The sequence below is a fragment of the Euphorbia lathyris genome, chromosome 10 (genome assembly GCF_963576675.1).
Source record: "Euphorbia lathyris chromosome 10, ddEupLath1.1, whole genome shotgun sequence".
NCBI classification, from domain to species: domain Eukaryota; kingdom Viridiplantae; phylum Streptophyta; class Magnoliopsida; order Malpighiales; family Euphorbiaceae; genus Euphorbia; species Euphorbia lathyris.
In genome coordinates, this window is record NC_088919.1 from 6748592 (window position 1) to 6820680 (window position 72089).

The 72089-nt window shown below is 34.6% G+C and overlaps 1 protein-coding gene, 2 long non-coding RNA genes and 1 other non-coding gene across 5 annotated transcripts; 2 read left to right on the forward strand and 2 right to left on the reverse strand.

Annotated features, from left to right (window-relative positions):
- Positions 1-316: 316 nt before the first annotated feature.
- On the reverse strand, positions 317-5597 carry LOC136209807 (uncharacterized). The gene is made up of 5 exons (XR_010677674.1): positions 5454-5597; positions 4619-4738; positions 1298-1519; positions 807-1144; positions 317-675 (listed from the first exon to the last, which is right to left on the reverse strand). It is a non-coding gene; the product is annotated as an uncharacterized lncRNA (long non-coding RNA).
- An 18955-nt stretch (positions 5598-24552) lies between these two features.
- On the forward strand, positions 24553-29284 carry LOC136208007 (uncharacterized). The gene is made up of 5 exons (XM_065998863.1): positions 24553-24576; positions 28438-28583; positions 28688-28853; positions 28945-29074; positions 29169-29284. Exons 1-5 carry the CDS (start codon positions 24553-24555, stop codon positions 29183-29185), a joined length of 483 nt encoding a protein of 160 aa, XP_065854935.1. The 3' UTR covers positions 29186-29284.
- A 2740-nt stretch (positions 29285-32024) lies between these two features.
- LOC136210196 (small nucleolar RNA SNORD34) lies at positions 32025-32105 on the forward strand. The gene has a single exon (XR_010677906.1). It is a non-coding gene; the product is annotated as a small nucleolar RNA SNORD34 (small nucleolar RNA).
- A 23708-nt stretch (positions 32106-55813) lies between these two features.
- Positions 55814-59514, reverse strand: LOC136208249 (uncharacterized). 2 transcript variants are annotated; one of them, XR_010677026.1, is made up of 6 exons: positions 59407-59504; positions 58395-58634; positions 58090-58299; positions 57766-58011; positions 56497-56571; positions 55814-56071 (listed from the first exon to the last, which is right to left on the reverse strand). It is a non-coding gene; the product is annotated as an uncharacterized lncRNA (long non-coding RNA). The 2 variants fall into 2 exon arrangements; XR_010677025.1 differs by having other exon boundaries at positions 55816-56071; positions 58395-58532; positions 59407-59514.
- Positions 59515-72089: the final 12575 nt, after the last annotated feature.

A 72089-nucleotide genomic window follows, 5' to 3' on the forward strand; every position in this document is an offset into this window, starting at 1 on the left:
CTGGCACAATTAATTCTTCATTTGACCACCAAATTTTGGTGGTCTAAGACCATTGAATTTGGTGGTCACTTTCACACCTCTCTTTATTTCTTTTTTTTTTTTAAATAATTACAAATTACAAAAATAATCCCTCATTAATACAAATTATAAAAACAGCCCCTCATTAATTGGAACTTCACTACAATTTCCTTTTTTTCTATTTAATTGTTTTAAATTAATAGTTAATTTTCTCAACAGAAAATGGGTAAAAATGAAAATATAACAGCATCAGTGACACAGAGAATCAAGTAAACCTTAAGAATAATGTTGACATAAGATCAATTACATAGATGGATAAAATCTGAAGAGGCATAGAGGTTCTTTTCTTCATTACATAACTTTCTTCAACATTAAATCAAGACATAATCAAGCTATACTATGTTAATTTTCTATTTTAGTATTTTGATATTTCCATGTCTAATTAAACGTTATTTTAGAAATTAAATAGAACCTGAAAGGAGCAATGATGCCCAATTCAACTCTACCCATATCATAAGGTGTTTTGTGACGAGCCTTGCTACAACTATGTCAGGAGGATAGCCTAATTTAGAAACACATGCTGTAAGGCTTATCATCTATTCCAATATTATATTAGAGCATGAAAGCTATCCACCATTGTTGCGCTTCTCCTCGAACCTAAAAAAATAGCAAGGAGTTCAAAAAACTGGAACCAAATGTGAAGCATATAATAGCAAGGAGATAAAGAAATGAAGGTATAGATAAAATGGGTCATTAAAGAAGCAAACAATTGATCATTTAGAACAGACCTTGTCAACTCCCTGCGACGTGTAGGACAAATAAGGGGCTCTAATCACGATCATGAGTCAGCCCATGCTGTTTCAGACTGAAACGAAATTGAATAACCTTCACGACTGTAAGGGATAAGTGCTGACATGATTGCTCAATAAGGCCTTTGAGGCATGGAAGAAGAGCACTAGTTTGCATATTTTTCTTGAGAATTGCTTCATATCCAATGCGAGATTCAAAATCTCATGGTGCTACCTGATAAACTATTACAGGAATGAACATACATTTGATGATCCTCACTTCCGCTTTCTCCTGGCATTGTCCTGGAACTATCATTGCATCTATCTGGTGTCCAAAACTGCAATGAAGCTTGAGATGTGATTTAAATGAGTTATAGACTAAGCAAGAATGAAAAACAGCTCATAAATGGTTAGCATATCAAATACTACGAGATTAACATCAGAATCAAAGACAGTCCATATGAACCTTCAACAGAAAGCAAGAGAATCACCATGTTAACTCAATTGAAACTTTTGCTGATAAATTAGTAGATGTGATCTTCCCTCTGTATGCCAACCAGCTATGTAGGCTTGTATCGATTCAAGAACTAATGCATATGGCAGAGTCCATGCCGTGCTTCAAGTTTCGTGCATTCTCTTAAAGATTACCAATAAACCATTACTTTCTGCAATGCCAAGGTGTTTTACAGTAAAGAGAAGTTCACTGCCAATAGCTGCCACATTCATCATCAGACAAACATTTGCACTCATTAATACTTTGAGTTGCCATTATTAATTCAATAATGTTTCAACATAGCCAATTAATTTCATATATGATCATCTTTAAACATATATATGTTTGTTCCCTCTTGACCTTTGTCTAGACATATATGATCATCTTTAAACATATATATGTTTCCCTCTTGATGATTTTCTGGATATGTCATAATTGAACTGATTCATATGCAAGTACCAAATTGAAGGCTAGATGGATTTTTTTATTACAAAGATAACGTACAAATTTAGCAATATGGTTATTAGGGAAGAGCGATTAGTTGGTATAGTTTCAAGCTTAATTTCAATCCTAAACTTGCTTATAGTTCTATTGACCCTTTGGACTTGCTTAAAATGATACATTTTAGCCAAATCCTTTTCTGTTTTGCCAGATGGATTTAAGAGGTTTGTTGGAAATGTGCATAATGTTTTATTTAATTATTTTGAATTCAGGAGAAGTTATTTAGTTATTGCATATGTTTAGGAGAAGTTATGGAAGTCAGTTGTAACTGATGTCTGTATTTCTGTATATATTTCCTGAAGTTCAATAGAAGTTTATGTTGGTTCCAAACTCTTAAATATTAATTACTACAAATTGGTATCAGAGCATATTATCTTGAGGGATCTGTGAGAATGGAAGCAGATGCAGTATCTTTTAATCAGGTTGCTGCACCAGTTTTTGATGGCCAAAATTATCAAGCATGGGCTATTAAAATAAAGGTTTATCTTGAAGCATTGGATCTTTGGGAGGCTGTAGAAGAAGATTATGAAGTTGCTCCGCTTCCACTAAATCCAACAATGGCACAGATAAAGAATCATAAGGAGAGAAAGACAAGGAAGTCAAAAGCTAAAGCCTGTCTTTTTTCTTCTGTTTCCAACACCATATTTACTAGAATTATGAGTCTGGAATCAGCAAAAGAAATATGGGACTACATCAAAAAGGAGTACCAGGGAAATGAAAGAACCAAGAACATGCACGTACTCAATTTGATTAGAGAATTTGAGATGCTGAAGATGAGGGAGTCAGAAACAATTAAAGACTATTCTGACAAGTTGCTGGGCATTGTCAACAAAGTCAGGCTGCTTGGTAAGGAGTTCTCTGATGAGAGAATTGTCCAAAAAATCCTTGTTACTTTGCCTGAAAAATATGAGTCTAAGATTTCTTCTTTGGAGGAGTCTAAAGATTTGTCAAACATATCTTTGGCAGAATTAGTAAATGCTTTACAGGCTCAAGAGCAAAGGAGAATGATGAGAAAAGAAGAAATGGTAGAGGGTGCTTTCAAGGCCAAAACTGAAAGTTCAGGAGGCAGCACAGACAAAAATTACAAGGAGAAGAAGAATAACAAGTTCAGCATTGATAACAAAAATGATGTGAACACACCTTGCCCATATTGCAAGAAGATGAATCATATGGCAAAAAGATGCTGGTGGCGGCCTGACATCAAGTGCAGGAAATGTGGTAATATGGGCCACATGGAAAAGGTTTGCAGATCACAACAAAGTGAAGCCGCAAAAGTTACAGAAGAACAAGATGAAGAGCAACTCTTTGTGGCAACGTGTTTTGCAATTAACAACATCTCCAGTGATGCGTGGTTGATAGATAGTGGTTGCACAAATCACATGACCAACGATCAAACTCTTTTCACAGAAATAGATAAAACTCTCATTTCTAAAGTCAAAATTGGAAATGGTGAGTTTATCTCAGTGAAAGGAAAAGAAACAGTGGCCATTGAAAGCTTAGCAGGTGTAAAACATATTGCTGATGTTTTATACGTGCCTGACATTGATCAAAACTTGCTCAGCTTGTTGAAAAGGGCTTCAAAGTTATTTTTGAAGACAAGTGGTGCTTCATCAAGGATACAAGCGGCAAAGATGTGTTTAAAGTGAAGATGAAAGCCAAAAGTTTTGCCTTGAATTTGATGGAGGATGAGCAAGCAACACCAGCAAGTCATGTTAGATGCATGCTTCATGAAAAGGAATTGCCAAAAAGTGTTTGGGCGGAAGCAACAAGTACTGCAGTTTTTCTACAAAACAGGCTGCCCACTAGAGCTGTGCAAGGAAAAACACCATTTGAGGCATGGTTCAGCACTTCAAAAGCTTACAGAATTTTCCAACCACAAAATGGGAAAATTATTATGAGCCCAAATGTCAAGTTCATGGAAGATAAACAATGGAGTTGGGAGGAGTCACTTGAAAGGCAATCTCCAACAAATTTGCAGATTCTTAATGAAAAGATCGATGATGTTCCTGTTCGTGGCATAAGATCTCTATCTAATATCTATGAAAGAAGTAATGTTTCTATTTTTGAGCCTTCAAAATTTAAAGAAGCCGAGAAGGATGACAAATGGATAAAAGCCATGAAAGAAGAGTTTCATATGATTAAGAAGAATGACACTTGGGAGCTAGTTGACATGCCTCAAAATAAAAAGAAAATTGGAGTTAAATGGGTTTTCAGAACCAAACTCAATGCTGATGGTTCTGTCAACAAACACAAAGATTTTTCAGAAACTTTTGCTCCTGTTGCACGCTTGGACACCATCAGAATGTTATTGGTATTGGCTGCACAAAGTGGGTGGAAGCTTTACCAATTGTATGTTAAATCAGCCTTTCTAAATGGCTATCTTCATTTAGAAATTTTTGTTGAGCAGCCAAAAGGTTTTGTAAATACTAAGGCAAGGAGGAGTTTGTTGGAAATGTGCCTTAGTTAATTTATTATGAGATAATGTTTTATTTAATTATTTTGAATTCAGGAGAAGTTATTTAGTTATTGCATATGTTTAGGAGAAGTTATGGAAGTCAGTTGTAACTAATGTCAGTATTTCTGTATATATTTCCTGAAGTTCAATAGAAGTTTATGTTGGTTCCAAACTCTTAAATATTAATTACTACAAGGTTGATAATGTCACTTTAAGCAAGTTTAGGAGCTAATGTGACACTCTGTCAATTCAGTGGCCAATCAATTTTTTACCCCAAATTCAGGGGCTCCTAATCTATTAAGCATTTAGAATACGAAAAACCAGCGCATAAGAATCACGAGGATCATGCATATATCGACTCACCAAACTTACAGCATAAACCATGTCTGGTCTGGAATGAGATACATTAACTTCCTTCTGAGCCCTTGATCTTTTATTTGGACGCATTAGAATCTGTCATGGATTTGATACCACTAGCAAAATCTGGAAAAAAAATTATGTCGCTAAAGTTACATTAAGAAAATCAACAGTTCCTAACAAATTTTCATCCACAAAGCATTTTATTCTACCTCCGCCATTGAAAATAGCTTTGTATCTGTCAATCTAAGCATCACAAAAAAGAGTATAACCAAGAGCTGTAAAAGAAGAAGCTTTAGCCTCACAAATCAGCACTCATACCATGTTGTACAAATCAATATATATGTCAAGATATATACATTAGACCTCTAAAAAAAGAGATTGGTCATTCATGAACAAATATGTTGCAGCAGCCTCATTAGACCAGAATGATTGTTCAGATTCTATGATCAGACATGAACAAAATTGAAACAAGCAGAAGAATAGAAATTATATTTAACTTAAACTCACATAAGAAAAAAAAACGGAGCTATATCAAGACTTTTCCTTTGAATCACTTTCATAACATTTCCATTGGGTTTTGATAACACTTTTATATAGTTAGTCCTCTTCACCCAAAAAAAAATTACAAGGACTAGCTTAAAAATGCAGTAAATGACCCACAAAGTACAGAGAATCATTAACCATAACCACAGATCTGCACAATTCGTACAAATTCGAAGGTCAAATTAACTACCTGTAGGAATAGAAACAGAAAGGAAGACACAGAACGAAACTATTCACACAACTAATTGAGCAGGAAATCAAAAGCAAGGAAATGAGATGCATATACATAATTTACCTTAACCCATGTCGAGCCAATAAGAGAGAGAGCAGATGGATGCTTCCTAGCACTCAACCTCGCATACAGGGTTTAATCGAGAAGATTGGAGTCGATAATAGAAGATTGCAGTGAGGATCGCAATTCAGAGCGATGAGTGTTATCGTAAGGGGACAAGTAGAGAATGAAAAGTAAGAAGAGATAAAACCCTAACACCTTTATATATTTTTTGATTTATTTAAGATTTTAGATAAAATAAAATTATTGAAATTATTTTCATTGTGACGGAATGAGAGAAAGCGTCTCTAAAAACGACAGCGCACTAAGACGGAATAACTTCCGTCTCAAATTACGTTAAGCAGATTAGCGGGAATTCCCCCGCTAGTTAATTTTGACGGAAAATTTCATTCCGTCTCAAATTTCCGTCTCAAACGAGTGACGGAATTCCGTCTCGCATTTGTGACGGAAAACATTCCGTCACAGTTTAACAGTTTTCTAGTAGTGGGACTTAATTTTATTTTTTATTTTGGATTTGTTTGTGACAATTAGATAATAAAGGGAGGTTAATTTATAAAATAAAAAATATAAGGATCAAATTAATTTTTTCCCCTTTGACTTTTAACACCGTTAGTCAATTTGGTATGTGTTTGCTAACGGAATGAACCTCAAGGAACCAGTTTGTAAATTTTTAAACCACAAGGATGCGAACGAAAACAGGTGTAACCACAAGGTTTATTTTTGTACTTTCCCCTTGATTTTATTATCATTAATATTTATAAATTTAAATGTACACAAATATAATTAATACAAACTAAAATTAGAATATATTAATAACTATAATTATAATTGATAGTATAAAATATAAAGGGTTAAGATGCAAAAATACCTCCTAACATGTTTTTTAGGAGCAATTTTACCCCTAACGTCTAAAATGGTACAATTTTACCCCTATCGTTAGAAGCAAGAGCAATTTTATCCATAAGGTTGATAAATTGGGTCAATTTCACAAATAATTCATCAAATTATCTTATCGGTAATGAATTTTGGCATCTACACTTCACACGTGCGTCATTTTAAATCACAAACATATGTTGGGATATGAAAAAATAAAAAAAATATATTGTGTTTTTGTACGAATTAGACAAAAAAAATTTAAAAAATTCACCGAATTTATAAATATTAATCTCCAATTTTATTTTTAAATTATAAAAAACATGAAATCATTTTTTTAGAATGAATTGTTATGCAATTGGTGCCGAATAATGAATAAAAATATATGTGTTTTATAATAGTGATTGAAATTGATCCAATTTATCAACGTTGAGGGTAAAATTGCTATTGACTTCCAAAGTTAGGGGTAAAATTGCACCATTTTAGACGTTAGGGGTAAAATTGCTCTTGACCCAAAACGTCAAGGGTATTTTTGCACCTTAACCCAAATATAAAAATATGAAGCAATAAAAAAAATAAGGTATCAAAATAGGTTTATGGTTTTTGGAGAAGTTTCAATTTAGGTTCCACGTATAAAATAGCACCAATATAGGTTTAACGTTTAAAAAATGGAATAATATCAATTTAGGCTTCGATAACGGAACTTGACACGTCATTAATATTACTTTGTTATTAACAATATTACTTCAAAAAAAAAATTATTAAGCAAAATAGCAAAAACCATATAATATGCAAATATTTATTCTTTAGATTATGGACAATGATATTATTATAATTATTACCGTTATCGTACCAAAGCAATACCAATTCTGTGTAGCATTACAAGTAGGCTTTGTTATTGTATTTAACTGCATATGTGACTATTATCCGAGCAGTCACGTCGAAACTTTTCGACGGAATTCATTCCGTCGAAACTTTTCTAGTAGTTATTGGCATTCATATCTCAATTATTTTCCTATATCTTTATATGACTGATGTTCTTAATTTCTTCTTCAAAATGGAAATGTTGCAAAAATGTATATCATAAGATTGATAGTCAAGACAAATTTTATTCGTAATAGTGCAATTTTACCTTTAAAGCAATTAGATATATCCAACATGACGTTTAGTTTACCAGTCCGTGTGAATTTGCAGAGGCATGGGATTAAATTAAGTGTTAACTGTGTGCTGTGCAATGGTCGTTGGGAGGATGAGTGGCACTGCTTTATTGAGTGCGACACTGCTGTTCGTTTCTGGCGTAAGGTAAACCTTTTGTTTGTTATGTAGGAACAGGCCCGTCAAGCTGATAGTATAGGGGACTGGTTCCATAAAGTGGAGCTTATGTAGATCCAGGAATGACCGACTCTAGAATGCGGAGGTCACGTCTTTGGAGGATATAGCATTCAGAGCACAGGCGATGTTAGGAAACTTGCTTCGCACGAAGCTGCTGAAGAAGGAAGTTGCAGCAAGTCCGATCTGCAGCAACCAGTGGCGAATACAGGATTACTCGGTTGGGGGGCCGATTTTACATGTGCGTTCGGGAATTTTTTTTTTTTTTTGCTAAATCGAACTTGCTTAATTACTTTTTTTTGTATATATTTGCTATAATTTGAATGGTCAAGAACCAATTTTAAGTATTAATGTATAATTTCTCAAAATTAAGTTAGATTTCGTTTAATAATCCTAAACTTAAAAAAAAAATGGATTTAGGGAGGGCTGAACATGTAAAAAAATTTAAAAAATTGATTTCAGATGGCCTACCAGGCAAAAAAAAATTAATAATTTGGATTTAAGAATGCATAAGAGACAAAAAAAAAAATTACAAATTTGGATATATAGAGGCCTAACTGGCAAAAAAAAGTTTAGAAATTTGGATTTAGAAAAACCTAACAGGCCAAAAAAAATTAGAAATTTGGATTTAGAGAGTACCTAATAGGTCCAAAATATTAAAATTTTGAATTTTGGACAAGCTTAACACGTAATGATATATATTTAATTTTTTTTATCAGTTCAATGCTAGTTTCTAAAAAAAGTTATAACATTTTTACATTTTTTTTATTTTCAGTTTTAAAATTTAAAATTTAATTTAGAAATTCAGTTGTTTGAGTCTAAAAAATAAAAAATTATTTTTTAATGGAAAAAACATAATAAAAATGAGTTCAAAAGTATTATGAAAATAAATTAATTAATGAATAATAGTAACATAGTTTTATAATTATTGAAAAATAAAATTTAAATAAATAAGCATCTAATCTACCTTTAAACAATAAAATATTACTACATAGATTATATATAGACTATTATTAATATTAGGGGGGCCGAAACTACTCGTAACCATGAAAATTCCGGCGGCCGGAGGGGCCGGGCCACCCCTGTCTCCGCCCCTGGCAGCAACCACATCAACCGTTGCGTCCAATGGCACTTACCGCCTGCTGCATTTCTTTCATGCTGTACTGATGACGCGTATACTGCTGGGAACGAGCACTCCAGAATTGGAGCGGTAGTATGTGCTGCACATGGGAACTTGTTGACGGGAAGACCAGAAAAGATTTTGAATTATTTAACAGTGAAGGAATGCGGGGCAGAGGCTCTGCTACGCACACAGAACCTTAACAACGTGATCTTTGAGTCCAGTGATTGATGCAGTTCAGTCCCCAACAATGGATATCTCAGAATTTGGGGATATAATCGGGTAGTGCAAGGAGATATTGATCGTCAATGACTCTTACTCAGTCAAATGGATTCGACGACAAGGTAACGACGCGACCCATGCAATTGCTAAGACTGCACGTTTAAATACTTGTCCGTTATTCTTTAATTCTTTACCGAGTTTTGTTACACCAAGTATGTTACACTATTACAGGTCGGATTCATTAATATTGTTGATTGATTTTTTATTAAAAAAAAAAAGATTTTGTGTAAGGTTTTTCATTAAAACAAATAAAATATTTAATATACTATTCCTCATCCAAACAAGCCCTAAGATGAAGTCCAAAACTTTCAGCCTTTGTTTGGGAGTTTGAAGGTTAATGGAAGGGAGAGTTAAAGGAGGTAATGGAAAGGGAAGGGAAGTGATGGAATGGAAAGTTAACAATTAACCTTGTTTGGGAGTTTATAGGATGTAAATGAGGTTAAATGTTTAACCTTGTTTGAGAGTTTAAATATGGAGGGAAAAGAAGGTTAAATTTACTCTGCAGAGACAAGAAATTTTAAAAAAGTTTACGTTACTCCCATTAACCCCCAATTTGGAGGTTAGAGTTTGGAGGTTAGAGAAAGTAAACATTTAACCCCATTAACCTCTATTTACTCTCAAAAAATAACTCCCAAACAAGGTTAACTCAATACTTAATCTTCTGTTACTCCCATTTACTCCCATTAACCTCTTCCCAAACAAGGGCTCAGTGCTGGTTCAGCCACTGGTTGAAAGAACAAAATCAAGACAAGTCTCCACAATCACCATCAGAAACAAAAAAACGACAACAGAAGCTCTGTTTTGCTGTCGTTTTACAGGAACGACGCATCTAATCCTGCGCTTAATTAGACCACCGAGCACGCATTTCATTTCCACTTCTTCTTCCTTCACTTTCAAAACGCCAGAGCTTAAGCAAAGAGTTCAAATAAAGGTACGAAACTTCCTTGTAAATCCTTTCATTTTGCAATTTACATTCCTCATAATTGTTTTTTTCTCATTCTGATTTCAAATTCGATTTTAATCTCAGTCGCTTTAATCCTTCGTTATCCGCAATTGATTTTCAGAATTGTGTCTAGAATTTACTTTCTAATAATTGAAATCGATGCTTTGAAGGTGACTGATAAAATTCCCGAGAGAGATGGTTTTCTTGTGCTGGGCGCGTCCTTCGCCTGAAGAACAGAAGAATTGTTTAATAAAGTAGATGGAAATGAAAACAATCATTCTCTATTTATTTATTTATTTTGGAAATTGAAATTAATTTTGGTCACTTACAATTGATATATGTATTATCTATCTTAGGTCTTCTGATTTCAATTATGACCCAAAGTATAAAGGAGCTACTGCTAAATCTGCAACTTCTCTCAAAGAAGATCATCAGCTCTCCAAAGATGGTTTCTCACTGAACCATGCTCGTGTTTTAGTCGGTTCTGTCTTCAGGCTTTTGAAAAGGGCAAATCAGCTCTTCAAACTTGGAGGTAAGCAAGGATTAAGCTTCAATTTTGTTTCTAAGCTTAGTGGAGAAAATCAATTTTACCAACATTATACAAAATTGTTAGAGCTGTAATCGAACCGAGCTTTGATATACTCATGATCGGCTCAGTATAAAATTGAGCTCGAGCCGAGTTTCGAGCTCGTTTCGAGCTCAAAATCATGCCCGAGTTCAATTCATTAAGGGAATTGTATGATCGTGAGAGCAGCTCGTTTGTTTATTCAAGAACTTTGCTCGCTAATTTCTCATTAATTTTATTAATGAATTTTGTTAATAAACTTTGCTAACGAACAATTCATTAATTATGTTTATAATAAGTTCACGAGATCCTAATTATTACTAAATTCAAATATACCTCATTGTATCTAATTATTAGATATAAATAATATTATTAATACAAAATTAAAGTTTGTTCATGAGCTTTGTATCAAGTATGTTTATGAACATCATAATTGAGCTAGCAACTTGTGCTTCATTTGATTGATATGTGCGAGTTTTGTTAGAAAATGGCTTTGTTGTGTTGAATAAAAATGGCTTTGAAAGTACGGGGTATATTTGTCTTTAACTACTTTACTCTCAAGAGCACTTTTACAATCCCACATGGGAAACTTATAACCCTTTGAGTGGGTATATATAGAATTGGGCTTTAGAAGCCTTTAAATTGTGTTAAGTGGTTTTTAGCAAATATACCACACGCGCGCGCTCGCTCGTTCGCGCGACGCCCGACTGGACTGGGCCCGAATTTTATTTTTTTTTTATCCGTTTCAACTTCTTTGAATTTTTCTTTAGCATTTTAATTAGTAAAAAACGGAACCTTATTTATCTCCTGGTCTCACTCCACGTTCTAACGTGTATATGAACGTTCTAACGTTCATATTTCTGTGGCCTATAAATACAATAAGTTTCCAGTTTTTCTAAACACAGTTTTTCTTTCAATCGTTTTTTTTTCTGGGCAGTTAAAATACTCTTTTGCTGTTCTACAATCTTCGACTTTGAGTGCACAGGTTCGAAGGTTTTCTGTGTTAACCTTGGGGAGCGACCGGAGTTACAGATTGCACCTCCGTCTGCCGAAATCGCTTTCAAGGCAGTGGGCAGTGGCCTCCGCCACGGCACAGTTCGATTTTCGTTCTTAATTTCAATTCCGTTTTTTCTGTAGCCCTCCTTTGTTTCTTACAATTTGAAAGCGAATTTCTGTTTCGCAATCATGTCTGCTTTAATTGCGAAATCCCTTCCTGACCTCTCCAAACTTGAACCTCTGGACGGTCTTAATTACAAAAGATGGTCGCAGAAAATTCTGATTTTCTTTGAACAGCTCGAACTGGACTATGTTGTTGTCCAGGATCCACCCTGTGACCCAAATGGTCCTGCCATGTCCCTGATTGTTCAGCAGTACGACACTCGTTCTGCAAAATACGAAAAAGACAACAAAACAGTCAGGGGTCATCTCCTAAATCATATGTCGAACCCACTGTTCGATATTTTTGTCAATAAAAGGTCTGCCAAAGAAATTTGGGATACCCTCAAAGAAAAATACGGGTCTCATGATGCAGGTAAACGTAAATATGTGGTTGGAAGATGGCTCAATTATCAAATGGTTGATGAAAAACCAATCATTGAGAATCTAGTTGCTGAAGTTCTGGGTGAAGGCATGACAATGTCTGATCTGTTGCAAGCCAATGTTCTCCTGGAAAAATTTCCACCCTCCTGGAGTGATTTCAGAAACCATTTGAAACATAAGAAAAAAGACTTCAGTCTCCAGGAGCTAGTCAGTCACATGAGAACTGAAGAAGCAAATCGAATGAAAGATAAGCAACTTTCCTATAAGTCTGTTTCAATTCATGCTAATATTGTTGAATCTGCTGTGGTGTCAAAAGACAGGAACAAAGGACCTTCAACCAAATTCCAAAAAGGCTCAAACCAGAACAAGCCTTTCAAGAAGAATGGAAGAATTCAGAAGAGGAAAGTAGTGGAATGCTTTGTGTGTGGTAAACCTGGCCACAAGGCATTTCAGTGCTACCAAAGGAAGAACCAACAGAACACCAATCATAATCCAAACAACAGAGCTGCTCCACAATCCAATCTGGTGGAAAATGAAGAAATTATTGCTGCTGTTGTGGTTGAAGCTAATCTGGTGGAAAACAAAATGGACTGGGTTCTAGATACTGGAGCTACAAGGCACTTATGCTCAAACAAGGACCTGTTTAATCACTTTAAGGACGCTGCCAATGGGGAATGCGTCTACATGGGAAACACCACTACTGCTGGTGTTGTCGGTAAAGGAACAATTTTAATTAAGTTAACTTCTGAAAAAAGCTTGTCTTTAAATAATGTGTTGTATGTGCCTGCTCTTCGTAGAAATCTTATTTCTGGTAGCTTGCTAAATAAGGCTGGTTTAAAAATTATTTTTGAGGCTGATAAGGTTATTCTCACTAGGAATGGGACTTTTGTGGGAAAAGGGTACCTAGCTGATGGCCTCTTTATTTTGAACACTGTCCATGTGAATTTTGTTGGAATTAATGCAACTACATCTGCTTCTGTTTACTTGAGTGAATCCATTAATTTGTGGCATGGTAGATTAGGACATGTAAATTTTGCTTCGATTAAAAAATTGGGAAATATGCATGTTATAAATGTCACTAATTCTGAAATTAATTTCAAATGCTCTATATGTGTGGAAGCAAAATTTGCAAAGAAACCTTTCTTACCTGTTGAGAATAGAAGTACAGAACTGCTTGGTTTAATTCACTCTGATTTGGCTGTTTTTCAAAACTCTGTTAGCAAAGGTGGCAAAAGATATTACATTACTTTTGTTGATGACTTCTCTAGATATACCAAAGTATATTTATTAAAATCAAAAGATGAGGCTGAGCATATGTTTATTAAATTTAAATCAGAGGTAGAGAATCAATTAGACAAGAAAATAAAAAGGCTTAGGTCCGATAGGGGAGGAGAGTATGGAACTTTTTTCCTTAAGTCCTTTTGTGAGAATAATGGCATTGTACATGAGACTAGTGCGCCGTATACACCTCAACAAAACGGTATTGCTGAAAGGAAAAATAGAACTCTCAAAGAGATGATGAATGTCATGTTAATTAGTTCTGGGTTATCTGATAACATGTGGGGGGAAGCTGTCTTATCTGCATGTTATATTCTGAATAGGGTTCCCCATAAAAAGTTAGATAAAACTCTTTATGAACTATGGAAGGGTTTTGCACCCAATTTGAATTTTTTGAGAGTTTGGGGTTGTCTTGCTAAAGTTGCATTTCCATCCTTTAGAAAGCCAAACATAGGACCCAAGACCTTTGATTGTGTTTTCATTGGTTATGCCTCAAATAGTGCCGCTTATAGGTTCATGAATCTAAACGACTATAGCATATATGAATCTAGAGATGTAGTGTTTTTTGAAAACACCTTTCCCCTAAAGAAAGACAAACAGTGTGATGCAACTAGTGCTTCTACTTCATTACCTATTCCTACTCCAATTGTGTCTGCTTCATCTCTACCTCAGGATGAGAATGAAAATGATATTGCTTTTGAACCTAGGAGAAGCAAAAGAAGAAGAATAGAAAATAGCTTTGGACCAGATTTCATTTCAGCCTTTCTATTAGAAAATCCAGATAACATTACTGATGAGATTATGTCTGCCTATCTAATAGAAGAAGACCCAAAAACATATAAAGAAGCAGTCACTTCTATAGATGCTGATTTTTGGAAAGAAGCTATTAAAAGTGAAATAGATTCCATTATGGCCAACCATACATGGGAATTAGTTGATCTACCAAAAGGCTCTAGACCTATAAGGTGTAAATGGATATTTAAACGAAAATTGAGGCCTGACGGATCCATTGAAAAATTTAAAGCCAGATTAGTTGTAGTGGGTTATAGTCAAAAGAAAGGAATTGACTATTTTGATACTTATTCTCCTGTTACTAAAATCTCTACTATTAGAGTTCTTATTGCCATTGCAGCAATTCATAACTTGGTGATACATTAAATGGATATAAAGACGGCTTTTCTAAATGGGGATTTAGAAGAGGAGATCTATGTACAGCAACCAGAAGGACACGTCATACCTGGACACGAGGACAAAGTGTGCAAATTGAAAAAATCACTCTATGGGTTGAAACAAGCACCCAAGCAATGGTATGAAAAATTTAACAGTGTTTTACTTTCCAATGGGTATGTGGTTAATGGATCGGATACATGTGTCTATTCTAAGTCTTGTGATTCGAATTATGTGATTATATGCCTATATGTGGATGACATGCTTATCTTAGGGACAAGCCTAGATATGGTTAATGACACAAAATCCTTTCTCTCTTCTCACTTTGACATGAAAGACATGGGAGAAGCGGATGTAATTCTTGGCATCAGAATTACTAAGACAGAAAATGGGTTCTCATTAGGACAGTCACATTATGTTGAAAAGCTGTTGAAAAAATTTAACAGTTTTGATGTAGTTCCAGCTAGAACTCCTTATGATCCTAGTGTAAATTTAACAAGTAATAAGGGAGGAAATAGTGTCTCCCAATAGGAATACGCTAAGATCATAGGTAGTGTAATGTTCCTAATGAACCATACTAGACTTGACATAGCCTGTGCTGTCAGTAGATTGAGTAGATATACTCACTGTCCAAGTAATGAACACTGGACTGCACTTTATCGCTTATTGAAATACTTAAGAGGTACCATGAATTATTGTTTGCACTTTACTAAATTTCCTGCTGTTTTAGAAGGATATACTGATGCAAATTGGGTATCTAACAATGATAAGGTGAGTTCCACCAGTGGCTATGTTTTTGTTCTAGGTGGTGGTGCAGTGTCTTGGAAATCATCCAAGCAAACCTGTATTGCTCGATCAACCATGGAATCTGAATTTATAGCTCTTGAACTGGCTTGTCAAGAAGCAGAATGGTTGAGAGCTCTAGTAGCAGATGTTCCATTGTGGGGGAATTCTTCTGCACCCATTTCAATGCATTGTGATTCACAGACAGCTATCGGTACAACAAAGAATAGTGTCTACAATGGAAAGAAAAGACCTATTCGCATTAGACATGGAATTTTGAAACAACTCTTGAAGAATGGAGTAATTGCCTTAGACTATGTGAGGTCGGAAAAGAATCTAGCAGATCCTTTTACCAAAGGGTTACCTAGAAGAGTTGTACTTGAGTCGTCGAGGGGAATGGGACTAAAGCCTGTTGAGTAAAGGAAATATGGTGGACACCATTCGTGGTCAAACCAAACGATATTTTCCTTGTTATGCACTATACTACTCCCATTCCTATGGCAAATAATAGTGCGTGTGTAATTCATAGCCCGATTAAGTGGTGGTTCATGATAATGGACCTGATGGATATGTTTTGAAGGTTGAGTTATGAGAAACTCTTAATGATCTCATTTTGAGATCACCTACTTGAGTGTGGAGGTGGGCCGCCTTCTATGAAAGACTCATGCAGTCTTTCTAGAGCACTCATGAGACCCAAGGTGTACGCATGGCCTTCAAAAGCGTTGTAATGTATTATCGCGGAACAACAAAAGTTTTTAAGGTTATTTACGTGTTGTGAGGGTCTCAGATGAAGTTTTAGAAGTTCAAGAGTAATTCACTTCTAAAACGTCACCCTGTTGCCTCATCTCACTACGTATCAATTCAATCGAAAGACATTGATACTTAAGTTCTTCATAACCTTATCGTATTCTTTTTATTTGCCCAGAAAATTATCTTCTTTGTGCTATTTTAAAATTGTTTTTATAAAGCCATTTGTGGGGGATTGTTAGAAAATGGCTTTGTTGTGTTGAATGAAAATGGCTTTGAAAGTGTGGGGTATATTTGTCTTTAACCACTTTGCTCTCCAGAGCACTTTTACAATCCCACATGAGAAACTTATAACCCTTTGAGTGGGTATATATAGAATTGGGCTTTAGAAGCCTTTAAATTGTGTTAAATGGTTTTTAGCAAATATACCACACGCGCGCGCTCGCTCGTTCGCGCGACGCCCGCCCGTCCCGACTGGGCCCGAATTTTATTTTATTTTTTATCCGTTTCAACTTCTTTAAATTTTTCTTCAGCATTTTAATTAGTAAAAAACAGAACCTTATTTATCTCCTGGTCTCACTCCACGTTCTAACGTGTATATGAACGTTCTAACGTTCATATTTCTGTGGCCTATAAATACAATAAGTTTCCAGCTTTTCTAAACACAGTTTTTCTTTCAATCGTTTTTTTCTGGGCAATTAAAATACTCTTTTGCTATTCTACAATCTTCGACTTTGAGTGCACAGGTTCGAAGGTTTTCTGTGTTAACCTTGGGGAGCGACCGGAGTTACAGATTGCACCTCCGTCTGCCGAAATCGCTTTCAAGGCAGTGGCCTCCGCCATGGCACAGTCCAATTTTCGTTCTTAATTTCAATTCCGTTTTTTCTGTAACCCTCCTTTGTTTCTTACAAGTTTGTGTTTTAATGTTTGGTGTCTAAGTCGGAGGGTTGGAGGATCGACCAGAAGTAAGAGTATATGAATTAATTATACCTAATTTAAGAAATGCAAATCCTACTTTGATTTTTTTGTGGATAATTTCGCCCTGTATTTGTTGTTCAAGGAGGAGAGGAGACTGAATTTGCTTTCATAGTTCTGTGACATATGTAGTTGATAGTCAATTCTGAAGCCATTTTCTGTTTTTGGATAGTGGGAAGAGAATAAGTGAATTTGAAGAAGATAAGCTGCTAAATCCTATTAAGAATAACCAGTTATTCTCCAAATTATGTAGCATATATGTGTTTTTTGGTTTCATAGACTTGTCACACTGTCTTCTCTCAATTAATGGGCACTGAGTTTTTTTTTTTTACTAGACATTGCAGTTTGGAGGATCCTGCACTCCAGAATATATTTGTATGTGGGTTTGACAATTCTATGCTTTGGTTACTTGTGAGATTAATGACCATTTGGACACAATAAGCAATTGGAATACGGCCTTTATTGAATGAGTTTAACTGCAGTATTAAGGGTACACATGGTTGTCGCACCAGGAATTACTCAAAAGGTATATGGATTATCTCTGGGTGTTGGGCTTGATGAGTGCAAATAACTTAGATTATCTCTGGGTGTGAACGCGATTGGAAACAGGAGTAGATACTGCAAATAACTTTTTTAGCATGTTCTTGATTGTGCCCTATAATATCCAGTTTCCCTCTAAATTTGTAATTCCTGTAGGATAGGAAACATTGTTTTTGGGTTTAGAGAAACATTCCCGTAGGCCCAAAAAAATCGAATTTTGAATTTAGAGACGGTCTAATAGGACCTGGACCAACTTTGTAGTGCTATTTCAGCATCCGAACAAAATTTCTTGGATACAGGAGGTCGGAACCACCATAGTCTCAAATTTTATGGAAACATGGGGGCCTAATCTACCTCTGGTCATGGTGGTTTTGGCGGCCGGAGGGACCGGGCTCCCCTTGTATCCGCCTCTGATTGCAGGTACCACATCATCAATGAACAAACTTTCTACAATGGATGGGCATGGAGTGAATTAGAATGGCATGTATGGTGGTGGCCCTAATTGAGTCATCGGAGGAGATTCGGTAACTGTATGTGTTGTGCCCTTAGTTGGAGAAATTGTTTAGAGGATTATGGAAGAATGTTGAAGTGGGTATGGATGTCAAATGTGTGATTGGGTATGATCAGAAGGGATTGATAGAGTGTTTAGTAATAGAGATTGTTCGGTGTTATGCACTAAAGTTTAAGAATGATAATAGTGAGAGGCTGCCATTGATATCGAGATTGAGTTTCAGTACGAAGAATAATAGCTTGACTGTGTGGGCATAATTTCAAATAGGACCGTAAATCAGCCAGCTGTTCATGTGCCGTTTGGCATTCTGTTCGATAAAAATTCGATCCTGTTTGGTTTAATTTAAGTCAAGCTTGAGCATGATTTAAGGTTCGATTCGTAAAACGAGCCGAGTTTCAGCATAAAGAAACTCGAGTCGAAAGCTCGCGAGCAGGCTCGGTTATATAGGTTCGTGAACTAACTCATAAACAAGCTAGATTATAATGTTCATTAATAGACTCGTCAACAAATTCGGTTCAATTTTTTTAAATAATAGTATTTCCATAAAGTGGAGAATGTGATCGACCCAATTTGATGATGCTAACTTTAATTAATTGATTTGTTTCATAATGAAAATCAGGTCCATGCCAAACACGAGGGTGAATTACAAAATTCAGTCCTTTGGAAATGTTTGGAAATTGCCATCTAGTGCACTAATTGGCTCCTTTATGATATTTGACATAGTTTCTCAATGAGATACTATTGCAGTAATTAGGCCTAAATCATAATAACTTTTGCAACATTTATAAATAGGTAACATAAGATTTGTTTTTTTTCCGACAGAATTCCATCGTAAATGTCAGAAAGTGCTGATGGAAAATAGTATTCCATCAACAATTCCGTTATAGGTCAGACAGAATATGTTTCCGTCAAAATAGAAGGCCAGAAAAATGGCGGGAATGTTCCCGCCATAATATACGAAATGTTCATTCCTTCAGCAAATCTGTCAATAATATTGGCGGAATATGTTTTGACGGAAAATCTCCTAAATTGCACTCCCCTAAATGAAGAGCCAACATTACTACTATTTGATGAATTAGAATTTGCGCAGAAAATGAAGAATTACTAGATCAAATTTCATTCCTTTTCCTTTGAAGTTCAGGTGAAGTAGCTGTTTCAGGCCTATGCATTATTAATTAGCTTTGTGTTACTGCATAATGACCCTGAACATTTCACCTTCTCATTTATAATTACAAAATTATTCTATATTTTGTACGACTTGGATCAGAGATTAGTTCACAAAATTACTGGAGCAGGAACGAACAACAAGCAACAAGGTTTGTGATAATTTGTAGTGGAATTCCAGTTTTAAAAAAATATATACAATCACTTTGAGTATATACAGTTAATTGTAAAATGTCTGTGTTGGTGTGTTTCCTAGACTCAAAAACACCGTAAGAATGGGAACTGGTCATACTCAGGCTCTGGAAATTGAGCCAAATCCAATTCAAAATTTGTGCTATCTTCAATTTCTTCATCTGTAGGCAGTAACTTTTCAAGATCCATGTCTTCCGAAAGCACCAATCTACTTAGATCCTTATCTCCTATTTCCAAACTTGTATTTTCACAGCTTCCAACCACGTTTTCATCTTCAATGGCTGCGTTGATGACAATTGTTAGAAGTGTATTATCAGAGCTTAATTGGAATCAGGTTTATTTTAGGGCTTGAAATCAGGTATGGATTAATTTCTGTACCTGCAACGTTTGAATCAGCTCCAAATTCTAGTAGATTGATACTAATTTCAGGACTTGGAATCATGTATGGATTGTTTTGGGTACCTGCAATATTAAAATCACATCCAAATTCAAAATTGAAGTTGATTTCAGAGCTTAATTAATTGGAATCAGGTTTTGGAGTATTTTCAATACCTGAAATAATGTTTGAATCATCTCCAAATTCCAGTAGATGCGTGAAACTAATTTCAGGGATTGAAATTAGGTATGGATTAATTTCGGTACCTGCAATGTTTGAATCACCTTTAAATTCAAAACTGAAGTTACTCTCTGAGATTGAAATCAGATTCAGATTATTGTAAATACCTGGAATAATGTTTATATTATCTGCATCTGCAGCTTTTAATGATTCAGGCTGCTCCATAGTTGTTTCTTCATCGTTTGCAAATTCATCTTCAACATTGATGTGATTTTGCTGTTGAAATTGATAACTTGAAATCATCTGGTATGAGTTATTTTCATTTTCATTTGCAGCAGTGATCTTATTTTTCTTGGATTGATGTGATTCAGGTTGCTTCATAGTTGTTTCTTCAAAATTAATGTTATTTTGCTGTTGAAATTGACAACTTGGAATAATCTGATTTGAGTTATTTTCATCTTCACTTGCAGCAGCTGCTATCTTTCTTTTTCCTCCAATTCTTGTTGCTGGTTTCTCACTTTTAGGATGTTTATTCCAAATTCGACATAACACGTAATTTTCAGCCTACCAAATAAATAAATACTTTAATAATAAAATTCTAAATTATAATAATTAATAAAATTAACGAATAGACAATTAATAACCAGACAAATAGCAGTAAATCAATTTGTTTAAATTTTATGTTTGGTAGGGAAACGTTAAAGGTAAAATGATACAATTTCATACATTTTGAAAAACGAAAGGTACAAATTTAAACTTTATCTCTATTTTATAGAATTGCCATTAGTTGTATTTCTTTACATATTTAGCCTTTCTTTTTATATTTTCTTTATTCTTTTTATGTTGGTCTTCAGGTAATTTATTCTTATGGATTGTAGACATATAAATTAATCTCTTTCATTATGGTATGCAAATTTTTATTAATCAAATTTCTAAAATTTGTCTTCAGAGAGAAATTAGGGTTCATATCATTTTTACATAGATTTTATAATCCTTACAAGTTTTATCAAATTTCTAAAAATTCTCTTCGGAGAAATTAGGACTCAGAATACTAAGTAATTTTATGCAAACTATTTTTAAAGTTTTGAAATCTGTAAAATTAAAATCACACAAAATTATGTAGTATTATATTTCTCCTTTAATAGAAATACTATTATTAAAAAAAAATAATCGAACTAAGTTTATCCATGAGTTTGTTCATGAACATTCTAATTGAGTTTGTTCATGAGCCTATAACCAAGCCTCCTCGCGAACATTGTAATTGAGTTTGTTCATGAGCCTATAACCATGAGTTTATCCAAAGTTTACAAAATGGTACTTTGAGGTTTATTCCGTTAGTAAACACATACCAAATTGACTAACGGTGTATAAAATTCAAAGGAAAAAGAGTTATTTTGATCCTTATATTTATTTATTTTATAAATTAACATCCTAATTATCTAATTATCACAAACAAACCCCAAAATAAAAATCAAATACACCATCTTCACATTCTCTATTAATTTTTTATTTCTCTCTTCTTTCTCTCTCTTATTTCTATCCTTTTTATTAATTTTTCTCTCCAAAATCAATTGAATTTCCATCTCTTTCTAAATCTAATCTTTAATTAGTAGCCAACAACCTAATCTTCGGAATTAAGAACAAACTAATCAAAACTAACTTATGTATATTCCTTCGCCTGGATGCCAACAACAAGAAAACCAAAAAAGAGCAGCAAAGATAATAAAATTCCATATTCAACTCGAGGTCTAGCTCAAACGACTAAATGGAAAAGGCCGTCTTTTTATATGCCGCTTTTTATGATATTAATTTTGTTGTTCTCGGCTTTCTTTGGACGCTCTGTGGCTATATTATGCATTTCAATTGGCTGGTATTTAGTTCCTACTTTGAGTTCGAAAACGAATGATAAGAAGGAGCAACTTGTTAGAAGATTCATGAAGTTGGTCCTAGAATCAAGGTTATTAATATTAATGGAGTTCATGGCAATAAGGACATCAAAAGCCCTCATGCCCGTCAAAAGAGCTTCTGACTTTTTTTTCTTTTTTTTTTCTTTTTTACTTTAATCAGAACAAATTTTGGTTAGATTGTTGGTTAAGCTAATTAAAATTAAAGATTAGATTTAGAAAAAGATGGAAATTCAATTAATTTTAGAGAGAAATTAACAAAGAGGAAAGAGAGAAGAGAGAGAAAGAAGAGAAAGAAATAAGAAATTAAAGAGAGAATGAGAAAATGGTGTATTTGATTTTTATTTTTTATTTTTGAGTTTTTTTGTGATAATTAGATAATAATTGGGGTTAATTTATAAAATAAATAAATATAAGGATCGAATTAACTCTTTTCCCTTTGACTTTTAACACCGTTAGTCAATTTGACTTGTGTTTGCTAACGGAATGAACCTCAAAGTACCATTTTGTAAACTTTGAAACAACAAGGGTACTGATCGAGAAAACATGTGTAACCACAAGGTTTATTTTTGTATTTTTCCTTATAATAAATTAATAAATAAATACAACCCGAGCGACCTAAAGATTGAATAGTTCTTAATTCTATTATAATACATGAATCCGATTCTAAGTACAACTTATCTGTAAGTAACATTTAAATACATAGTTGGAATAGAAATTCTTTTCTAATTCTGAAAAGGAAACAAAAATTATTATTATTAAATAAAACCCTAAACTAACAGAAAATCAGGGTGAAAATTGAATATTATGCCTTAATAAATTAACGAACAGAAATTTAAATTACGTACCCCTTCTTCATCGTGGAGGGAGAACTCCGCCATAAGCCAGTGTCCATTATCAACATCAGTAGCTCCCGTATTGTTCTTCTTATCGACTACAAACACGAAATCTTTTTTAAGCCACAACAGATTTCCTTGATCATCACACCCTTCTTTGGCGATGCCTTGTCCTTTCCAGGTTCCTGAGCCAGCACCTCGATGATACATACTTTTGTTTCTTTTCTTTAATTTGGTGAAAACGTAGAAACATTCTGTGGAAGTTTTGTGGAATATTTGCCAAGGATTCTTGTCTCCATAGATATTGGAGTCCATGATTACTCCGACGGGAAGAGGTTCTCCTCTCAGCTTGCGCTGGAGATAATAGAAAACGAGTTGTTCATCAGTAGGATGAAATCGGTAGCCGGCCGGGATACGAAGTTGTTGATCCATCTTCAACGATATGAATCGCAGCAGTGAAATATTATGTTGGCTGAGTTGGAATGAATGAAAGAGATGAATATATAGGTAAGGGTATTGAGGTAACTTAGATTTGGCGGTTGTTTTAGTTATTTAGTTTAAGGTAACTACATATCTAGTATATTGTATAAATAAGGTACCTAACTATTTATCTGATGATTTGAATTTAGTTTCTTTTAGTTTAGTTTCGTAAAAGGTTTGTGATAATTTGGGGTAAATTACATCTATGGCTACTGAACTTAATCTATTTTAACAGTTTCACCACTGAACTTTAATTTTTAACAGTATTGAATTTTACATTTTTTAAGACCGGTGGCCACTCAATGCCTCAAAACGACCATTGACGGTCTCAAAATAAAAAATTCGAGAAACTTTAATTCTTGAAAATTTTCTAGAGAGGGAAAGCTTAAAAAAGGTGATTTTGGCAAAATAAAAAATGTGGTTTCATGATAAATATCATTCTGAACAATTTTGATTCTTGAATATTTTCAATTTAAGGTTGTTAATGGTCATTTTGAGGAGTTAATTAAAAATTGAGTGGTCACTAGTGTTAAAAAATATAAATTTCAGTGGCATACTGTTAAAAATTGAATCAGTGACCATAATATTAAAATTTATAAAGTTAAGTGGCCATGGGTGTAATTTACCCTGATAATTTGCGGTGGAATTCTTTGAGACATGTTCTTGAAAATCAAAATATGAGAATAATTATTAGTGGATATTATCCAATTAGATAAAAATGAGTAAGAGTTCAGTATTAGCAGTTTTAGATTATTGGGATAATGTTTATAAGTATGAGTAATTTTAGTTTTAATGTTTAAAATAGTGTAATTTTACCTCTACTGTTTATAAGTTGGATCAATTTCAGATAGTATTATAAAACACAGATATTTTATTCCTTATTCTGCACTAATTGTGCGTAAGTTAAATCTAGGAAAAAAAATTCATATTTTTTGTGATATAATAATTGGATTGGAGATTAATATTTTTATATTCGGTGAAATATTTGAATTTGTTTTGTCCAACTCGTACAAAATACAGTATTATTTTAAATTTTTTATTATAAAATTCACATTTAATCATATGATTGTGATCTATTACTAATGAATAATAAAATAACACATATGTGAAGTGTAAATGACAATATTCATAACCGAGAAGACAATTTGATGAATAATTTCTCTAATTGACCAAACTTGTCAACGTTATGGGTAAAATTGCTTCTAGAGGTAAATGTTAGGGGTATTTTTGCACCTTATCCCTAGATTATTTCATGTTTGATACATTTTAAGACATAAAAAAATTTAAAATTCCATCAGTAAATCACTTTTTCGACGGAATGCGACAGAATGGAAACAATCAGGTAAACACACGTCAGAAAATAATTCTGTCGGAATATTGACGGAAATTATACATGCCATTGACAGAATATTTCCATCAAATATATTTCAACGCTTTTTCTGACAAATCATAGCCGTTAGAACGTGTTGATGCTTTTGTAGACATTAAACAGTGGGAAACTGTAACAAATCACAAAAATTATTCTGTCACCTATAAATAATACTAACGCTTTGTCGTCAGTAGGTATCAAATATAAAAAAAATGAAGCAATTAAAGAAAAAATGATAAGTTACCAAAATATGTCTATAGTTTTTGGGAAAATATCAATTTAGGCTCCACGTATAAAATAACACTAATATAGGTTTAACGTTTAAAAAAGAGTACCAATTTAGCTCTCAATAACGGAACGTGACACGTCATTAATATTACTTCGTTGTAATAATATTATTATAAGGGAAAATTATAAAATTGGATCAAATGGGAGACTCATTTATATTTTTAACCTATTTATTCAACCTATTACATATTTAGACTATATTTGTGGAACTAACTATTTATCTCATGATATGTTTCCTCAAATTATTATAAGATAAATGGTTCTCTTAGTTTTTTAGTTTAAGGTAACTGCATGTCTCACTATTTGTATATTATATTATATTATATTATATAGATAAGGTAACTAACTATTTATCTCATGATATGTTCCTCAAATTATTATAAGATAAATGGTATTAATTAAGAGTAAATTTCAAATAAAACTCATGTGGTTTCACTAATTTTCATATAAAGGACTATGGTTTATTTTTTGTTAAAACGATGATTGAGGTTTCGCACTTGGATTAATGCTATCAAAACCATTTTTAACAACCTGAAAATGAAAATTTTGAAGAATTAAAGTTGTTCAATGTCATATTTTTTATGAAACTACATTTTCGATTCTCGAAAATCATCTTTTTTAGAACTTTCTCTCTCTAAACATTAACTTTCTCTCTCTTTACCAAACATCATTTAAATGATGTAGATTGAAATCGACGGAAGGTTTTAATCGTAAACCAACAAAGAATACAAACTTCTCTAGCTAAACTAGAAGGTTGAGTAAACCCAAGGATTGATAATCCAAGCTCCAATGGAGGCTTTTAGTTTTAATTCATTCAAAGTTATCAAACATTACAAAGAAGAGAGTTTAAATACTCTCCCAAATAAGAAGATAAAATACCAAAAGCCCATGAATAGGGTTTTTGGCAAAACATCTATGCAAGGATCGAATAGGAAAGGGAAAAGTCCATGGTAGTTTAATAATAAATGGTTGATGGCAGAACAGTAAATAAGTAGCAACAATATTGGTCCCCCCTTAGTAAGAACTTGGAGGAGAAGTATACTCCCAGTCGAGTACGCCCTGCACCCTAGGGATTATGCCCCGCGTGTTTGAGCCTCTGGGCTTGGGGACGCTTGATGATGTTCTCTACGCGTGGCGTCCTCGGGACTACGCCCCGCGTAGTTGAGCTCCTGAACTTGGTAGCCCTGGGGGTTGATGTCCACGCGTGACGTCATAGGCGCACGCCCGCATACTTGACCTCCTGATAGGATTCTCGCTCGAAGCTGCTACCTGCGCCCCGCGTATTAGTTGAGACGCCCCGCGTGGTTGAGTTGCCGAGCTTTCCTTCGGAAATAGGGGTCTCCACGCCTCGCGCTTCTTCAGGCACGCCCCCGCGTGCTGGGTTGAATGTCCTTGCCCGGGCCGTCCTTCGATGGTTCCTCTCGTCCCTCGTTCTTAGTATTCGGGTTCATGTGGGCGGGCAAGATGCCCTCATCACTAAATAATCTCAAAATAAAAAAAAATTGAAGAATTAAAGTTGTTTAGAATATTAGTAGTTCTTAAAATATGTCATTTTTGAAGTCGTCAATGGTGATTTTAATAGTATCAATCGAAAAAGTCTTTATTTTGCTAAAGTTGAAAACCTTAATCCTCGTTTTGACAAAAAAAATAAACCACAGTCTTTTATCTGAAAATTAGTGAAACCAAATGGATTTTATTTGAAATTTACCCTTAATTTAATGCAGGATATTAAATATGAGCATAATTATTAGTGGATATATATAAATTATCCGAATAGATAAAAATGAGTAAGAGTTTAGTAGTAGTGTTAGATTATTGGCATAAGGTGGAAAAATACTCATAATGTTTATAAACATGAGTAATTTTAACGTTTAAAATTGTACAATATTTTAATTTTACTTTTAACATTTAAAATTGGCGAAATATTTTAATTTTTTTATCCAACTCGTACAAAATACAGTATTATTTTTAAATTTTTTTATAAATTTTTACGTTTAATCATATGATTGTGATCTGTTTATTAAAAATGTTATTCGCAAACTTGAATATGCAAACTTTTCAACCACATATCTATTTTGCAATAATGGAGCAAACCACTCCGCGTTTTTTATTTACTTGTTTTCATGATAGAATTCTGAATATTACAAAAAAGAAAAAAAACAAATATTCAAACAATAACTATTTATGAATATAAAATTTCTAGCTAGCTTTTTCTCATTTATGTTTGTAAAATTCTTCCTTTTTTTGGTTGATACATAAAAAAAAATGAAAAAAATGAAAAAAAAAACACAGAAAAAGAAAAGAAAGACAGGTTGAACAATAAGAGGACCTAAATTCTAGGTTGCTTCTTCTTCATTAACATTTTCACACGTTTTATTTCCGTTCCCGTGCAACATAGACCTAAATTTCAATCCTAAAACTCAACTTAATTATCAGCTTAATTAAGGTTTAGTGCTACAGAAACCACAAAACCATTTAGTTTTATCTTTTTGGGATTGACATTCTCTGTGTTTAGGCCTTGATTTAGAAGCAGAAGAAGAAGAATTTGTATTGTTCTGATTTGAGCTGCTAAATATCACAGCAAATTCTGCAGCTGATGCATATGTTGTCATTTTCTGATCTTCTGCTAATGCCATCATTGTCATTTCTCCAAGAAAATTATATAAAATAAAAGAAAAGTTTATTAATTTGTTTGGTGAATTTGTGAAAATTATATGTAATTGAAAGTATATATATACATACATTTTTGTTTTTTTTTGGTTATGACATATTGTAGACAGGTTGTTTATTAGTTAATTCCTAGTAATTAACAGAAAGAATTATCTTTTATTTTGTTTTTCTTTTTTTTCTTGGAATATAGTTTCAACGTTTTCTTTTTAATAAAAACTACATAAAACAAAGATTAAGAAAATAAGAAACGGTTAAGAGGAATAATCTGTTGGTTAAAAAAAAAAAAACTAATGTAGTTTAGGTAATTTGCATATGAGTGTTTTTTTTTAACTGATGGGTTTTTTAAATCAATGTTTTTTAGGTTGCCGTTGCCAATTTCAAAATAGAAAATTTCATAAGTTGATTATGTTCTAAACAACTTTACTTATTCAACCTTTTAGTTTTGAGTTCATTTATATGTTGTTTGGTTATGAGAAAAATCTCTAAAAATGATGATTTTGAAATGAGAAACATAGTTTTATGGTAAATAAAAGGGAAAAGTACAAAAATAAACCTTGTGGTTTAGTCCATTTTCGAAGTGCACCCCTGTGGTTTAAAAGTTTGCAAGTCGGTGCCTTGAACTTCATTCCGTTAGCAAAGAGGGGTAAAATTGACTAACGGTGTTAAAAGTCAAAGGGAAAATAGTTAATTTGGTCCTTATATTTAATAATTTTATAAATTAAGCATCCTTATTATCTAACTATCACAAACAAACCCCAAAATAAAAAATAAAAATTCAATTATACCATCTTTTCCATTACTCTTTAATTTTTCTCTTTCTCTCTCATCTTTTTTAATTTTTCTCTCTCTCTAAAATCAAGTTTCTCTCTCTCTAAGGGATTTCCTTTATCCGCGTCTTCTTATATACCTAGCTCCAATTCCTTGAAGTTTCAGTCGCCTGGTTGTATCTCTTGGATTGCTGACAACGGGATTCAAATCAATTCTTCTTCCTCTTCACAGCCTGACCTCGATGCCGATTGCAGGTTTGAAACACTTTGAAACTGTCAATTTTGATAATTTTGTTTGAATCTTGGTGTTTTCCCCAATATTCCTTTTACTCTAACCCTTTCCCCACTTCAATTTATAGTTCATCATCACGGTTAGAAAACGAAAAATCCAATGTTGTGAATGAAGAAGATCTGGAGTATTTATATAAGCTTGTGGAAGAGAAAGATGGAGGTCCTGCTTGGATTCATATGATGGAACGTTCTACCTCAACCATGAGCTATCAAGCTTGGCGTAGAGACCTCGAGGTTTGTTTCTTTTCCTCTGAGAATTCAGCTGCTTTCAGTGTTGTTTTCTTAGAATTGGTCAATTAATTAGATTGTTTTATGGGTTTGGCAGAGTGGTCCGCCGCAGTACCGTAGCCGGACAGTTTTTGAGGATGCAACGCCTGAAATGGTGAGGGACTTCTTTTGGGATGACGAATATAGGTCCTACCACAAGAACCATTGTCGGCCAGTGGATACGCAAGGTAAGAGATTGGTGTTTCACTTGTTCTTCTTGGAAAAAATGTTTGATTTTGAGGTCTTTTGAGCTAAATTTATGTTCTTTTATGTTCGGTGCAGTTTCCGTTCTTTTGTAGTGACAATGAGTACATCATAGGCCGAGACAAGTAAAGTTTTGGTTCCAAAATCGTACACAAATGAAGGTTTCAAGTGTACTGCTTTCAAGTGTACGTAACGTTTACTTATTGTTTAATGGGAAGAAATTATTGAACTGTGATTCTAGAGAGAGAAACTTGATTTTAGAGAGAGAAAACTTAAAAAAGATGAGAGAGAAAGAAAAAAATTAAAAAGTAATGGAGAAAATGGTATAATTGAATTTTTATTTTTTATTTTGGGGTTTGTTTGTGATAGTTAGATAATAAGGATGCTTAATTTATAAAATTATTAAATATAAGGACCAAATTAACTATTTTCCCTTTGACTTTTAACACTATTAGTTAATTTTACCCCTCTTTGCTAACGGAATGAAGTTCAAGGCACCGACTTGCAAACTTTTAAACCACAGGGGTGCACTTCGAAAATGGACCAAACCACAAGGTTTATTTTTATACTTTTCCCTAAATAAAATACTAAACAAATTTAATTTTAGGAATTTTCTAGTTCCATGTCATCAATGGTCAAATTGGCAATGTCAATCTAACAGTCTTTGATTTGTAATGGAAAAAACCACAGTAATCTGTTTTAAGAAAAAAAGAAACTCACAAATATATATCTGCAAATTAGCAAAACCATAAGATTATTAACTTTTTTTTAATAACTAGCAAAGCAGGTAACCTTTAATTGTAGAGTTAAAGGAAATGATATTCTAAACAACTATAATTCTTAAATTGAGTTCTTTTAATGAAATTTAGATGTTGTTTAAAGAGATATATAAAACTTCGAAAATAGTAATTTTGAAAATAAAAAGTAATAGCATAATTGATAGAAAACATGATTCTAGACGACTTTAATTATTGGATTTTTTTATTTTAAGTTCCTGGCTATTTTGAGACATAATATCGAATTTTAAAATTGAGGATAAATCCTATATGTATGTTGTCGAGTCACTTTCCTAAATTAGTTTTCTAGTCTTAGCCGATAGGAGTCAGAGAATCCAGGAAAGGCACTCGTCTCTGGTGTATAGTAAGTAGGACAATAAAAGTAAATACTAGATTTAGGAGTCAGATAAATGCTATTACTTTGTCAAAAATAAAGTAAGCATAAAAGGCAGTTTAGTAGTCAAGGGTATAATTGAACTAAACTGGAGAAATAAGTAAATTTAGTACGAAATGACAAATTAACTTGTATTATATATTTGGATAAATTAGTTTCTATATATATTATATACATATATCAATATAGTTCTTAATGGCATAACATTCATTTAGGTCCCTAAGCTAAGGTTTTAAAGTCAATTAGGACCCTAAACTATCATAATCATCAATCAGGTCTCTGAACTAGCTAAAAATCATCAATCGAGTCTCCATTCTAAATAAAAAATTTCAATTGAAGCCTCATTGAAAATCATTCGATTGAACAATTTTATACATTCTTTCCCAAACTCATTTTGAATCAACACAGATATTATTACAGTCTATATCAAATAGTCACAGTTTCCGATTTTAGGATACGATACAGACTCAATTGATGATTTTTGCTTAGTTCAGAGAACTAATTGATGATTTTGATAGTTTAGGGTCCTAATTGATTTTGAAGCTTTAGTTTAAGGACTCAAATGGATATAATGCCAAAATAAATCAAAGCCACAACACAAAGCAAGCAAAACGATGCCCTTTTAGAAAGGGCAAATTCGTCCTTTCAACATATTACCTTAGGGCTTCTATCTCATCTCCTCAGGCTGGTTTTCTCTTCCTCATTTCTGATTTAGAAAGCAGCCGCCTCCTTCGAACAATTTCATTTTTTCTCGAGGAGCCGCCTCCCTCCAAAGAAGCCGGATGTCGACTGGATTTCTGCTTCTGGATATCGTTTTTGGTTCGTTTGTTAATGGATTCACTATTCCCATGTCTTCAAGCATCGGTATGATTCAGATCTTCGAACTTTTTTCCAAGCTATGTGTTCTATATTTAATAAACCTATTTTTTTCTGTTTCTGCAGATTTAATAAAACAGGTCGTCTGACTACTTTCTTCAGTCTCAGAAATACTGGTTGTGATTTTCTATTTCTAGACAAACTTGGAGCTAGCACAAGATGAGTCCCTTTACCAAGAAAATGTGAGGTTTATTTTTACTTTATTGAACTTGGATAGTTTCTGTATAATTAATCTTACTTTCAATATTGGGCATGTCATCATCTGCAGATGAATCAGAGATAGTTCATGTCAAATTGCAGTTTACTATAGAATGAGGAATTTATTTATAAGGAGGGGTCTGTTGGGAATTTTTCTTGATTGCGACAATTTAGGGGAAGCGATAAATCTCAAACATAAGAATTTTATTGAATTTATGAGGTTTGCAATGAAATAAAACAAAAATAGTACACTCCGGTGTTTCCCGAAAATACCCCGAAATAATTATCTTTACTATTTTTATTTCTCCCAAAATAATTAGACTACCCTTTAAATAAACTCTCAAAATTCACAAGGCACAATTGTGCCTCCTCTCACTACATTTTGGTTCCACCCTAACTCCCTTTCTCTTCCTATATTTCCCACAATATTCAAGGAATGGTTCCTTGGCTTTTATAAGCCAAGGATCAAGGTTTGCATTAATTGTGCCAGCAAAAATTGCTGGCACAATTAATGGCCTAATTGACCACCGAATTCTGGTGGTCAATTTTATAATTTTTTTTTTTTTACAAATTACAAAAACAATCTTCCATGATGATCAAATTAAAAAAATAGTCTCAAATTAATTAAGACTTCACAATAATTCCCCTTGTTTATTTAATTGTTTTAAATTAATAGTTAATTTTCTCAACAGGGCCTAGGATGACTAAAATTTGCCTACATTGTCTGATTGTATTACATGTGACAGAGAAATTTATAGTTCTGAGGCCTCTTAGTAATTCTCTAACTGAAACTGGCTAAAAACAACAAAAAAGACTGCTGAGATTTGTTAATTTACCCTTTTTCTATTGTTTCTGCTATCTTTTATAAAGATATTTGATAATATACAAAGGGGAGGGAGAGATCTCTTTCCTAAGTCCGTCATTTCTGATTTTATGTTCCAATCTTTTCAAAACTTATGATTAAATTTTAGTCATCCTAGGCCCCTCTCATTTTGAATCTAATTATATGGATTTCCATCCACATGCTGAGTTTTAGTTATCTGGTTATCAAATAGTTGATGGGTTTGGAGATAATTCGTAGTCACAAAGCGTAGTGTCATCAATGCAACATGTTGGGTAAGTTGATGAAATATAACTAATGCTTATACTGCATGATTATCTAGTGGGACTTGATTTGCTTTCTCTCAAACATTGTCTTTCATGTTGAAGTCTGAAAGGGAAAATATTTTATTTTTCCATTTCATTGTTGTTCGTTAGATTGGTGTTTTGGGATTGCATTTTGTGTTGGTTTCTAGAATGGGGAACATAGTTATTAAAGGTGCGCCTCGGCTAAGGCTCCAGCCTTAGCGCCTTGGTCAGTCAGGTGCGTGCCTTGGCTACCTTAGGGTAATTTAGGGTTGAGGGTATTTTAGGGTTTTGAGGGTGTTTTAGGGTTAGGGTATTTTAGGGGTTTTTAAGTTCAGAAAATAAAAGAAAAACAGAAACAGACAAAGATCGAAAGTTTTTACTACAAATATCGCAGCAGATATTATGTCTTAGTAGTTAACTAGAACTTAACTCATGTATTTTATGGTTTTGTTGTTGGTATTCGACTATTTGTGACTAGTATTATGAATTTATGATTTAATAACTATGATGGGGAACATTGTTTACTGTTTGTTTGTAAGGAAATTGTAGGATTGAAATCAAATTATGATTTAAGATCAAGTTTGGCTTACAAAAAGATTTACCATTTGCTCAAATGTTGTTTGCCCATAAAGTTTCAAATAGATTGTCAATGTTTCTTGCTTCTCTAGAAAAGAAGTGAACCAAGTCCTAACAAAATAATAAATTGCTATCAAATAAGTTATTTCGCTAATTTAATTGGAAGAAGAAAAGAAGCAAAAAAAAAAAAAAAAAAACCTCGACTCCTAAGTAAGCAACCTATGCTTTGATTTTTCTCTTTTCTGTTTTTTTTTTCCTCTTTCACAGTTCGAGGAGAGAGGGTGAACCTTAATGCAACGGTAAAACGTTGTTGTCGTGTGACCGAAGGTCACGGGTTCGAGTCTTAGGAGCGGCCTCTTGCCAAAAAATTGGCAAGGGAAGGCTTCCCCCAAGTACACCCTTGTGGTGGGACCCCTCTCTGGACCCTCGCTTAGCGGGGCCGCGTAGTGCACCGTACCGCCCTTTTTCACACTTCGAGTAGAAGTCCGGTGTCACTTTAAGCTATGGAATATGTCTGTGTCACTCTAAGCTATAGAATTTTTTTTACAAATTTCTTAATTTTTCGATGTTAAGATTTCTACATTTGCAATGGTTGAAGCAGCTTAATGCACCGCAAGAAGTCATAGACCCTGAGATTGCAAACATTATTGAGCTCCAGAAAGCATGCCAATGGAAGATTATGAAAATTAGCATAGTATCAACTGAACTTTTATACTGAATTTCTTAGTCTGAAACTTGTCGGTGCAGTTTATTTCATAATTTCTTCTCTCTTGTATCCTGATTTAGGAATATTTTCATCCCTTGTATTCTCCATGTCTCTTTGTTGATGTTATTCTCCAAATATATTGACATACTTCAAATTTGCTCAAGAATGTAATTTAGGATATTGAAATTCTTATTTTATTTTATTTTTCTTATATATATAGAGAGAGATCCCTTCAATCCAAATTTTATTTAATTTTATTTTAGCAATACATTTTACAAAAAGAGAAAATAAAGTAAAATTATGTAGGACAACCGCCTATGAGTTTTTGTAGCAAAATATCAGTAGAAAATGTCTCATACAACAATCCGTAGGTGACTTTTTATAAGAGAGTTCTCCTACTGAATGTAATTTCTGTATGAGAAAATCGCCTATGAGCCTTTCTGTACGGAATCGTGTTTGTAGGAGATCTATCTGACCGTCACCTGCTACGAAATTTTGTTATTCTGCTATCAATGTTTTTCGTATAATGTTGTCAGATATTCTGACGGTTTAACGTCTATAAAGTCAACATATTCTAACGAATACGATTATAAGAAAAGGCGTTGAAATATATTGATGGAAATATACCCTCAAATGGCACGTTAGACTAATTTCTGTCAATATTCCGTTAGAATTATTTTCTGATGTGTGTTTGCCAGATGGTTTCTATTCCGTACAATTTTTCGTGTTTTTACAATTTTTTTGTTTTTAATGTTTTTTTCTATTTTTGTGTTTTTTCCGTTTTTCATGTTTTCCATTTTTTCTGCTTTTTTATATATTTTTAAAATAATATATATTAAATACTTGAACAATTTATAGCAATAATTAAAATTTTAAAAGAAATAAAAAATTACATTTGAGGGTAATGTTGTCTTTTGAATAAAAAATTTATCTAGTTCATTATATTTTATTCCACCAATCAAACATAGGAATAGTTATTCGTAATGATTTTTTATTCCATTATTTGCTATTTTATTCCTTTAGAATAATCATTCTATTAATTAAAATTGACCTGTGTCGCTATAAGAGTTTTTAACCTGTCAATTTTTTTTTTTTATAAATCCAACTTATCAATTAAAATTAGTAGGCTCCTAAATATCGCTCTCAAATTACTTATCACTTCCCCCAATTGGACTTTTTTACCCTTCTCATAATTTTGATCAGAAACTGAAAATTCTTTCTCCAAAATCATAAACGCGAAAACCCAGAAATGGATGATTACGAGTCGGAAACATTAAAATTTATGTTTTTCATCAAAGAACTCAGAAAAACAATACATATTTTTTTATGACGATTTTACATTTTTCGTCACAAAATTTTTTACGATTTTACACCCACCAAATTTTCGCCGATTCTCTCAAAACAAAATTTCAGTTTTGAATTTTTTTATGAAAATGGCAAAATTGTCTCAATGGGGACGATGATAAGTAATTTGGTAAATAAATCCAACTTATCAATTATCAATTAAAATAAGGGATAATTACAAAATGGGTCAAATGGGAGGCCTATTTACATATTTAACCCATTTGGTCAATCTACTACATAGCTAGACTGTTTTTGTGTGACTTTCTCAGAATACCCCTAACCCCTCCACTTCCCCTTACGCGAACGGTCTCTCCCCCCTTCTCCTTGGTTACGCGAAACGGTTGGCTCCTCCATTAATGATTCCCAGAATTTTGATCTTCCTATCTTCCTTTAAATTGTACGAAATCTGAACAATTTCTCCAAATCACAATGTTTGTCTCTTCTTTCTCTCTTCATCTCTTGATTCTTCATCTTCCTACTGTTAGAAAACGAAGCCATGGTTCTTCATCTTCCTGTTCCTGCTCGTTACTTGGTTTCTTTCTTCTTGTTACCATCATAGAAATGGTTATTCTACGTTGTTTCCATCGTTTTTTTCAGTTTATCATATTGTTGTTGTCGCTTTTAAGGGTGAAAGACGCGAAAAATGTAAGTATCTACTGTTTTCTTTGCGTTTTCCATGAAATCACTTCGCGTAGTCGATGATTTCGCGAAAATATGCGATGAGAAAGAGCCTGAAACGTGACGATCTGCTTAGCGAATCGATTATTTCGCAAAGTCTGTGAGTAGAAAAGTTCATAATTTCACTCGCAGACTTCGCGAAAGCATCGATTCGCTAAGTAAAATCATCATCTTCCCTACACATTTACATTCGCATGCTTCGCTAAGCCTCATTTTGCGAAGCCAAATCGTCCTTTTTCCTACCTAACACGATTAATTTTTTTTGAAGGTGATTGAATACATAACATCCCTTTTTGGAAGGCGGTGTCCTCGGATGTAGGGGAAATGACTTTCCTTCCTGTATAGGGAGAAATTTTCCTCAAGATTGGCACATTCACTTTGAAATGATTGGTTAGGAGAGATTGTGCCAATCTTGGTGTGCACCATGGGACACGTCCATCCCAAAAGGTCTGGACTTCCATTTCTCATCCCAAAAAGTCTAGACTTCCTGTAGAGGGAGAAATTTCCGTCCAGATTAGTTAGGTTCACTTTGAAGTCATTTGTTAGGAGTTTATTGTGACAATCTTATTATAAATTTTGATAATGTTATGATTTTAATGTTGTTATTTATTGTAGCAATTTTGTTGTAAATTTTGATAATATTATTATTTTAATGTTAGAATCCATTGTTGTTTGGCATTTTTTGTTATATACCACTTAGTGAATTTTGTTAAAAACACAACCAGACTTCGCATATGCTAACTAAAATCATCAACTAAATCAAATATTAGTTTCGCAGGCTTCGCATATGCTAGAATCTGCGAAGTCAGACAGGAGGGAGATAGTCGCTCCGTAAATATTGAGGGTATTATGGGAAAGTTACACAAAAACAGTTTAGATATGTAGTAGGTTGAGTAAATGGGTTAAATATGTAAATGGCCCTCCATTTGACCCATTTTTGTAATTTACCCTTAAAATTATCCAACTTATCATGTAATATCTTATAATAAATTGATTTTAGGAACCATATTTGATAGGACCGTAGTTGAAAGAAAATAAAAATCATGAGATAAACAGCTAGTTACCATATCAAGATAATCAGTCTTGATCATATGCACCTTAATGAGCATATAGAATTTGTTCATTCACCGTTAGATCTACGCTTATTAGAATCCTAATGTGGAGATTCAAAGCATCCTGAGACTTAGATTTAATAAGCCTATATCTAACGGTGAATGAACAAATTCACTTGCTCATTAAGGTACATGTGAAAATTCCTATCAAGATTATATATTCATGAGATAAGCAGTTAGTTACCATAGTTATATGTCATCGGATAAAAAAAAATTAAAAGAACCGCCAAATCTAGTTACCTCAATGCCCTATCTATATATTCATCTCTTTCCTTCAAACCCAACATAATATTTCACTGCTGCAGCGCCATTCATATTGTTGAAGATGGATCAAGAAACTCATATCCTGGCCGGCTACCGAAGTTATTTATTCTATGCACGTATGATATAATTTAGTTAAATTTAGATAAAAGCTCGATTCGGTCAAAACTCAATCAAATTGGGTCAAAACTCAGCTCGGTCAAAATTCAGTTACAAAGAGATCGGTTCAAAATATTAACGAGCCAATACCAAAACTATCTAGATTTGGATCAGCTCAGCTCATTTGTAAACGGTAATTATTTCCTCAAATAATACTGACCAGTTATATTTGTTCTTTATGAAGCTTTTCACATTCATTAACCATACTGACCAGTTATATTTATTCTTTAGGCTATCACCGACAGAATTTTCCGTTCGTGATACTGATTTTTCTTGTAGTTTTCACATCTCTTGCATATCGTTCTGTTTTACAAGTATCTCACTGAAAGGTTCGACAAAAGCTATAAATACAACAATAACAATTAATATATACTCAACTGTTTTATACGTCACATTAACAAATTTTCATGATGCAATTTTATATCTTATAATAAATTGATTTTGACTTTCGGAAACATATCTCAAAAGACTTAGAGATGAATTCCACGGCAAATTATCACAAACCTTTTAGGAAACATATCAACAAAATTAGAAAAATTTGAGCCAAGGACAATATCTATATAATCATCATATAATCATATTTGTGTTTTATAATATTATCTTGATCCAACTTATTAATATTATGAGTAAAATTGTTTTTAGCTACCAACGTTAAAAATAAAATTACGTAATTTTAAACTTTAAAGCAAAATTACTCATGTTTATAACATTTTTTTTACACATTATCCCAATAATCTAATACTATTGCTAAACTCTTACTCATTTTTATCTAATCGGATAATTTACATATATCCACTAATAATTATGCTCATATTTAATATCATCCATTAAATTAATACCACTTATCTTTGATTTTGATTTTGATTTTAGGAAACATATCTCAAAGAATTCCACCGCAAATTATCAGGGTAAATTACACCCATGTCCACTTAACTTTATACATTTTAATATTGTTACCACTAAATTTCAATTTTTAACAGTATGACTACTGAATTACACTTTTTAACACTAATGATCACTCGATTTTAACTAACTCCTCAAAATCACCATTAACAACCTCAAATTGAAATAATTCAAGAATTAAAGTTGTTCTCTATGAAACCACATTTTTTATTTTCCAAAATCTCATTTTTTGGAGATTTCTCTTTTTAAAAATTCACTCTCCCTCCTAACCAAACAACGACTAAATGACCTCAAAACGAAAAATTTCAAAAATTAAAGTTTCTTACAATTAACTCTTCGAATTTTTTATTTTGAGACCGTCAATGGTCGTTTTGAGGCATTGAGTGGCCACCGGTCTTAAAAAGTGTAAAATTCAATACTATTAAAAATTAAAGTTCAGTGGTGACACTGTTAAAATAGATTAAGTTCAGTAGCCATGTATGTAATTTACCCCAAATTATCACAAAGCTTTTACGAAACTAAATTAAAAGAAACAAAATTAAAATCATGAGATAAATAGTTAGGTACCTTATTTATATAATATACTAGATATGTAGTTACCTTTAACTAAATAACTAAAACAACCGCCAAATCTAGTTACCTATATATTCATCTCTTTCTTTCATTCATTCGAACTCAGCCAAGATTATATTTCACTGCTGCCATTGATATCGTTGAAGATGGAACAAGCACTCCGTGTCCCGGCCGGCTACCGATTTCATCCGACTGATGAACAACTGGTTTTCTACTATCTCCACCGCAAGCTGAGAGGAGAACCTCTTCCCGTCGGAGTAATCATCGACTCCAATATCTATGGAGACAAGAATCCTTGGCAAATATTCGACAAAACTTCCACAGAATGTTTCTATGTCTTCACCAAATTAAAGAAAAGAAACAAAAGTAGTCGATAAGAAGAACAATAAAGTAGCTGGAAAGGACAAGGCATCGCCAAAGAAGGGTGTGACGATCAAGGAAATCTGTTATGGCTTAAAAAAGATTTCGTGTTTGTAGTCGATAAGAAGAACAATAAAGTAGCTGCTGATGTTGATAATGGACACTGGCTTATGGCCGAGTTCTCATTCCACGATGAAGAAGGGGTATGTAATTTAAATTTTTGTTCGTTAATGTATTAAGGCATAAATTCAATAATTTTTATTGGGGGTTTATGTAATTTATATAATAATAATAATTTTTGTTTCCTTTCCAGAATCGGAAAAAATTAAGAACCGCATTTTACTATCTGTTTAAATGTTACTTAAAAGTTTTAGAATCAGATTCATGTTATAATAGAATGGGTAAATAATTTATTAGTCCCCTAGTTTTTACTTAATACACTGCTTAGTCTCTCTATTTTGAAAAACACATTTTAAGGTCCCTATCTTTTGCCAGTATTAATCTTGTGGTCCTTTTATCTAATTTTTTTTAGATTTTAACCGAATATACCTTAACTTTTAGGACAGCCACAGTACAATATTTTATATATATGTGTTTATGCTAAAATATAACGATTACAAGTCTAAAAAAACTAGACAAAAGGACCAAATGATTAATATTGGCAAAAGCTAGGAACCTTATAATGTGTTTTTCAAAATAGAGGGACTAAGCAGTATGTTAGGTAAAAAGCAAGAGACTAATAAATTATTTACCCTAGTAATTTTCTGTTCATTAATTTATTAATTATAATAGTTTAGGGTTTTATTTAGTTATAATAAAATTAAGAACATCGACTGGTATGTAATTTAAATTTCTATTCCTTAATGTATTAAGGCATACACATACTATTCAATTTTCACCCTAATTTTCTGTTAGTTTAGGGTTTTATGTAATTTATATAATAATAATAATAATAATAATAATTTTTGTTTCTTTTTAAATAAATTCTTACTTAGAATCGGATTCATGTTATTTATGAACATGGACTGGTTATTCTCGGAAAAAAAAACATGGACTGGTTAATGGATGTGAGCTGTTCAATTGTTTAGATCAGCGGTTGGACGTTAAGTTTGATAAAAACTCGATCGTATTTGATTTGAAATTGTATAATTTTACCTTTAAAGTTTCCAAACAGGATCAATTAGACTGCCAAAGATAAAATTTAAACAAAATTAACTGTTTGTTCGTTAATTTATTAATTATTATAGTTCAGGGTTTTATTATTAAATTATTTATTTATTTGGTAGGTTGAAAATTACGTGTTGTGTCGAATTTGGAATAAACATTCAAAAACTGAGAAACAAGCAACAAGAATTGGAGAAAAAAGGAAGATAGACACTGCCGGAAATGAGGACGAAAATAACTCAGATCAAATGATTCTGAATTATCAATTTCAACAACAGAATACCATCAATTTTGAGATGACAGCTATGGAGCAGCCTCAATCCAAGAAAAATAAAATCACGGTTGCAAGTGAAAATGAAAATAACCCATATCAAATGATTCCACATTTTGATTTACGAAGTGGTACTGAAAACATGGCAATCAATAAAGAAACAACTATGGACCAGTTCGAATCAATCAAAAGTATGTTGGTAGCTGCCGATGCGGATAGTACGAACATTGTTGCAGGTATTTACAATAATCCGAATCTGATTTCAACCTCAGAAAGTAACTTCAGTTTTGAATTTGAAGGTGATTCAAACATTGCAGGTATTGAAATTAATCCATACTTGATTTCAAGCCCTGAAATTAGTTTCACGCATCTACTGGAATTTGGAGATGATTCAAACATTATTTCGGGTATTGAAACTACTCCAAAACCTGATTTCAATTAATTAAGCTCTGAAATCAACTTCAATTTTGAATTTGGATGTGATTTTAACATTGCAGGTACCCAAAACAATCCGTATATGATTCCAAGTCCTGAAATTAATATCAATCTACTAGAATTTGGAGGTGATTCAAACATTGCAGGTATCGAAATTAATCCATACTTGATTTGAAGCTTTGAAATTAGTTTCATGAATCTACTTGAATTCAGAGATGTTAATACACGGAGTTTTGAAAATGCAGAAAACTGTCATCAAGACTCCTTGTTCCTTCCTTCAGTCGAAGAAGATGAGGTTGTGAAAGAAGTAACTTTTGAGATTGAAAATATGATTGAAGGTTCTGAAAACACCGCCACTAAAGATGAAAACGTGATTGGAAGCTCAGAAATTACAAGTTTGGAATTAGGAGATAAGGATCTAAGTAGATTGGTGGCTTCAGAAGACGTGGATCTTGAAAAGTTGCTGCCTTCAGATGAAGATATTGAAGATAGTACGGATTTTGAATTGGATTTGGCTCAATTTCCAGAGCCCGAGTATGACCAGCTCCCGTTCTTACGGTGTTTTTGAGTATAGGAATACACACATTTTACATGTAACTATATATACTTAAACTGATTGTATACATTTTTTTATAGTTATTATCCGATGAAAATCACTGATCGACTATATACCAACTAAAGTATCACGATGGACAATGATAGCAACTTTAAATTCTGTCTTAAAATTTGAATCTGAGCCCTTAAAATCTGAATCTGAGCCCTTCAAATTCTGCCTTAAGTTATATATTCCAGACTGTGATGATTCCAAGGATAACTGTTGAACTACGCTTCGAACGATCAATCAACCACACAGAGAAACAAAGTACACAAAGATCACAGATTGGATCTTGAAACAACAATCAAAAGAATACACACAGAATTTACCCTGGTTCGGCTTAACTGCCTACATCCAGCAACTTCACTAATCAATGGAGATTACAACAAGATTGAAACAGTTTCTCCTTTTCCAGAAACTCTCGTGTTTTCCCAATCCCCAATTCAGATTATCACAGTGTACACTTATGACTTAGTCTAAGAATCTCTCGTATGAAACTACTTCCCAACCCAGACCTTTTATAGCCTTTATAAAGTTGTGAAAATACCCAAAATATCCTTACTCAAAAATGTACAAACTCAGCAAGACCTACTGACCAGTGGTAACACAGCAAGACCATGTTGACCTGTATTATCACCTCAGTACCATGCTGATCACAGCCATGCTGACTTGATAACTCAGCATTCCGACTTCTTGATTTTACTCTTGCTGACGGGTTGACTTACAATTATGCTGACTTGATTACCCAGCATCATTCTTGTAATAGAAAACAACAACGACTTACAATGCTGACTTGTTGACTCAGCATCATCATCAGCAAGTGATAGAAAACAACGACTTACAATCTCCACCTTGTCTTTCTAATCACTCCATCAACTAGTGAAGAAAATACACTCAAGGACCACTGACCATCCTAACCAGTTTCAAGCAATGTTCAAATTTATTACTTGAAACAGATTTGGTCAGCATGTCGGCTGGGTTATCCTCAGTTCCCACTTTCACCACCTGAACAGTACCAGTGCTAATCACATCCCTGACGAAATGCATTCTCACATCTATGTGTTTGGATTGCTCGTGAAAAACTTGATGTTTTGACAGATGTATAGCTCCTTGGCTATCACAGTAAATCTTCAAACCATCAATGTGTGTCACTCCAAGTTCCGTTAAGACTCCTCTCAGCCACATAGCTTCTTTTGCTGCCTCTGTAACAGCAATAAACTCAGCTTCGGTTGTTGACAAAGTCACAACTGACTGTAGACTTGCCCTCCAACTTATTGCAGTTCCAAACACAGTGAATACGTACCCGGTTTGGGATTTTCTGGTGTCAATGCTACCAGCATAATCAGAATCAACAAAACCTGCTACATCATCCACTAGGGCTTCAGCTCCACCATAACTCAAACCTTTACTCAGTGAGCCTTTGACATACCTCAGCACCCACTTCACCGCTGACCAATGAGCTCTTCCTGGATTTGCCATGAACCTGCTGATGAGACTCACAGCATGAGCCAAATCTGGACGTGTACAGACCATCGCATACATTAGACAGCCTACAACACTCGAATATGGCACCCTCTCCATGTCTTCCTTTTCCTCATCAGTTTGAGGACTCTGCTTACTGCTCAGCTTGAAGTGACTTGCAAGTGGAGTGAGAACGGCCTTTGAATTCGTCATACCAAAACGTTCTAACACCTTGCTCAGATAAGCTGACTGACTTAGGAACAGCTTCTTTCTTCCTCTGTCTCGAGAAATTTGCATTCCTAAAATTTTCCGTGCTGACCCGAGATCCTTCATCTCAAACCGTGTGTTTAGTTGTGCCTTTAACTGATTTATGGCTGCTTTGTTTTGACAAGCTATAAGCATGTCATCAACATATAACAAGAGATAAATCTTAGAGCCATCACTAAGGTCTCTACTATACACACACCAGTCATAACTAGACCTATGAAAGTCCTGACTTATCATAAACTCATCGAACTTCATGTACCACTGTCTAGGGGACTGTTTCAGACCATATAGAGACTTCTTAAGCAAACATACCCGCTGGTCTTTATCTCCTATTTCAAAACCCTCTGGTTGTTGCATATATATGACCTCATCCAGGTTTCCATGAAGAAAAGCTGTTTTGACATCTAACTGTTCTAATTCTAGATCAAAACGAGCTACAAGAGAGAGAATAATCCTGATAGACCTATGTTTAACAACCGGTGAATAGATTTCATTAAAGTCTATACCTTCCTGCTGAGTAAACCCTTTGGCCACCAACCTAGCTTTAAACCTAGGTTCCTCTACACCAGGTATCCCTTCCTTTCTTTTAAACACCCACCTTGAACCGACCAACTTCTTATCAAAAGGTTTATCTACCAAAATCCAAGTTTCATTTTTATCAAGGGATTTTATCTCATCCTTCATAGCGTTAAGCCACTGTTCCTTGTCAACCGAATTCACAGCTTCCCTATAGGTTACAGGTTCAGACTCTTATACTTCCTTAGCAACACTAAATGCATAAGCTACAAGGTCCTCAAAACCATATCTAACCGGGGCCCTAGGGACTCTTCTTTCACGGTCTCTAACAAGTCTATAGCTTTGACTGGACTCAGTATCATTACCATCACTGACTTCTTGCTCGGTTTTACGGGTGTTTTCACTATTTTCTTCAAGCTCCACCTCATTCTTAACACTCTCAAGGTTTTGAATGGACTTAGGACTACTCGGTTCTAACTGAGTTTTTTCTTGGTTTTTCCGATAAGGAAAATCCATCTCATTGAACACAACATTTCTGCTGACTATGGATTTCTTATAACCAGATTCTAGGCACCACAACTTATAGCCCTTGACTCCTATAGGGTAGCCTATAAAAACACATCTTAGAGCCCGAGGTTCTAATTTTCCCTGTCTAACGTGTGCAAAAGCTGAACAACCAAACACTCTAAGTTTTTCATAATCCTCTGGGTGATCAGACCACATTTGCATAGGTGTTTTAAAACCTATAGCAGATGATGGGCACCTATTGATTAGGTAACACGCAGTTTGCACTGCTTCAGCCCAGAAAGACTTAGGGAGACTGGATTGGATTAATATGCACCTAACTCTTTCTAGGATAGTCCTATTATACCTCTCTGCTAGGCCATTCTGCTGTGGAGTTCCAGGAACGGTATGATGTTTAGTTATACCTGACTTCTTGCACAAAGTGATGAAATCTTTGTCAAGAAACTCCAAACCATTGTCGGTTCTCAACCTTTTGATTTTCTTTCCTGTTTGGTTTTCCACTAACACTTTACAATCCTTGAACGTTTGCAAAGCCTCATTCTTATGAGCTAGAATATAAACCCATACTCTTCTAGAGTAATCATCAATAAGAGTCATAAAATAGGTCCTCCCACCATGAGACTTAGTTCTTGTTGGCCCCCATAGGTTAGAGTGAATGTACTCAAGAATGTCCTGGGTTCTATGTATTGCTGACTTAGGAAACTTGACTTTACTGGACTTCCCTAAGACACAGTTCTCACAGAAATCTATCTTTCCTATGTGATCTTTACCAAGACAACCCTGCTTCCTAAGTTCTTGTAAACCAACTTCACTCATGTGACCTAGTCTAAGGTGCCAAAGATTGGTTCTATCAGTTTTAGACTCGGTGAGATTTGCGGTAGAGACTAACACAGTACTACCTAGGAGTGTGTATAGGTCATTACTCATGGTACCTTTCATAACAACTAAAGGTCCTCTAGATATCCTTATGATACCCCCTTCGGCTCTATAATTGTATCCTTGTTTATCAAGCGTACCCAAAGAAATTAAATTTCTTTTCAGTTCTGGCACATACCTCACACTGGTCATAATCCTTTCTTGACCATCGAACATCTTCAGCCTAATGGAGCCTTGACCCAGTACCTTGCACAACTTGTTGTTGCCTAGAAGAACCCTCCCACCTTCCTCTTGAAAGTCTTCGAACCACGTCCTGTTGGGAGTCATATGGAACGTACATCCGCTGTCCAAGATCCAGTCAGTGTTTGGATCTTTATCAGTGACAGCAAGGACCTCAGCGCTCTCATAACCTTCTTCTACCACAGCGGCTTCGCCTTGATCTTTAGGCTGACCTAGACTCTTGTTCCTCTCAGGACAGTTTTTCCTGAAATGTCCTTCCTTATGGTAGTGAAAACACTTGTAGACCTTGCTTTCTTTATTGCTTGAGGATGTAGTTTTGGACTTTTTCCCGTTCTTGTTCTTTGGCTTGTGAGAGTCCTTTTTCTCAGACCTTCCACGAACAAACAATCCTTCTGCAGCTTCAGTGTTGGTGTTGGCCTCAATCTGTTTTGACTTTAGCGCCATCAGAACTTCTTCCAGACTTAGTGTTTCTCTAGCGTACTTCATGGTTTCAACAAAATGACTGAAAGACTGGGGTAAAGAATTCAAGATCATTATGGCCTGATCTTCATCTTCAATCTTTACCTCTATGTTCTCTAGGTCAATTATGATCTTTGAGAAATCATCAAGATATTCTTCTACTGGCTTGTCCTCGTTCATCTTGAAGCCGAAAAGCTTTCCCTTAAGATAAACCCGATTGGTGAGTGTCTTCGTCATGTACAACTGTTCAAGCTTGAGCCAAACCCCAGCAGCTGAGGTTTCCTTCGAAACTTCTCTTAGCACTTTATCGCCAAGATACAGGACGATCGTACTGTAAGCCAATTCAAGAAGATCTTCTTTCTCTTCCTTCGTCATTGTCGCCGGAAATTCCTTCTCGCCCTTCAGAGCCTTCGCAACCTTCATTTGAACCAAGATTGCCTTCATCCTCTGTCTCCATAGAGCAAAATCTCCCTTACCATTGAAACGCTCGATCTCGATCTTTGTAAAACCCATTGCTCTGTTCTTGATTAGCTCTGATACCAATTGTTGAACTACGCTTCGAACGATCAATCAACCACACAGAGAAATAAAGTACACAAAGATCACAGATTGGATCTTGAAACAACAATCAAAAGAATACACACAGAATTTACCCTGGTTCGGCTTAACTGCCTACATCCAGCAACTTCACTAATCAATGGAGATTACAACAAGATTGAAACAGTTTCTCCTTTTCCAGAAACTCTCGTGTTTTCCCAATCCCCAATTCAGATTATCACAGTGTACACTTATGACTTAGTCTAAGAATCTCTCGTATGAAACTACTTCCCAACCCAGACCTTTTATAGCCTTTACAAAGTTGTGAAAATACCCAAAATATCCTTACTCAAAAATGTACAAACTCAGCAAGACCTACTGACCAGTGGTAACACAGCAAGACCATGTTGACCTGTATTATCACCTCAGTACCATGCTGATCACAGCCATGCTGACTTGATAACTCAGCATTCCGACTTCTTGATTTTACTCTTGCTGACGGGTTGACTTACAATTATGCTGACTTGATTACCCAGCATCATTCTTGTAATAGAAAACAACAACGACTTACAATGCTGACTTGTTGACTCAGCATCATCATCAGCAAGTGATAGAAAACAACGACTTACAATAACCATTTTTGAAGAACAAGAGTATGCAGATATATTTATGTTACTGTAAATAAATGAGACGCAAAATAGCTAGTTCTTATAATATACCAGATTATAGGCCTACTTGTAATGCTACACGATTTGGTATTGCTTATCTACAATAATAATAGTAATAATTATAAGGGATAAGGTACCAAAATAGGTCTATGATCTTTTGGGAATGTACAAAATAGCACCATGTACAAAGTATCAATTTAGGGTCCACGTACAAAATATTATCACGTATAAAATATCAATTTAGGATCCACGTAAAAAATAACATCAATATAGGCTAAACATTAAAAAAAGAGTACCAATTTCGAGATCGATTATGGAAAATGGCACATCATCCATATTACTCCGTGTTAAGTTCTAATAGAACTTAACGGAGTAATATGATGTCTCACTATCGATGCTTAAATTGGTACCATTTTTTTAACCTTAAACTTATATTGGTGCTATTTTATATGTGGAGGTTAAATTGATACTTCCCTAGAAACTATAAGTCTATTTTGGTACCTTATGCCTAATAATTATAATAATATCATTGCGGACAATCTAAAGAATAAATATTTGCATATCAATGGTTTTTGCTATTTTGCTTAAGAATAAACCTCGCATCAACATTCTTGTGGTTTAAAAGTTTATAAAATGGTTAATTTTGTTCTTATATTTATTTATTTTATAAATTAACTCCCTTATTATCTAATTATTACAAACAAACATCAAAATAAAAAATAAAAATCAACTATATCATCTTTTCCATCTCTTTGAAAAATCAATCCACCTTCATTTTCCGGCTGGAACGTTGGGATCTCTCTATTATCTCCGCTTATCACTTCACCAACTGCTATTGACTGGCTGCCGAATTTGAAATCACATGAAGAGAAACAGAAGCCGCAGCAGCGGAATCAGATAGGTGAGCCGGAGAAAGCTCTCGTGTTCAAGAAATGGCAACTTCCAGCGGCTCCTTAGGAGCCGGCGCAGTTTGCCCGGTTGTTTTCTGTGCCTGTGTAGATAAGCCGGCCGTATCTTGTACATTAATTTTTAGTTGTTTTGTAGATTTGTATACAGAATTTAATCCTTTGTTGTTCATAGCACTACCAAATACATAACATGATGCTAACCATTTTTTCTGTGCTTCTATATTCATTTTCCTTCTGAGTTTTCTGTCTTCTACATCCACTTAAATATAAAAATAAATTTTGCGGTTTGATCGATTTGAAAGGAAAATCCTCATGGTTTAAATTAAAAGTTTGCAAGGGTCTGTGTTTTTTTTACCGTTTGCAAACTTTTAAACCACCATGACTTAACTAATCATTTCACCCTACTTTTTATCATTTGCGATCCAACTTCAATTTCATATATCAATCCAAGATCCATAAATTCCTTTGCATAGGTTAGTTTTGAGCATTTTAAGTTAGTTTGCACCGTTATCGGATGATATTTGGAGATTTTATCCAACCAAATGGGTTGGTAGTTTACAATTTTGCTTCACAGTGGAAGCAACTGCCACTACAGAAAAAAGCGCTATCACCGACGGAAAGGACCGACAAAACTATTTGAATTACCGACAGAATGCTGACGAAAAATGAGTGTTGAATTACATGTTCCTGTTTGCTGTTGTCGACAAGTAGTAGATGTTAGTTGATTTTTCTACTTATTTTGAAATTTTATCAAACACTTTTTTATTTCACGTTCAAAGTTAAAAGGTAAAAAAAAAAAAACAGCTCCGAAAAATAGAAACAAAACGGACACTAAATAAAAGAATTTAATTTCCTCTAATAATTATTCTCATATTTAATATCCTGCATTAACTTAATACGATTTATCTTATAGTAAATTGATTTTGATTTTAGGAAAGATATCTCAAAGAATTCCACCGCAAATTATCAGGGTAAATTACACCCATAGCTACTTAACTTTACACATTTTAATATTGTTGCCACTGAACTTCAATTTTTAACTGTATGTCAACTGAACTTTACACTGGTAACCACTAAATTTTAACTAACTCCTCAAAATAACCATTAACAACCTCAAATTGAAAAAATTCAAGAATTAAAAATGTTCAGAATTACATTTACTATTGAAATCATATTTTTTATTTTCTAAAATCATATTTTTTGGAGATTTTTTTTTCTAAAAATTCGCACTCTCTCCTAACCAAACTACACATAAATGACCTTAAAACGAAAATTTTCAAGAATTAAACTTTCTTATAATATTATTAACTCTTCAAATTTTTTATTTTGAGACCATCAAGCGTTGAGTAGCTAGCGATATTATACCATTAAAATTTTAAAGTTTAGTAGCTACGATCATGGATGTAATTTACCCCAAATTATCACAAACCTTTTTAGGAAACATATCTCAAGACTAACAAAATTAGAAATATTTGAGCTGACCGTAAGTTAAAAGAAACTAAATAAAAATCATGAGATAAATAGTTAGTTACCTTATCTATATAATATACTAGATATGTAGTTACCTTCAACTAAATAACTAAAACAACCGCCAAATCTAAGTTACCTCAATACCCTTACCTATATATTCATCTCTTTCTTTCATTCCAACTCAGCCAACATAATATTTCACTGCTGCGATTCATATCGTTGAAGATGGAACAACAACTTCGTATCCCGGCCGGCTACCGATTTCATCCTACTGATGAGCAACTGGTTTTCTACTATCTCCACCGCAAGCTGAGAGGAGAACCTCTTCCCGTCGGAGTAATCAACGACTCCAATATCTATGGAGACAAGAATCCTTGGCAAATATTCGACAAAACTTCAACTGAATGTTTCTACGTTTTCACCAAATTAAAGAAAAGAAACAAAAGTATGTATCATCGGAGTGCTGGCTCAGGAACCTGGAAAGGACAAGGCATCGGCAAAGAAGGGTGTGACGATCAAGGAAATCTGTTGTGGCTTAAAAAAGATTTCGTATTTGTACTCGATAAAAAGAAGAATAATACAGTAGCTGCTGCTGATGTTGATAATGGACACTGGCTTATGGCGGAGTTCTCCTTCCACGATGAAGAAGCGGTATGTAATTTAAATTTCTGTTCGTTAATTTATTAAGGCATAATATTCAATAATTTTTATAATAATTTTTATTAGGGTTTTATGTAATTTATATAATAATAATAATAATTTTTGTTTCCAGAATTGGAAAATTATTTCTATTCCAAGTAGAATCGATAGAATAATTTTTATAATAATTTTTATTAGGGTCTTATGTAATTTATATAATAATAATAATAATAATAATGTTATAATAGAATAATTTTTATAATAATTTTTAGGGAAAAATACAAAAATAAATCTTGTGGTTACACTTGTTTTCAATCAGCACTATTGTGGTTTAAAAGTTTACAAAATGGTACTTTGAGAAAAAAAAAAGAGTTAATTTAGTCTTTATATTTATTTATTTTATAAATTAACTCCTTTTATTATCTAATTATCACAAACAAACCCTAAAATAAAAAATAAAAATCAAAGATACCATTTTCTCCATCTCTTTTTGTTAATTTCTCTTTTTAAAATCAATTAAACTTCCATCTTTTTTTAATCTTTAATTAGTTTATTATAAATCTATGACCAAATTATCAAAGGGTAGGGAGAAAAGGGTAGGGAGACAAGAGAGAAAGAGATGAAAATTTGAATTCTCTTGCAAAAATTATTCATCATTACATTAAGTAATTAAAGATTACTAAGAATCACAGAATATAGTTTTAATAGAATCAGGTTGATAGGGCCCACGCCCATAGATTATTGAAATCCACTAATTAATTAAATATGCCTTTCTGAAAACGACTTGCAGTTCATCATGCTCTTACTATATAGATCGTGATGTGTCTCCCAGTTTGTTAATTTGGTAAATAAATTAAAAATTAGATTTGAAAACAGACGAAGATTCAATTGATTTTAGAGAGAGAAATTAACAAAGAGTAGGGAGAAGAGAGAGAAAGAAATGAAAATTAAGGAGAGATGGAGAAAATGGTGTATTTGATTTTTATTTTTTATTTTAGGATGTGTTTGTGATAATTAGATAATAATGGATGTTAATTTATAAAATAAATAAATATAAGGACTAAATTAATTCTTTTTCTTTTGACTTTTAAAATCGTTAGTCAATTTGACATGTATTTGCTAACGGAATAAACCTCAACGTATCATTTTACAAACTTTTAAACCACAAGGGTGCCAATTGAAAACATGTGTAACCACAAAAATTATTTTTATAGTTTTCCCTAATTTTTATCAGGGTTTTATGTAATTTATATAATAATAATAATTTTTGTTTCCAGAATTGGAAAAGAATTTCTTTTAAAAATGTTACTTATAAATAAGTTGTACATTTAGAATAGATTCATGTTATAATAGAGTACCGACTGGTTAATGCATGTTGTAAATAAGATAAATCGTTCCGGTTCGACGTTCAGTTCAATAAACCATTAGTTTTCAAAAAGTGTATTTTTATACATAATTTATGATAATTTATGAAATTGTATAATTTTACCTTCAAAGTTTCCAAACAAAATCAATTTGATTACCAAAAATAAAATTTAAACAAAATTAATAGTCTGTTCGTTAATTTATTAATTATCATAGTTTAGGGTTTTATTATTAAATTATTTATTTATTTGGTAGGTTGAAAATTACGCGTTGTGTCAAATTTGGAATAAACATCCTAAAAGTGAGAAAAAAGCAACAAGAATTGGAGGAAAAAGGAAGATAGACACCGCTGGAAATGAGGATGAAAATAACTCAGATCAGATGATTCCGAGTTATCAATTTCATCAACAGGATAACATCGTTGAAGCCACCACTATGGAGCAGCCTCAATCCAAGAAAAATAAGATCACGGTTGCAAGTGAAAATGAAAATAACTCATATCAAATGATTATAAATTATCCATTTCAGCAGCAGAATCACATCAATTTTGAAGATGAATTTGCAAACAACGAAAAAATTACTACGGAGCAGCCTGAATCAATGATAGATGCAAATGGGGATGATACCAACATAGCTGCAGGTATTTAAAATAATCAAAATTTGATTTCAAATTCAGGAAGTAATTCCAATTTTGATTTCCGAAATGGTATTGAAAACATAGCAATCAATGAAGAAACAACTATGGATCAATTCGAATCAATCAAAAGTATGTTGGTAGCTGAGGATGCGGATAGTACGAACATTGTTGCAGGTATTTACAATAATCCGAATCTGATTTCAACCTTAGAAAAAGTAACTTCAGTTTTGAATTTGAAGGTGATTCAAACATTGCAGGTACCGAAATTAATCCATACCTAATTTCAAGCCCTGAAATTAGTTTCACGAATCTACTGGAATTTGGAGATGATTCAAACATTATTTCAGGTATTGAAAATACTCCAAAACCTGATTCCAATTAATTAAGCTCTGAAATCAACTTCAATTTTGAATTTGGATGTGATTTTTTTAACATTACAGGTACCAAAAACAATCCATACATGATTCCAAGTCCAGAAATTAATATCAATCTACTAGAATTTGGAGGTGATTCAAACATTGCAGGTACAAAAAACAATCCATACATGATTCCAAGTCCTGAAATTAATATCAATCTACTAGAATTTGGAGGTGATTCAAACATTGCAGGTATCGAAATTAATAGATACTTGATTTCAAGCTCTGAAATTAGTTTCATAAATCTCCTTGAATTTGGAGATGATAATACACTGAATTTTGAAAATGCAGAGAAGTGTAATCAAGGCTCATTGTTCCTTCCTTCGGATGAAAACATGATTGGAAGCTGTGAAAATAAAACTTTGGAAATAGGAGATAATGATCTAAGTAGATTGGTACCTTCAGAAGACGTGGAGCTTGAAAAGCTGCTGCCTACAGATGAAGAAATTGAAGATAGCACGGATTTTGAATTGGATTTGGCTCAATTTCCAGAGCCCGAGTATGACCAGCTCCCGTTGTTACTGGGTTTCTAAGTCTAGGAAATACACGAACACGGACATTTTACAATTAACTGTATATACTTAAACTGGTTGTATACATTTTACAATGAATTACACTCATTTTCTTCCTTTCTTGAGTTGAGGTGAGGCAGTTTTAATTAATTCTGGTTCGGGTAATATCAAATTCAGAGTCAGCGAGATGAGCTAGAACTTGAAGAAAACCCAAACCAATCAACATTTTGAGCATCTTTATTATGTTCTGCACAATAATAATTATAGAAAACTCAAAACAGCTCCAAAGTAAAAGATAAAGAAAAAAAACTAATGGGAACTAATTGAGCAGTGCTACCAGTATGAATTATTTCAAGTTAAATACATTTTTCTAACACTCAAAATTGTATAACCATGGCCTAACAGGATAATTTTTAGAAATTTGGATTTAAAGACCGCTAAAAAAAATAAAATTTTGGATTTAGAGAGGCTTAACAGGCAAAAAAATAAAACAATTAGAATTTTCGATTTAGAGAGAGATGAACATAATCTAGGTCAATTTTAGAGGTGTTAATTCAGCATCCTATCAAAATATTTTAGAGACGGGACCGAACTACCTCTGATCATAGTGGTTCCAGCGGTTAGAGGAACCCTTAGATATTTCAAGTTAATGAAAATTTTCTAACACTCAAAATTGTACAATCATGCTTCATGACATGAACTTCCATTACATTATCCATTTAGGAGTCTGGACAACCATGAATTCAACCGTCATAGCTCCAATTCAAAGACCCCCAAAGCAATACTAACATAACCTATATGCAAGGGGGCTAAAATGTCACAAAATAAAGTAACGGTGAAGTAGTAAGTTTATACTTTTGGGACCGTTTGGTATGCCGTAATGAACGTCGTAATGGAATGCTCATTACAATACAATAGAGACTCATTACCATATTTGGATTAGTCATATTATTTTTGTTATAATGGAATCACAAATACACAATTCATGTTTTCTTTACAAATTTATGTAATAAGCATTACACGAAAAATAGACATGAATCCCAATTACGACTAACTTCTGTATTTTTATTATTAATATTTGTTATGCACGATTCTTATTAAACAATAAAACAAAAAACTAGAAAAACATGAAAAATGAAAAAAAAAATATGAAAACTGAAAAACACGAAAAATGGAAAATCCGGAAAACGTGAAAAATATACCATCGTGGTTTTTTTGTTTTTCGTCTTTTTTATTGCATTTTTTTCATTTTTCACGTTTTCATATTTTTCGATGATTTTAATTATATAAATAAAACTTTATGATTACATTTTAACTAAGCAAATATAAGTATTGTAACGGTAATTAAATTTCATCATTTTTTTAGTTTATCAATCAAATATGTAATACCAAACAGACCCTTAGTTAATTTTTGCACCCATAATTCTAATTTAGCAATAACTAACTGATCAAACTTCATTTTCGTTTACATTATAATCTAACTTGTTTATGAGTTGTTTCACGAACCAATATAACAGAGCATGCTCACGAGCTTTCGAATCGAGTTTCTGTATGTTCAAACTCGGCTCGTTTACAAATCGAGTCTCAAATCGTGATCAAACTCGACTTATTTATAAATTAAACCAAACACGGTTGAACTTTTATCGAACAGAATGTCAAACGCAACATGATTATCCATACCCACTTCAACATTCTTCCCCAATCCTCTAATGAATTTCTCCAACTAAGGGCACAACACTTACAATTTCGTATATACTGTGACGAAATCTCCGAGACGACCACTCAATTAGGGCCATTGCCATACATGCCATTCTAATTCACTCCATGCCCATCCATTGCAGAAAGTTGGTTTATTGATCATTGATGATGTGGTACCTGCAGGGGCAGATACAAGGGGTGTCCGAGCCCCTCCAGCCACCGAAATAGGTATTTCCGGTTCCTGTCTCCAAGAAATTTTGTTCGGGTACTGAATTAGTACCCAAAATAGGCTCGGGTCCTGTTAGGCGGTCTCTGAATTCAAAATTCTAATTTGTTTTTTTTTTTCCTACAAGAATGTTTCCTATCCTATAGGAATGTTTCTCTAAACCCAAAAACAATGTTTCTTATCCTGCAAGAATTACAAATTTAGAGGGAAAACTAGATATTATAGTCAAGAATGTATATTAAGATATATGATTGGACCTTAACTATCAGTTTGAGCTTTTAGTTCAAACGGTTCCATGACATGACATCAGACACTACTAGAAAACAGTTGAATTGCGACGGAAATTTCCGTCACTGTACACCTGATTCCGTCACTAAATCGTCTTACAGACAGAATTTGCGACGGAAATAAATCGTGGTTATATTGATCGTCGCAGATTGCTCTTACGTTTTTCGTGACGGAACTTCATGACAGATAGGTAACGGAATTCCGTCACTAGGTGAGACGGAATTTGAGACAGAACTAAACGTTAGGACATCGTCACGTAATGTATTGACGTATTTCCGTCACAACATTAGGACGCAACACAAAGACGGAAATAAACGTCAGAATCTTTATTCCATCACAAATAAATATTCCAAACGGATTGAAATACAAAATGAAATTAGATTAAAAAATTCCGTCAAATGAAATTAGTAATAATTTTGTTTTTTTAATATGAAATAATGCATTTAAATAAATATTCATTTATAATTTATATAAACATATACTAAATAAGAATATATTTAAATCAATATATTAATACAAATCCAATATATATAAGATCATAATTACAAAATTAGGCTAATTAATTAGTTTCATACTATTCTAGTAATCTAAAAGGTTTTTAGATCATATACACAATAATTCTCCAAAAAGGGCACTATGCATACCAAAAAAAAAAAAACATTTCATGGCACCCCCTCAAAACGCTTCGACACAGATGCATATGTTCCATACTAGCTGATATATTCAACAACACGCATAGCGTCCCTTGAAATCAGATCGAAGACCTAAAAAGAAAAGGAATAAATAAGTTAGAAGCTATGAAAATATATGTTATAAAGTCGAATTATTGCCCAAACTAAGGATAATACACAGGAAAATACACAAAGGGAGAAAATAATAAACATTAGAATCTAGTTCAGGAACTTAAAGATTGCTAATTGCCTACGCTTTCAATAAAAGAAGACATATACCAATGAGAATGGTACGAATATGCAGATGCCAAACTATGTTATATGAGAAGGATTGGAAGAAAAAAAACATTGACAGAATTAAAATGGCTATAACTTTCAAGACCAATTACAGAGAGCACAAGAAAAGGTAAGAAGTTTTGAAGGAAGTGGGACAGCAGTTGGGAATACAGATGAAGTCCCCTTATCAATTGTTTTGTTGAAAAAGTGTAATTACTTTTTCAATTCAAAATTAATATTACCTCGAAGAGAGGAGTGGAGAAATAGGAGCCCGGGTATGAGCAAGCTGTAGTGTCAAGCCTGTCACCGTTGTTTGTCTGTCCCATAAATGAACAAGAAAGAAGACGAGATGATGAATGAAAAAAGTAGAACACACAAAGAAAACATGCAATCAAAACAAAGCAAAAAGAAGCTTCAATCATACTTCTTTACAAAACATAATATGATTGTGATGGTGAGATAATACAATATAGATAAACATCACCTAATGGTGAGATAATATAATATAGATAAACACAATATTATCTTATCAAGTACACATGTATGGGCTATGCTCGACAGTAACTTCCCACATCTTAGCAGACATGCATGTGCCAAGAACCTACATCCATTATAACTAATTCATTAAGATTTGATGGAAGTCATGAAACTTCAATGAGGTAATAAGCCCTAAAGGATTCTTGCAGTAAGTTTGGTTCGACTTTCACATGAATACAACAGCCTCAGGGACACCTAGGCAATGAAACAAAGATATATACACGATAACCTCAATAATGCATGAGCATGATCATGATATAGTATCAATTCCCATTTGATTTTGAATGTAAAAAATAGAGTTATCCACCGATTCTACATTTTACAATTTCACTAGCCACATTCACCCCCTGATTCCCTGAGGGACCTTTTTATCCCTTCTCTCTTTCTTAAATTCTTATACTAATCCACCATATATATAATATTAAAATATCTTCATGTTTCTGCACATGACCCTCTTAAGGCTGAATATAACATTCAAGAAAGTTATAAATAACTAACTATCACGCTCAACAAGAGAATACGCACAGCAAGTAGATTAAGCATAAAAGGTGCAACACATATCGAGAGATGCAAACCTATGGCCAATTGCATGTGGCATCATGGACTCAAATTATCTTCAAAGGAAAACTATCTTGGGCCAAGTGAAATAAAATTGAAATTCCCTTTTCCATATTTCCTAAAAGTTATCCTAGAGGTAACTGAACAAATCTGAACATGGAAGAGAATTATGGAAACAACATGACAATAATCTAAAGTGGTAGAAAATAAAACAACACCTTAGAATTATGGAAACAATCTAGTGATACTTCATTCGAAAAAACCCAGTCTAATTAGGCATGTTCAATGAAAATTTCAATTCAATCCAATGCAATTTTCATTTTTTCAGCTCCACAGAATACTATGATATCAAACGAAACCAACAAAACTTGGTATACTAAATGACAAACATAGCTATTCAGGCAAGGGAACATTACCTTATCCTTAATATCACCAACATGGAGTACAAGGCCCCTCAAAGTCATCTCTCTAATCATTGATGTATCTGCTCTTACTCTTCTTTGATTGAACAATGAAACAAGAGTTGTTACAAGTGCCAGGTCAGGAGAAGGTCCATCCTTGGGTATAACCCCAACAAGGGAAGGTATATAAACATCATGGCCCTCAAGGAGACTGATCTCCTGAGCAGCTACCAACTTAAGATTTGTTGCTCTAGACTATACCTGTGGATTTCAGAAACTAGTTTCAGACTTACTTTTCCAAGAGCAAAAAATGGTGTGCTTTGAGCAATGAAATCTTACTTGTTGAATCGATTACCCTTGTCATCAAGCATATTCAAGGTGCGACTGCAATTTTTGGTTCTAGTTCTGGTTCTGAATGTAAGCTATCAGAGTCAGTAAGTAAAGGGATTTTCTGGAATTCATTTCTAAGCTGACCACATCCATGACTCGTGTTTGACATATGCCCATAGTTGTTATACGAGATTCCAGGGCATCTGTAAATGCTTGTACCTAACAAAAGGCAGAGTGATTAGTCAAAGTAAAGGCATGAATTTGATAGCCTCGTCATTTTTTATGCAAGCAATTAAAAGAAAACATAGTCGTACCGCCTTTTTTGATGACCTGCGATAATCAGAGCCCTCAATTGGATTAAAAGGGATCAAATTTCAAATGAGAGCCACGTCCCCACTCATGGAGTATGTCAAGAAGTTCGATAGCATGCTCTCTTCTACCATTCACCTCAGCTGCAGAGGCAAGAACGTCTTTGACATTAACATTACGTTTTAAATCCTCGAGTATAGAATGGGGATCGGGGAGAAAATTTTATTGAAATGTAACAATTGTACCTAAAAGGAGTGAATGATACAAAGATAATTATTGTTTTCTTGAAAGTGAGTTCTTAATATAAATGTGTAGCTTTCAATTGAACCCAAAATTTGAATCAAATGCTTAATTCATTTAGTAGAAGGATTAGTACAAAACTTTTTGTAATCAGTATTTTGGGTAATAATTTACAACTGAAAAAACTCAGGGGCTAAGGATACCTTGTAGAACTGAAGAGTCAAGACTTAAAGAACAAATCAATTCAATTCGTATGCATAGAGGACAGCAAAATGAATAGTAAGATATCCAACATCACAATTTCAGCCAACAAATATTGCTCAAGAAAACCTACATGAGTAAAAGCTAATGTTTTGCTACTATATGATGAAAGATTATCCCCAACTAAATTTATTAAGCACAGAGACACGACTAAGTAGCTAAATTATAGGTTGAAAATTTGAAAGGAGTTCATCAACAGCATAAGAAGACATGGATTCAATGTATAATCACCACAAGTGATACTTCCCAAAAGTAACTGAACAAACGTGAACATGGAAGAGAACGAAACTCACTAAGAAAAACAAACAGGAAAAAATACTCTGAAATTATTGACCACATGAATCAGTAAATTAGCAAGAACGAAAGAAGTAAAATAAATAAAGAATTGGAAAATGGAGCAAATAGAATCGGACACGCAAAAAATGGAATCGTCAGTCTCAAACCCCCAACGAAAATGGAGATAATGGAACCGGGAAAAATGGAGAAAGTAAAGGAAAGAGAGAGTAAGAAACTCACCGGAGAGGAAGAGTGTGGAGTCGGAGGCGTGAGAACACACAGAGACGGCGTGGAAGCTAGGGTTGGTTTGAGAGGAAAATAGAGAAAACGAGAAAGAAAGAGAGCAACACAGATGAGAGAGGCGCGGAGGTGTTATGTATATCGTTTATATCCCGTCTTTCTTCTAAACGACGTGGTTTCGGTGATTGTGTTTGGAAAAACACAAAAAAATGGAGGTTAAATATGTAAATAACTGGATTGAAATTCAATTCAAATTGGTCCACAGGTACATAATTTTTTTAAAAGATTTATAGTATAGATGTTAACATATTAGAATTATTATATTTATATAGTTATTTTAGGGATAATGTGAAAAAAATACCCCTAACATTATCATCTAGGAGCAATTTTACTTCTAACGTCTAAAATGGTGCAATTGTACCCTTAAAGTTGGCACCCAAGAGTAATTTTGCCCCTAACATTGACAAGTTTTAGGTCAATTGGAGAAATTATTCATCAAATTGTCTTCTCGGTCATCAATTTTGTCATCTACACTTCACATGCGTCATTTTATTACTTATTAGTAACAGATCACAAACATATGACTAAACGCAAACTTTTTTAGGAAAAAAATTATAAATATATACTGTATTTTGTACGAGTATAACAAAAAAAAATGCAAATATTTCACCGAATTTAAAATATTAATCTTAAATTCTATTATTCAATAACAAAAAATATGTAATATTTTTTTAAGAATCAATTTACGTGCAATTGGTATAGAATAATGAACACAAAATATCTGTGTTTTATAATAATGTCTAAAATTGACCCAACTTATTAAAGTTAGGGGTAAAATTGCATCATTTTAGACATTAGGGGTATGTTTGCACCTTATCCCTTTATTTTATAAAACCCTAAACATATATATTTGGTTTTATTTAATATTTTAAATAAAGTAAAATTATAAAATTATTTTCCGTTGTGACAGAATGAATAAAAGCGTCACAAAAAACGTCAATATATTAAGACGGAATAATTTCCGTCTCTAATTCCGTTAAGCATTACAGTGGGAATTCTCCCGCTAGTTAATTTTGACGGAAAATTTTATTTCGTCACAAATTTCCGTCTCGAGCTTTGACGGAATTTTTAGTGACGGAATTCCGTGGAAATTTGAGACGGAAATAATTCCGTCACAGCATACCGTCACAGTTTGACAGTTTTCTAGTAGTGAGAATCTCTAGGACCAAACGGTCGAGGGTTCGAATAAAAAAGTTATTTGCAGTATCTTCAAGCCAATCTTGTTCACACATGCACTCGTCAAGCCCAACACCCAGAGATAATCCATATACCTTTGAGTAATATTCCTGTGGCGACAACCATGTGTACCCTTAATACTGCAGTTAAACTCATTCAAATAAAGGCCCTATTCCAATTGCTTATTGTGTCCAAATGGTCATTAATCTCACAAAGTAACCAAAGCATAGAATTGTCAAATGCACGTACAAATATACTTAAATACGAAAATTCAAAAGAAAATATATTCAGTGCCCATTAATTAGAGAGAAGACAGTGTGACAAGTCTATGAAACCAAAAAACATATATGCTACTGTTAGAGATTAACATAAGATCTATACGATCGCGCCTTAAGTATAAGCTTGAGTTTTTAGTTCAAATGGTTCCATGACATGCTACCAGAGCTTCTTGGACCAAACGGTCGAGAGTTTGAGTCCTAACAGTGTGTCGGATCTTAATATAAGATATATGATTGAGCCTTAACTATCAGCTCGAACTTTTAGTTCAATCGGTTTCATGACAGCTACATTATCATTAAGTGAAACAAAATAGTTTCATGATCATTATAGGAAATTGCTTTTGATTTCTATCTTCAACACATTTGATATCCATACTCACTTCAACATTCTTCCCCAATCCTCTAATCAATTTCTCCAAAGGCACAACACTTGCAATTTCGTATATATTGTGACGGAATCTCCTCCAACAACGACTCAATTAGGCCTCCGCCATACATGCCATTCTAATTCACTCCATAGCCATCCATTGCAGAAAGTTGGTTCATTGATGATATGGTACCTGTTGGAGATTTTGGTAAAATGGCTCTTTAGCCTTTGTTTGTCTTTTGTGACTTTAAGTATCCCACATGGGAAACTTTTGAGATAGTTGAAGAGTTTATATTGGGTTGGGCTTGAGGAGTTATTAAATTGTGTTTAGTGGGTTTTATAAAATAAACCAGCGCGACGCCCGCCCGACTGGATTGGGCCCGATTTTTATTTGGCCATTAAATATTTTAAACCTTTTTTACTATTTCTTAACAAGTTAAAATCCTATCTCCACTATCCCTGATTTTACTCAACCCATTACGTTTTTCTCTCCTAAAACGTTGTCCACTACAACGTTCGTTTTACACAAAATAAAACACGAACTCTACAGAGTTCAGAGATACAGAAAACTTTCCGATTACAATTTTCATCTTCATTACGCTTTCTTCTCTGGGCAATTAATTATTTTGCTGCTCCAAAGCTTCGCCCTAGAGTGCACTAGTGCGTCGCTCGCTGTGTAAACCTTGGTTGACGATCGGACTTCTAGATTGCACCAGAGTCTGTCGTGATCGTTTTCAACGCAGTGGTTCTATCCACGACACAGCTTTTTCATTCCGATAAGTTATTTCGATTCCCTCTTTTGTACTTACAATTTGAAAACGATTATTTCTGTCCGTCATCATGTCTGCTCTAATCTCAAAAAATATTCCCGATCTCTCAAAATTAGAGCCCTTAGACGGTCTGAACTACAAAAGATGGTCTCAAAAAATGCTTATATTTTTTGAACAATTAGACCTTGATTATGTCGTCCTGTCTGATCCCCCTGTCGACCCAAACGGTCCTGCTATGTCGCTTATCGTTCAACAATACGATAATCAGTCTGCTAAATATGAAAAAGATAACAAAACTGTCAGAGGACATCTCCTTAATCATATGTCGAACCCATTGTTCGATATATTTGTCAACAAAAGGTCTGCCAAAGAAATTTGGGTCTCTTTAAAAGATAAATATGGGTCTGATGATGCTGGAAAAAGAAAATATGTTGTTGGCAGGTGGTTACATTATCAGATGGTTGATCAGAAACCAATCATTGATCAGATTCACGAATATGAGAACCTTGTTGCTGAAGTTCTCAGTGAGGGGATGAATATGTGCGATATGCTTCAAGCCAATGTTCTGCTGGAGAAGTTCCCTCCTTCCTGGAGTGACTTCAGAAACCACCTGAAGCACAAAAAGAAAGATTTCAGCCTGCAGGAGCTTGTTAGTCATATGCGAATTGAAGAAGCAAACAGAATGAAAGATAAGCAACTTTCCTCTATTTCTGTTTCTATTAATGCTAATGTGGTTGAATCTGCTGTGATTCCAAAAGACAGATCAAAAGGGCATGCAAACAAGTCCCAAAAAGGCTTCAAACAGAATAAGTCTTTCAAGCATGGAAAGGTCCAAAAGCAAAAGGTTGAATGTTTTGTGTGTGGAAAACCCGGGCACAGAGCATTTCAATGTTTCCAAAGGAAGAACCAACAGAATTCAAATCAAAATGCTCACACAAAGCCTACCGGACAATCCAATTTGGTGGAGAACGATGAAATCATTGCTGCTGTGGTGGTAGAGTCGGACTTGGTGGAAAACAAAACTGACTGGGTGCTGGATACTGGAGCTACCAGACACTTATGTTCAAACAGGGAGCTGTTTCATCATTTTGAGGATGCTGCTGATGGAGAGTGCGTCTACATGGGTAACACCGCAACTGCTGGTGTTGTTGGTAAAGGAACAGTCTTACTCAAATTAACTTCTGGAAAAAGTTTATCATTGAATAATGTTCTGTATGTGCCTTCACTTCGTAGGAATCTTATTTCTGGTAGTTTATTAAATAAGGCTGGTTTAAAAATTACTTTTGAGGCTGATAAGGTGATTCTTACTAAAAATGGGACCTTTGTAGGGAAAGGGTATCTAGGTGATGGGCTTTTTATCATGAACACTGTTGATGTTAACTCTGTTGGAATTAATGCAAGTTCTTCTGGTTCTGCTTATTTATGTGAGTCTTTGGACGTTTGGCATGGTAGATTAGGACATGTGAATTATGCTTCTATTAAAAGGTTGAAAAATATGCATGTTATTGATATCGTGAATTCTGAGCATGAAAGAAAATGTTCTATTTGTGTAGAAGCTAAATTTGCCAAAAAGCCTTTTCCATCTGTTACTAAGAGAAGTACTGAATTGCTTGAATTAATTCATTCTGATCTAGCTGACTTTAAGAATTCCATAAGTAGGGGTGGTAAAAGATGGTATATGACCTTTGTTGATGACTTTTCGAGATACACCAAAGTATATCTTTTAAGATCAAAAGATGAGGCTGAAAGTATGTTTCTAAAATATAAAATGGAAGTAGAAAATCAGCTAGATAGAAAAATAAAAAGGCTTAGATCTGATAGAGGTGGAGAATACGGAACTAATTTCCTTAAAACATTTTGTGAGGAAAATGGCATTATACATGAAACTAGTGCGCCATATACACCACAACAAAACGGTATAGCGGAAAGGAAAAATAGAACGCTTAAGGAAATGATGAATGTCATGTTAATTAGTTCTGGTATGCCTGATAATATGTGGGGGGAAGCTGTTTTGTCTGCATACTACATTTTAAATAGAGTTCCTCATAAAAAATTAGACAAAACTCCCTATGAGCTTTGGAAGGGGTATTCGCCTAATTTAAATTTCTTGAGGGTTTGGGGTTGTCTTGCCAAAGTTGCTTTTCCATCTTTTAGAAAACCCAGCATAGGGCCAAAAACCTTTGATTGTGTTTTTATTGGATATGCTTCTAATAGTGCTGCCTTTAGATTCATGGCACTAAATGACTATAGCATATGTGAATCTAGAGATGCAGAATTCTTCGAAAATGATTTTCCTTTAAAGAAAAATATTGTGAGTGATGATGTTGGTCCCTCTAATACTGTATCTGCTAGTGATTCTCTTGCTTCTAGTTCTTTGGAAAAACATGATGAATGTGAACATGAACCTAGAAGAAGTAAAAGAAGGAAAATAGCTAATAGTTTTGGACCCGACTTTGTTTCCTCTTTTCTGCTAGAAAATTCAGATAGAATAGATGATGTTTTTATGTCTGCCTATCTAATAGAAGAAGATCCTAAGACATATAAGGAGGCCATGACCTCTGTAGATGCTAATTTTTGGAGATTTTGGTAAAATGGCTCTTTAGCCTTTGTTTGTCTTTTGTGACTTTAAGTATCCCACATGGGAAACTTTTGAGATAGTTGAAGAGTTTATATTGGGTTGGGCTTGAGGAGTTATTAAATTGTGTTTAGTGGGTTTTACAAAATAAACCACACGCGCGCGCTCGCTCGTTCATTCGCGCGACGTCCGCCCGTCCCGACTGGGCCCGATTTTTATTTGGCCATTAAATATTTTAAACCTTTTTTACTATTTCTTAACAAGTTAAAATCCTATCTCCACTATCCCTGATTTTACTCAACCCATTACGTTTTTCTCTCCTAAAACGTTGTCCACTACAACGTTCGTTTTACACAAAATAAAACACGAACTCTACAGAGTTCAGAGATACAGAAAACTTTCCGATTACAATTTTCATCTTCATTACGCTTTCTTCTCTGGGGAATTAATTATTTTGCTGTTCCAAAGCTTCGCCCTAGAGTGCACTAGTGCGTCGCTCGCTGTGTAAACCTTGGTTGACGATCGGACTTCCAGATTGCACCAGAATCTGCCGTGATCGTTTTCAACGCAGTGGTTCTGTCCACGACACAGCTTTTTCATTCCGATAAGTTATTTCGATTCCCTCTTTTGTACTTACAGTACCTACAATCACGGGCGGATATAAGGGGGCTCTCCGGTCGCCAAAACCACCATAACCAAAGATAGATTAGGTCCCTCTATTTCCATAAAATTTGAGACTGTGATGGTTCCGACCTCCTATCTCTAAGAAATTTTGTTCGGGTGCTAAATTAACATTCCAAAATTAACCCAAGTCCTATTAGGCCGTCTCTAAATTCAAAATTCTAATTTATTTGGCCTACATGTTTGCTATCCTACAGGAATGTTTCTCTAAACCCAAAAACAATGTTTCCTATCCTACAGGAATTACAAATTTAGAGGGAAAACTAGATATTATAGGGCACAATCAAGAATGTCAGATATTAAGATAAATTATTTGCAGTATCTTCAAGCCAATCGCGTTCACACATGCACTCATCGAGCCCAACACCCAGAGATAATCCATATACCATGTCTTAATAACCAATTCCTGAGAGATGCTACATTATCATTAAGTGAAACAAAATAGTTTCATGATCATTATAAGAAACTGCTTTTGATCTCTATATTGGCTCACTCTACATAATTTGGAGAATAACTGGTTATTCTTAATAGAATTTAGCAGCTTATGTTCTTCAAATTTCCCACTATCCCAAATCAGAAAATGGCTTCAGAATTGACTATCAACTATATATGTCACAGAACTATGAAAGCAAATTCAGTCTCCTCTCCTCCTTGAACAACAAAAACAAAAACAGGGCGACATTATCCACAAAAAAATCAAAGTAGATTTGCATTTCCTAAATTAGGCATAATTAATTCATACACTCTTACTTCTAGTCGATCCTCCGACTCAGTCACCAAACATTAAAACACAAACTCGCACATATCAATCAAATGAAGCACAAGTTGCAAGCTCAATTATGATGTTCATAAACATACTTGATACAAAGCTCATGAAGAAACTTTAATAAACAAATGAGCTGCTCTGTTGTCAAAAAAAAAAAAATGAGATGCTCTCACGATCATATAATTCCCTTAATGAATTGAACTCGTGCATGATTTTGAGCTCGAAACGAGCTCGAAACTCGGCTCGAGCTCAATTTTATACTGAGCCGATCATGAGTATATCAAAGCTGGGTTCGATTACAGCTCTAACAATTTTGTATAATGTTGGTAAAATTGATTTTCCCGAATAACCTTAGAAACAAAATTGAAGCTTAATCCTTGCTTACCTCCAAGTTTGAAGAGCTGATTTGCCCTTTTCAAAAGCCTGAAGACCAGAACCGACTAAAACACGAGCATGGTTCAGTGAGAAACCATCTTTGGAGAGCTGATGATCTTCTTTGAGAGAAGTTGCAGATTTAGCAGTAGCTCCTTAATACTTTGGGTCATAATTGAAATCAGATGGCCTAAGTTAGATAATACATATATCAATTGTAAGTGACCAAAATTAATTTCAATTTCCAAAATAAATAAATAAATAGAGATTTATTGTTTTCATTTCCATCTACTTTATTAAACAATTCTTCTGTTCTTCAGGCGAAGGACGAGCCCAGCACAAGAAAACCATCTCTCTCGGGAATTTTATCAGTCACCTTCAAAGCATCGATTGATTATTAGAAAGTAAATTCTAGACACAATTCTGAAAATCAATTGCGGATAACGAATGATTAAAGCGAACTGAGATTAAAATCGAATTTGAAATCAGAATGAGAAAGGAATGTAAATTGCAAAATGAAAGGATTTACAAGGAAGTTTCGTACCTTTATTTGAACTCTTTGCTTAAGCTCTGGCGTTTTGAAAGTTATTAGAGAATATATTATAGATAACCTTGTATCTTTCTGTTAGTTCCTGATATCTAGGCCAATCTCTACACTAGTCATTGAATACAACTATAACTGTACTCTGTATAAATAGACAGTTTGTCAATCAATAGAATTACGCAGAAATACAATTTGTTTCATGGTATCAGAGACAAATACCTAAAACCCTAAATATTCTCTTCCCCACCTCTCCGCCGCCGCCGCCGCCGCAACCTATCCTATTCTGTCCGGCAGTCGCAACGCCTCCCCGATCACCACCTCTGGTTGATCGCATCCTCATCCTCACCTCCCTAAATTCCCGATTCTGTTCGACCTCCCTCCCTCACAACAAGAATGTCGACCAATTCCACCAATTCCGCTACCGCCACTTCCAAAACCGCCACCTCAAACACCACAAACACAGACGCCGTCATTACCACCCATCCTGCTCTCAACGTCTCAAACATATCTACATTCATAAAAATAACCCTAGACATTGAGAAAGGCCAATATCCCACATGGGCTGCCCTATTCAAACTTCACGCTACGACTTTCCAAGTTCTTGATCACATCTTGCCTCCTCCCAACACCCCAACCCTCAAACAATCGAACCCCGACCTTTGGACCCGTATTGACGCTGTTGTTCTACAATGGATATACAGTACAATCTCTCTTGACCTCTTGAATACCATAATTGTAGCCGATTCCACGGCAGCCAGGGCCTGGACTCAATTACAGGAAATTTTTTCTGACAATAAACACTCTCCGGCTCTGTTTCTTCAACAAGAATTCTCCAAGCTCAAGCTCGACAGTTTCTCTGACATCTCCTCCTATTGCCAACAACTCAAATCCTTATCTGATCAATTGTCTAATGTGGATTGCCCTGTCACCAACGATCAAATTAGTCTTACAACTTATTTCTGGTTTGACTGATGCTTACGATACTGTTGGGATTCAGATCAGACATGGGGACCCCCTTCCCTCCTTCCAAAAGGCTCGCTCTATGCTCATATTAGAAGAAACAGCCCGCTCCCGTAAGACCACACCACCGTCCGATCCTGTTGCTCTAACCGCCACCAGTGCCGAATCCGCAAATTCACCAGCCTACTTTCCACCCGCGCGCCCAGCACTCCCTCGCCCTCATCACCAAAACCGCGGGGGACGACACGGCAGCCGACACCATTATCGCGGCAGAGGTTACAATCGCGGTGGTCCGCGCTACTCCGGCTCCCCCTCCTATCGGACACCATACAACCTCCCATGGGGTTATTCACTCCCTTTGGCTCCACAACAACCGTGGGCGGCACCTCCTTGCCCTTATCCGACAAACAATTGGCCAACTCAGTCCCCTTCAGGTCGACCACAACATCAATCAGGCATTCTGGGTCCCCGCCCAAATACACCACAAGCACATCTCAGTATGATCACTCCGTCCTACACTCCTACTGACATTGCAGAAGCCATGCATACCATGTCTATTGCACCACCTTCGGATCAGTGGCATATGGACACCGACGCCACCTCTCACATGACAGCTCAACAAGGTACACTCACTTCTTATTTTAATTCTAGCCTCAATGAAAACATTATTGTTGGTAATGGTCACTGTGTACCTGTTTGTGGATCTGGTAATGCAATCCTAGAAACTAAAACTCAACCTTTGCATTTAAATAATGTCTTGCATGCTCCTAAACTTATCAAAAATCTTATCTCTGTTCGTCAATTCACTAAAGATAACCAAGTTTCTGTCGAATTTGACCCTTTCGGTTTTTCTGTGAAAGATTTACAGACGGGCAATCATATCATGAGATGTAACAGTACCGGGGACCTATATCCAGTCGCGTCTAGTCATCACTCGTCACCGTCTTCTCCTTCCGTTTTTACTGTTTTGTCTGCCAATGTTTGGCATAGTAGATTAGGACATCCAAGGCTTCCTGTTTTGAATGCCTTGCTCAATAAAAATTCTATCTCATGTAATAAAGTTATGGATAATTCTGTTTGTTCCTCATGCATCAATGGAAAACAAATAAAATTACCGTTTCAGTCCTCCAACAATTCTACGTGGATGTCTTTTGATTTAATTCATAGTGATATATGGACATCTTCGGTCATGAGTTCTAGTGGTCATCGTTACTATGTGTTGTTCCTGGATAATTACACTAATTTTCTTTGGACGTTCCCATTAGCACATAAATCACAAGTTTACAATGTTTTTCTTACCTTCCGTTCCTTTATTCGCACACAATTTGAACGCGACATTAAGGTTTTTCAGTGCGATAACGGGGGAGAATTTAATAATAACTCTTTTCGTCAATTCTGTCTCACACACGGCATGCAATTTCGATTCTCATGCCCATACACCTCTCCCCAAAATGGGAAATCTGAACGTACAATTCGCACAGTCAACAATCTCATTCGAACCGTCATGAACCACGCCTCTGTCCCCTTTAAACTTTGGCATCACGCCCTTGAATTAGCAACATACCTTCTCAATATATATCCTCATAAAATATTAGGATACGAATCTCCCACTAAGATTCTTTACCAACGGGAACCGAATTACTCTCACTTACGTATTTTTGGGTGTCTATGTTTTCCCCTAATCCCCTCCGTGTCGCGTCACAAACTAGAGGCTCGCTCATTCCCTTGTGTCTTTCTTGGTTATCCATCTAATCACCGAGGATACAAGTGCTTCGACCTATCTAAAAACAAATTAATCATTTCTCGACACGTCGTCTTTGACGAATCAAAATTCCCTTTCTGCTCACAGTCAAACACTTGCGCGTCTCCTGTCCTGACACCTTCCGTCGTCGACGATTGCCTAACTCCAGGCCTATCACCGATCTCCCTGTCACCTATCCCGGTCTCGTCGTCCGTCTCTTACAGTCCAAATCGTCAATCTCAGTCAGTCCCGTCGTGTCCCATGTCTTCCTCCCCGTTGTCCTCTCAATCCGAGTCGTCGTCACCATCGCCCTCCAAAACAGGATCGTCCCTTCCGTCACTCTCCTCCACCGCGTCTCCCTCCTCGTCCATGTCTAACTCCGAATCTCCAACTTCGACATCCCCCCTTGCATCCATTACTCGACGTGATACAGCAACACCCCACCAATTAAATCCCACCAGCCACACCATGACCACACGAGCCCAAAATGGTATCCGTAAACCACGTCGTATGCTTAACCTCTCCGCCTCCAAACAAACAGCCATATCTCCAGTTCCTAAATCACCATCCCTTGCATTAAGTGATCCAAATTGGTCACAGGCCATGACTGATGAATTTGAGGCTTTAATTCAAAATAAGACGTGGGTACTCGTACCCCGTCCCAAAAATGCTAATATTATTCGTAGTTGGTGGATTTTCAGGCACAAAACACATGCAGATGGCTCCTTTGAGCGATACAAAGCTCGATTGGTTGGAAATGGATCCGGACAGTTAGCTGGGGTTGATTGTGGTGAAACATTTAGCCCTGTGGTGAAACCAGCAACAATCAGGGCTGTTCTCAGTATAGCACTTTCCAAAAATTGGAATCTTCGACAATTGGATGTCAAGAATGCTTTCCTTCATGGCGACCTCACTGAAACTGTATATATGCATCAGCCATTGGGCTTCCAAGACTCTCTCTATCCTGATCATGTCTGTTTACTTCGTAAATCTCTCTATGGTCTTAAGCAGGCTCCTCGAGCCTGGTATCAGCGTTTCGCCAATTTTGTCATCAAAGTGGGATTTGTCAACAGCATTTCAGACAACTCCTTGTTCGTATATAGACAAGGTACAGATACTGCTTACATTCTTCTATATGTAGACGACATTGTTCTGGTTACTTCTTCCGATATGGTTCAGACATCTATCCTGTCTCAGTTGAACTCTGAATTTGCAATGAAAGACTTGGGTCCGCTACATTATTTCTTGGGAATTTCAGTCACTCGATCCCCATGTTCACTATTCCTCTCTCAAAAGAAATATGCATCCGAAATTATTGAGAAAGCCGGCCTCAGTTCCTGTAACGCGGCTAACACTCCAGTGGATACCAAACAAAAGCTCAGCATCTCATCTGGATCCGCCTACCACGACCCTACTGAATATAGGAAACTAACTGGAGCGCTTCAGTACCTGACCCTGACTAGACCAGACATCTCTTATGCAGTACAACAGGTTTGCTTGTTCATGCACGATCCCAAAACATCACACATGGCCGCTCTTAAGCGCATCCTACGGTATGTTCATGGTACACTTGATATGGGTCTTACACTGCTAGCATCATCCCCTACTCAACTCACTTCGTACACCGATGCTGATTGGGCAGGCTGTCCAGATACCCGCCGATCAACTTCTGGTTACTGTGTCTTCCTAGGAGACAGTCTCATTTCTTGGTCCGCCAAACGACAGCCCACACTGTCAAGGTCCAGCGCTGAAGCTGAGTACCGTGGAGTTGCAAATATTGTATCTGAGACCTGCTGGATCCGCAATTTACTTCTTGAATTAGGGTGTCCAATTGTAAAATCCACTTTGGTCTATTGTGACAATGTGAGTGCTGTATATCTCAGTGGCAATCCAGTACAACACCATCGCACCAAACATGTTGAGATGGACATCCACTTCGTTCGCGAACGGGTAGCTAAGGGTGAAGTCCGTGTTCTACACGTCCCCTCTCGGTATCAGATAGCCGACATCTTCACCAAAGGGTTGCCATCACCGCTCTTCGAAGATTTCCGGACTAGTCTCAATGTTCGGCCTCCAAACCTTTCAACTACGGGGGTGTATTAGAGAATATATTATAGATAACCTTGTATCTTTCTGTTAGTTCCTGATATCTAGGCCAATCTCTACACTAGTCATTGAATACAACTATAAATGTACTCTGTATAAATAGACAGTTTGTCAATCAATAGAATTACGCAGAAATACAATTTGTTTCAAAAGTGAAGGAAGAAGAAGTAGAAATGAAATGCGTGCTCGGTGGTGTAATTAAGCGCAGGATTAGATGTGTCGTTCCTGTAAAACGACAGCAAAACAGAGTTTCTGTTGTCGTTTATTGTTTCTGATGGTGATTGTGG

Excerpts from the sequence above, each read along its gene's own strand:
- LOC136208007 (XM_065998863.1), top strand. The coding sequence starts at position 24,553 with ATGCGACAGAATGGAAACAATCAG. Across the intron at positions 24,577-28,437 it reads GACAGAATGGAAACAATCAG|GGATTTCCTTTATCCGCGTC; the intron begins GTAAACACACGT and ends TCTCTCTCTAAG. Across the intron at positions 28,854-28,944 it reads CTTGGCGTAGAGACCTCGAG|AGTGGTCCGCCGCAGTACCG; the intron begins GTTTGTTTCTTT and ends TGGGTTTGGCAG.